The sequence below is a fragment of the Podarcis bocagei genome (genome assembly GCF_964188305.1).
Source record: "Podarcis bocagei genome assembly, chromosome: 15".
NCBI lineage: Eukaryota > Metazoa > Chordata > Lepidosauria > Squamata > Lacertidae > Podarcis > Podarcis bocagei.
The window spans coordinates 3,936,767-4,008,069 of record NC_138141.1 but is presented as its reverse complement, the minus strand read 5'-3'; the positions used below and the strand labels follow the sequence as shown (position 1 = coordinate 4,008,069).

At 44.2% G+C, this 71,303-nt stretch overlaps 2 protein-coding genes and 2 long non-coding RNA genes across 4 annotated transcripts; 2 read left to right on the top strand and 2 right to left on the bottom strand.

Annotated features, from left to right (window-relative positions):
• Positions 1-8,657: 8,657 nt before the first annotated feature.
• On the top strand, positions 8,658-18,826 carry NEFL (neurofilament light chain). Its single transcript, XM_081171563.1, has 4 exons — positions 8,658-10,013; positions 15,230-15,354; positions 16,606-16,922; positions 18,172-18,826. Exons 1-4 carry the CDS (start codon positions 8,961-8,963, stop codon positions 18,366-18,368), a joined length of 1,692 nt encoding a protein of 563 aa, XP_081027689.1. The 5' UTR covers positions 8,658-8,960; the 3' UTR covers positions 18,369-18,826.
• Positions 18,827-30,143: 11,317 nt separating this feature from the next.
• NEFM (neurofilament medium chain) lies at positions 30,144-41,059 on the bottom strand. Its single transcript, XM_081171629.1, has 3 exons — positions 39,980-41,059; positions 34,775-34,899; positions 30,144-32,292 (listed from the first exon to the last, which is right to left on the bottom strand). Exons 1-3 carry the CDS (start codon positions 41,048-41,050, stop codon positions 30,711-30,713), a joined length of 2,778 nt encoding a protein of 925 aa, XP_081027755.1. The 5' UTR covers positions 41,051-41,059; the 3' UTR covers positions 30,144-30,710.
• Positions 41,060-41,288: 229 nt separating this feature from the next.
• Positions 41,289-63,737, top strand: LOC308574257. Its single transcript, XR_014002393.1, has 2 exons — positions 41,289-41,396; positions 63,535-63,737. It is a non-coding gene; the product is annotated as an uncharacterized lncRNA (long non-coding RNA).
• LOC308574247 lies at positions 58,941-61,328 on the bottom strand. The gene is made up of 2 exons (XR_014002380.1): positions 60,730-61,328; positions 58,941-60,502 (listed from the first exon to the last, which is right to left on the bottom strand). It is a non-coding gene; the product is annotated as an uncharacterized lncRNA (long non-coding RNA).
• Positions 63,738-71,303: the final 7,566 nt, after the last annotated feature.

Here is a 71,303-nt window from a genome sequence, read left to right as displayed (position 1 = left end):
GTACCATTGATAAAACATCTTGATATAATTTTCTTTTAAAGTATAGCAAGCCGTGAACTTCAAGTCCTTTCTCCAAAGTTTTCCCCAGGCTGCCATCTGTATATTGTAACCAAGATGTTTAGACCACTGGATCACCACTTTCCTCCTCTTTCACCTCCCAATCCAACAGGAGCCTATACATTTTGGAGAGTAGTTTGTCCTTGCTTTGTAGTAAGTCTTTCTCAAGTTTCAAAATTTCAGTAGGAAACCCTTTTCTTTTATCTAATTTGAACATGCCATTCAGTTGATGGAACTGTAACCTGTCAGTTAAATGATTTCCACAGCAAGAATACTAACTGCAAAAAACTGGAAAGTGAAACAGCACCAACAAAAAAAGAGTGGCAAGAGAGATTATTTGATTGCCTTGAGTTGGCAAAAATGATGGATGCAATTAGGGGACAGTCTAAACAAAAATTTCAAAAAGAGTGGGGAAAGTACAGAGATTATTTAAAAACAACAACAGTGCCCTCAAATTAAAATCTGGACTTGCTTTGTATAATTTTTGCAAAACAAAATACGGTTTACAAATACAACATATGGCGAAGGGTAGAAAAGATGAAATGAGAAAGAAAGTTTATCAAGTTTAAAATCAGGAGGAGGAAGGAAGTCTATTAGAATAGAATAAGAACTAAAGACTGGATAACATAGTATGTGTGCAGATACTTGCGGATTTATGGATATATGTTTATCATTTATTTTGTGTTTTCTTTTGTTGTTTGTTTTCTGGGTGTTGTGTGTGTATGTGCTATAATAATAAGTTAATAAAAAGCATTTACAAAAAATAAAATAAATGATTTCTTATTTCTTCAATTTCAACTGACCTTCCTCCTCCTCAAGTAATTCTTTATATATTATCTAATTTTCCCTCATATTCTTTTTCTTTAATGAAATTGCCTCTAATGGCGATAGCCACCAGGGTGTTTTTTGCTCCAGCAAGTTTTTGTATTTATCCTACACCTCATGCAGCGATCTACTTATTACGTGGTTTAAAAAACCTCTATGCACTTTGACTTTTTGAGAACATAAATATGCGTGCCAACTGAATCTCTTTTCAAAGCCCTCAAGATCCAACAAATCTGTATTTTGTAACATCATCCATTCACGTAACCAACAGAGGCAGGACGCTTCATAATCTAACTTCGTCTGGCAGAGAGAAACCACCTCTGTCTTTGATGTCTATAAACAGTTTATGTTTCATTCTGCCCCCCCCCGATAAACTCTCAAAGGATGATTCTCATTCTTTATTATCTTCAGCATATGCAAAAAATGGCTCCTGCTCCTGCCTGAGCTCCAACATGCCCTCCTCAGCTAAAAGACATAGGCCCTCTGTTGCAGTGGTGTAATCAATCTTAAAGGGACACCATCACCATATACTACCATCTCCCAGATTGAAGCTTCTTCTTTAGTCTTCACCTCTTGCTGCTTTTTCTTTTTAACTTTGAAAATTAAAAACATAAGAGCTGCAGTAAACCATGTACCCAAGCCTAGCAGCTGCCTTGTTTGCCAACTAACTATGTAGCACAAGTGAGGCTGATACCACCATACCATCTACATGGTGGTGTGGTATGGTGTATACATCAGTGCCTTGACTGGGGTATTTGTGAAAATGTCTTCTAAAAAGCAGTCAGAATAGAAAGTGCAAAGCACAGCAACAGTTGTAGGAAGAGAGATAGTATGAAGAAGTTCCTTCAGCCTCCTGAAGGAGTCAGTTCTTCAAGGATTGATAGTGCAAGTGTGGAAATGCTCAGTGAGAACAGTGTAGGTGATTCAGTTTCTATTAATGTAGAAGACTGTGAGAGCTCTGCCTCCAATGAGAGCCCTGCTGAAATAGTAAAACTGAAGGAGTCCCAACCTACAGTACTACACCTTGCAATGGTCCTTCTAATTAACCATTATGGCCAAAAGGAACACATCGTACATTTGTAGATTTAGTGGTTTCCAATGGACTGAGTGAAATCAAGGATATGGCTTTTTCTCTAGAGGACAACAGACATTGTTTCTTGAAAGCTTTTGCTGAAAGGGTTTGAGGCAATGGTGAGATGACATGCTGAAAAGGCACTGGCTTATCAATTCTAAGAGTATCAGCATGTCTTTTTTGCTTCTGCTGCAAAACATTTTTAGGTGTTTTTTTTAGGTCAGTGCCAGTTCTTCACTTGTGAGTATTGAGACCAATGGCTGGAAACTCCTGAATGTCATTCTAAAACAGCACGTAAAGTCACCCAAGCATTTCAAAGCATACTGCAAGCGGATAGAAACAGAATATAGGTTGAGACTGAGCAAGTGTTTTGATGCAGAACATTGGTCAGTTATAAACCAAGAAAATCAGCATTGGAGGGTCATGCTCAGATCCGTAGTGAATATTAGGCCGTTCAACTTGGCATTCTAGGAATGTTTGGACAAGCTGCTCACAGAGAGAAAATTTTCTGGGGTGTGTACAGCTGCTTGGCAACTATGATGAGGTAATGGGAGAGCATTTGTGACATGTATATTCAAAGGAGTGTAATGATTACCACTGGAAAAACCATTTAGAATGAACTGATATCCCTTATGGCCAAGGAAGTGTTAAGAGGACATACAAAACAGGTTGGACAAAGCTAAATATTCCTCTGTAATAGGGGATTGAATGTGTGATGAAAGTTATTCAAAGACAATGCCATTCACAGCGAGATTTGTTGACAAAGATGGAGGAAAGAGTTGTGTAAAATAACGCTTCATAGGATTGGGGGCAGTTCATGAATAAACTGGAACTCTTGCTGAAAACGCTTAGGAACAACAACATTAACAGTAAGAACTGCTACATCCAAGCTTATGATAATGGTGCCAACATGAAGTGTGGAAGAAAAGATGTCCAGGCAAGACTTTGTACACTGAACTAATGAGTTTCAGATGCATCCTCCTCATCAAAGGATTCTATTAACCCTTTTGGCACGCTGCAGTGCGTCTTGGTGCTATTATTTGTTCAGTGGTGGCAGATGTTAGAAGACAATGTGCCCAACCTAACAATGAAGCCCTGAGTAGCACTTTCCAGGAAAGTCGCCTAGAAAACATGAAGCCTATTTGATATTAAACAAAAGAAGTCCCATGATGTTCTGATGGAAGTAGTAGAGTTGCCTCAAGCAGATGCAGGTCTCTGCCATGCAGCCCAGTGCCTAACAGACCAGCCAATGGAGTTCAAGTTCTTGAGATAGCAGGGACGCGGACTTATAAAAAATATTGGGGGGGGGCCGGGAAAGCTCATGAATAATAAATAAGCTCATGAATATGCAAATAAAGTGGCGCCGCCTCCTCGTGAGCAAATAGGGGAGAGCGTGCTGCGCCTATTAATCAGCTCCGAAGGAAATTGGGTGGAGCTTTTGCTCGGGAGGGAGGGCAGGAGGCATGCAGCCCGACCCTGTGCATTTTGGGCTGGGGGAGGGGCGGCGATGGCGCTCTGCTGGAGGGGCGCCGGAGATTATTGGGGGGCGGAGCCCCCCAAACGAATTTTTGAGGGGGCTCAGGCCCCCTCAAGCCCCATGGAGTAGGCGCCTATGTGAGATAGTATGGCATTCTGTTGTATGCGAATACTGCAAGTATGGATCTGTGATGCTCTACAAACATGAGCCTGACCAAACTGCGGGAGGCAGTGGAAGACAGGAGTGCCTGGCGTGCTCTGGTCCAGGGGGTCACGAAGAGTCGGACAGGACTAAACGACTAAACAACAACAACAGTGTGTTGAGATTTGATTAGATGCTAGGAGAGGATATATTTATTAGATATTATCCTCTGTCCTCATGTTAGTGAGTTCAGCAGAGTGCTATGCTTTTGCAGCTTAAAAGGAAGCTTGGATAGGCTAGTTTTAACCCTTTAGTAATAATAATCCAGGATGCTTTAAGGCAGACTGGATTTTCCTGGTATTTCCCCCTTTTCTGCCCCTCAAAATAATAACCACACACACAATATAGAGAAAAAGTGAAAATAACATTTACTCACTCAGTCTACATCTTCAAGAATAGCAGATACAGCAGCATGATGTAGGCAAGCTTAAACTGCTAACTGAGTGACTAACAGATACCAAAGTCTAGCTTAAAAATGGAGCCTGAGCTGGAGCTCAGGCTGATGCTTTCATTTTGCAGACATGATGGGAAATCGAGTGTGTGCCCAGGAAGGGAGGAGCATATTAAGACACATCTCTTTCTTTTCTGGGCATATAAAGGGAAGTGATCTCGCAGATCTCTCTAGTAAATACTACAGGGAAACTCAATGAGCTTCAGGCCCTGTTATGTGCCTATCTAGGAAAACATGAATTGTTGATTTGACTGCAATAAGTATCCCACACAATGGACATCATAACTGCTGCCTTTCTCATGAGAAAATGTGTGGTGTTCATCAAATTGTACAGGGAAAGTGATTATGCAGAGGTGGTTTTTAGCACAGTGATAGAAATCCCAGAAACCCTTGATGCTGAGCCCCTGTAAGCACTGCAAGAGGAGGCAGTATGACTATGAGGATCAGACTCACTGTAAGGAGTGCAGCCATCCAGAAGCAGTGGCGGAGCATCATGCTCCAGCACCGGGGGCGGGGCAGAGAGCAGGCGGAGGTGGGGCTGGTGTGCGTCCTGGGGCCAGGGTGCACTGCCCACAGGGTTGTGGCGCGTGTCCTGGGGGCAGTGGGGGGGCAGCTGCGATGGTACCCTGCCAGGATCACGCTGCTGGGGGCGGTGCGCTCCCCCCCCCACTCCTCTTCCTCTGCCAGTGTCCAGAAGATATCTTTAAACAGGAGTCCTTCTACACTCTTGTTGACACTGCTCATGTTTCAGTTGAAGAGCAATTTGAGCAGCTTGAATCTCACAGAATACATGGGGATTCTTGTACCACCTTGAAAAGCTACCACCCACTGTATGAATCTACGCAGAGCCCCACCAATGGCAACCACTTCAACATTGAGGGGTGCAGATCTTTGTGTTGAGCTGGGCCATTTCTGTCACACTCTACTTCCTGGAATAGACTAACCACAAGATGCCCTGCAGTGTCTGCATGACACCAAAATGACTGGTGTCTTATCAAATAGCTGGGTAGCACTACAAATTCTCCTGAGGCTTCCAGTTGTATTTGCTAGTGGTGAGCTTCTTAAAATGGAAACTCATCAAACCACACCTGTATTTGCCATGGCAGATGAGAGGTTCACATCACTTGCTGTCTGATCCATCAAGAATGACATTGCTAAAAATCTTGATCCTTCAGCTACTTTGCTATGGTTGCACAAGCCAAAGCTAGACAAAAACAAAAAACCACATGTGACACAGAAGAACTCTCAAAAGTTTTACCTTTAGCATATATTTATTTATTTTTGCTTTGTAGCAGTTCCTATATTTTGGTACCCTTTCTTTATTTCAGAATACAAATTTTTACTCTTTAAAAATAATAAATAAAAGTTGTAAATAAAAGAGGTATCCAGCAGGTTTCTTACAGTTTATAGCTTTGTTTTATTATTGTTATAAATATAGTGCTTATAATTTTTATAGTGTTTGAAGTGCTAGCCACTTACCACCTTGCCTCAAAGAAAAACTGTGTCCACTGATTTTTACCCAGCACAAATAACATCAAAATGGAAATGAAAGACAACAACAACAACAACAACAACAACAACAAAGATAATGGAAGGAATATCATTTTTGTAGTTAGTATCCAAAGAAACTTTAGAAACTTGGGAAAATACAGGTTACATTTTAAATGTTTTAAAATAGTTTTTAATCTGTGACAATTAATTATTATTATTATTATTATTATTATCATTATTATTATTATTATTATTGCTGGGTTGGGGGGTGGGATAAACATTTAGTTGGGGTTGGGGATTATTTTAATTTTAGTATAACTGTAATTTTTATTTTATTTTTAGTTTCTACTGTTGCATTGGTTTATTGTATAGTCTGTATAACGTATTCTGTTCTGTTCCCATCACTCAGCCCAGACACTGAGGTCCAGCTCAGAGGGCCTTCTGGCGGTTCGCTCACTGCGAGAAGTGAGGTTACAGGGAACCAGAGGGCCTTCTTGGTGGTGGCACCCGCCCTGTGGAATGCCCTCCCATTAGATGTCAAGAAAATAAGCAACTATCTATCTTACTTTTAAAAGAAATCTGAAGGCAGCCCTGTTTGGGGAAGTTGTTAATGCCTAATGTTTTACCATTTTTTATGTGCTGCAAGCCACCCAGAGAGGCTGGTTTTATTTTTTATTATTATTATTATTATTATTATTATTATTATTATTATTATTAATGCCACCCTAGCTCACTGCAGACAGTACACTGAGCTCAGCTTGGTGACCATCCAGTTGTGTATGGTCAGGGGCATACCTAAGGGTCAGTCAGGTTGGCACCTGCCAAAGGCACAGGCCTGGGGTGTGTGTATTTGTGCGTGCACCAAAAGCCATGCCTCTCCACTCTGGCTCAGAGTGACTAGAAGCCCACCTGCCCACATGCTCCCCAGTCCACTCCTCCACTGTTCCAGGTGGCCTGGCAAGGCACACAGACTCCTCTGCCAAAGGTGCAAGTGATGGGGGGGGGGGTTGTACCAACACAGCGCCTTGCCAAGGGCAAAAGGGTGCCTAGGAACACCTCTGTGTAGAGTAGGCTACATTCCACACAAAAGGAAGACATTTCTACACATGCATTCTGGCAAGCAAGTTATCAAAATTCAAGGACACATTTCACCCAGGCAGAAGGACTCAATGAGGCTTAGTGAGGGGTGTGGCTTAGGGATCTGGAAGAGGCCTGAGGGCCAGACAGGGAGTTCTGGAAGGCCAAGCCAGAGTTCAGCCCACCAGGGGTAGCTGCTGACAGAAAAGACTCCTGGCTGCTGTGGATCTTGGAGAGGCACTGCCCAATCAGAGGAGATAATACTGAACTGGTCTGATCTGGTATAAGGCAGATTCTTATATTGTGTTTTGTTAAGTTTTAGAGATCTGGATCTCTGATGACGTTGTGTCTTTTAGGCTTGACTGGCATTGCTCAGCAGTGGGACTGAGAAGACTCAAGTTTGTATCCTCACTCAGTCACGAAACTCATAAGATGGTGCCACTATTAATTGGACCTGCCTCAAAGCGTGTTGTGAGAGGAGGGGGCAGAGATACTTAGCAGAAAGTTGGGAGAAAGGAAGCAAATAAATGCCTTAGAGGCATGTATGTTTAAAAGCGACATCCTGCCATGTTGTGGCACAGAGAACCAACTCTGGGGCTTAGCTCTAGCTCAGATTAAGGCATGGTGAACATTGTTATTGTTGCTGCTGTTTTGTTAATTAATAAAATGTGTCTGCCACCCTTTATCTGAAGATCACAGGGTGATTCACAAGATAAAAATGCAAAATGAGAGCACAAAATGCAGCAGGGCGAGGACTGGTGTTATATGATCAAACCTCACTCCAGTCACATGCAAAGGCAGCCCCATATATAATGCATTACAGTAATTTAACCTAGAGTTTACCAGAGTGTAGGCAGCAGAAGCCAGACTATCCCTACCCAGATAAAGTTGCTACTAGCAGAAGCTGGTGCCAGGCACTCTGAGCCACTGAAGACTCTTGTGCCTCCAGTGACAGCGGTAGACCCAGAAGTACCCCCAAACTGTGCACAGGCTGAACTCCACCTATGCAATCAAAGGAGCCATACACTAACAATCCTTCAGTCTTATCTGGAATGAGCTTCAATTTATTGGCTCTAATCCAGCTCACCATGGGAAATTAATGCTGGTCTAGCTAATTCACTGCCATACCTGCCATTGTAAAGGAGAATTAGGGTTAAATGCACCTGAGTGGGGGCAGGGAGGCAGGCAGGGAGTAGTAGTATCAGAAACATGCCTAACTGTAGATTTATATAAAGTAGCTGCATTCACACAGCACTTTATTCCATTTTCCTGATGTTAATTTCCACATTATATTTGAACTTTCATATGAATTAAAGCCACTTCCAGAATACAGCAGAAAATAGAACAAATAACATGAAAATTAGCACTAAACTTTACCTGTATTCCACTATATTTCTGGAAGTGGCTTTTGCATTGTGTGGAAGCTCAGATATATTGTGGAAATTAACAGTTACAGAAATGTCTGGGAAAGAAACAAGCCGCCCTACGAATGCAACTCTTGTCACACTGACCATTCAGCTGTGTCCCTTTCCTAACATTTCTTACCATGGGATTTAGCCTTTTCACTGCTGCATATTGACTTGGCCATTTTCATCAAGCTATCAACATAAAAATATAATAATGAGAATAGAAACCCAGAGTTTTAATCCTTAAGTGGCCAAAATGGCACCACTTACGGACAAGGGGGAACCTCTACATTTTGTATAGGTGCAGAACATCATTCCGGGGAAGACGACCCCCCCCCCAAAAAAAAATTAGCGAGGCGAAGCCTGAGCCTGCAGAGTCGATTCATAAGGCTGTTTAGATGCAATAACGGGCGCGGGGGGGGGGGAGTCCAGGGAAAGGGCGTGGCTGGCTAGAACCCTGGACAGTCGTGCTCTGCACTGCAACACTTTATTGCAGGTAATAGTAACAGTGAAATTATATCTTTAAAGAAAGAGCACGACAAAAGACGTGACCGGTTGCGAACTAGGCGTGGCTAAAAGGGAAGGGGGTGGGCCGAGTCGTTCCACGGGAAATACTCGGGGCCCTGCACTGGGAAGGCCGGAAAAGGCAAGGGGTGTCTGGCCGGCCGGCCGGGGAAAGGCTCCGCCTGCCCGCCTTCCCTTTGCGCAGAGAGCCTCGCTCTTCTCCTTTGGCACCCAGTCCTTCGAGCTGTCGTAGCTGCGTCAGAGCCTCCCCGGCGGTATAAATAAGAGCGAGCGTGAGCAGCAGTCCGCAGAGCAGCCTCTCCCCTTCTGTTAGACGGCGGCATCGTCTCCTCTTCCTCTTTCTCCCCTTCTCGCAGCGCCCGAGCGGCAGCCGACACCATGAGCACCTACGGCTACGAGACTTACTTCCCGTCGTACAAGCGGCGCTATGTGGACAGCTCCCGGGTGCACCTGTCCAGCGCTCGGAGCAGCAGCGGCGGCGGCTATGGGGTGGCTCGCTCCACTTATTCGAGCCTCTCGGCGCCCGTCTCCTCGGTGTCGGTGCGCCGGAGCTACACGTCGTCCTCCTCCTCCCTGCTGCCCTCGGTGGACAGCCTGGACCTGACCCAGGTGGCGGCGATCAGCAACGACCTGAAGACCATCCGGAGCCAGGAGAAGGCTCAGCTGCAGGACCTGAACGACCGCTTCGCCTGCTTCATCGAGCGCGTCCACGAACTGGAGCAGCAGAACAAGGTGCTGGAAGCCGAGCTGCTGGTGCTGCGGCAGAAGCACTCCGAGCCGTCGAGGTTCCGCGCGCTGTACGAGCAGGAGATCCGCGAGCTGCGCCTGGCCACCGAGGAGGCCACCCACGAGAAGCAGGCGCTGCAGGGCGAGCGCGAGAGCCTGGAGGAGACCCTGCGGGCCATGCAGGCGCGCTACGAGGAGGAGATCCTCAGCCGCGAGGACGCCGAGGCCCGCCTTCTGGAGGTGCGCAAAGGCGCCGACGAGGCGGCGCTGGCCCGCGCCGAGCTGGAGAAGCGCATCGACAGCCTCCTCGACGAGCTGGCTTTCCTCAAGAAGGTGCACGAGGAAGAGCTGGCCGAGCTCCAGGCCCAGATCCAGTACGCTCACCTCTCCGTCGAGATGGACGTCTCGGCCAAGCCGGACCTCTCCTCCGCCCTGCGCGACATCCGCGCCCAGTACGAGAAGCTGGCGGCCCGCAACATGCAGAACGCCGAAGAGTGGTTCCGCAGCCGCTTCACCGTCCTCACCGAGAGCGCCGCCAAGAACACCGACGCCGTCCGCGCCGCCAAGGACGAGGTCTCCGAGAGCCGGCGCCTCCTCAAGGCCAAGACGCTGGAGATTGAAGCCACCCGTGGCATGAACGAAGCCCTCGAGAAGCAGCTGCAGGAGCTGGAGGAAAAGCAGAACGCCGACATCGCCTCCCTCCAGGTGGGTCTTTATCCTTTTATTACACTGACACCCCCACCATTCTTCCAAGGAGCCCCCCTCCCAATTTTAGGGTTAAGGCAAAGCGCTGGCGACTGGTCCGGGTCACCCACTGAGCTTTAATGGCTGAGTGCTGGGGATTTGTAGGTCCTGGTGGCACTCCCGACCCAGGGACGGGGAGCCTGTGCTCTTCCAGAGCCCACCAGCTTCGCTGTCTGGGGCTGATGAGAAGTGGAGAACAACAACCTCTGGAGGGCCGCAGGTTTCCAATCCCTGGCTCTTAGGATGCTGGTGGAGTTTTTGTTGAGCGCATTTCATTTGCAACCAGACAGAAGAGAGGAGAGAGCATGAATGAGAGGAGCCAACCCAATACACCTTTTTTGTTTTGCTGTCCAAGGCAGAGCAGCAAATGGTGTCCTTCTCTCCCCTCTCCCAGAAGGAAACGAAGTACAACTGCAGTCCTATACTCACTGAGTAGATCTGCATTGGAGTGCATGATTAATAACTATCAGTTTGGTGCCCTTTCATGACAGCTCAAAATCAGCTGCCTGGGGCAACTACCTCACTGCCTCATGGTAGCAGCCACCCACCCCACCCTGCCCATGGGAGGAGGTATCCTCTCCTCTGCAACTGAGTGGGGAGAAGCTAACGCTGGCATCCCCCCCCCCCGCTCTGTTTCCTTTGTATGAAAGAGTGTCTCCATGCTTTATGCAGCCATGAGTGTGCATATGCCTCCCCACCCCCAAGATGGGTGGCAGGATTTTTATTAGAGAAAAAAGCACAGGGGGGGGGGGAAGCTTAACTTTCCCTTCTTCAGCATAGACACACTGCTTTCAGACTTTGAAAAGCACAGTTGTGTGTGTCTTTTAACACCTTTGTACTTTGGCTTGGGCAGCTGCTATCCAATGATAGGGTCCAAGGTGGGTGTAAGGATGTGTAGCTCTCATCCAGACATTTTCTGTTTGCCAGAGGACACAATGGGTGTGTCTGCAGCAGACATTTCTGCTGCACAAGGCAGACCCACTCTGACTTGACAGACGTCTTAAGCACTGACTGGGAAGCCACTTCCGATGCCATCAATGGTGCTTACTTTCAGGTGGCATCTTCTCATTTAAGGTAGAGTGTTTGGGACCCCTGAGACACGGGCTTGAAGTGAGTCAACCCCAGAACTTGTTCAGCTAGAAAATGCATAGAAATAGCCCAGTGCTCTTAATAACAGTCCATGTGGCATGTGTGCTTGCTAATGAATAGGTCTTAGCATGGTTTCTCTCTGCTCCCCATCCCCAATTTTTATTTTCCAAGCAATTTTGTATTGTGGCATTTCCCTCTTTCTCTCACTCACTCTCTCTCTCTCATCAATGTGGAGATTCAGTCAGATTGAGACTGAACTGTATGACTGGGCAGGAAAAATGATGTATCTCCATGTGTGGCATGAGGGTGCCACAACTATCTACTTTGCACCCCCATTTTTCTCTCCCGTGCAAGTATGTAATTTGACTATGAATCTTAAGTAAATTCTGCTGAAACCAATGGAGGGTGGTCTAGAACGCCACCCTAATCCACAGCTCAAGATGCTTGGGATTTAACCTATTATAATGCAAAGTGGAAAGAAGTTTGCTTGGGTACATGGTTTTAATGGACTATGCTTCCAGGAAAGTGGTTTTAGAAAACATTGGCCAACCTCATGGATTTCCATGAGATTTATCTGTGCAGTCCCATAAGCACTCACTTGGTAGTTGGGTTATGTCATAGTAAACACAAATGTCATATATCTGTTTAAATTCTGCTTAGATTGTGAATTAGGCTGCTTGTTTGGGTCTTTAGGAGGTTCTGAGAAAGTGGCGGCGGCAAATAACAGACAGTCTCATCACAACACCCTTTGAATCAAATACATGCCCTTTATCTGGTTACCACATGACACATCTAAGGAGAAGGAAACAGGTCCTTTCCACCGCATATCACAGTAGGCATTATTATGTATTATCTGTCACTTTTGCCCATAGATGCACCACCAGGCAAATCTTGCTGAGTTTGTAAAAGTCACCCATCAAATGGCAATGTCCCCGGTATCCATCACCCCTTGATAACTTTCTTCTCAATCAGTCCATGTTAGATGTTTGAGACATTTTGGGATATACGCAAGTTCAATACTGCCATGATTAAAGTGTTTATGTTGGCTAAAATTCATGCATTCCATTTAATACACTTGGAGAATGTAATTCCTGTCTCTTGTCCTCGACAAAGAGCTAGGTTTTCTCATCCTAACAAAACGTGGCAGCAGCCTCCAAGTAGGTAATGGTGCAATGCACCAACATCTGCTGGAGGATGCACCAACATCCACCTCCACTTTTGCCCCACCCAGTTTAACCTGGGAGCTGTCCAGCACACCAGGGTCTGAAACCAATGCCTGCTTGCTGCAATACAAGATTCCTAGCCATGTAACAATGTTATCTATCCTTTTTATCCTTAAATTCTAAGGCACCAGCTGTATCACCACACACTACACAAACCTATCTAGATTTAAGCCAATTTATTCCCTGGGGTCTTCAATATTTAAAGGGAACTAAATAATCTTTGTAGCATCATATGACTGGAGGTTGAGTCTAATCTAGTCCCTTGATTCTAATCTAGTCCCTTGTGATAAAGCATAATTCAGAATCAAAATCTTAAATCTAGATTCCAATTTATCTAGCTTAATTCATTTTTAAACTAGGCTGTATGGGAGGTTTTGGAGTTGGTAGAGATTTTAAAAATGCAATTTCTTGTTACACTAAGACCTAAATTCAGGGTCACCCCATAATTTATTGAACAAAGTTTAGTAAGAACAAGAGCAAATGAACTTAAACCCTTGTAATGCGTCTGACTTAAATTTTCTTCTGTTTTAATTCTTGTTACTTTGTGGTGCCTTGCAAAAAAAAAAAAAGATAAATGGACAGTGCTAAGAATACATTAAATAGTAAGTTCCATTGTTGTTGTTTTTAAATGGAAAGTTTTCAAAATGAAAAAAGAGGGGGGAAACCACCTTTCAAAACTGATATGGAAATGATATGGAAAAACTGATATGAAACTCCTCACTTTGGCAACTATACAATATATTCCCAGTTCAATATATTCCTGCATTGTATTGGGGTACCTTCCAACTCTACAATTCTATGATTCTATCTATGATTCAATGATATCTGCAGGGATAGAGAGAGAAAAAATGCTCCCTGTTATGAAACAAAGAATTAGAAATACTCCAGTTAATTCAGATAAATTACAATTTAATAGGCAGCACAAACTATAAAATTATTAAGCTTCAGCTTTTGGATCAAAACTATACATACAATACAATCCTAAGCCTACTTACTCAGAAGTAAGTCCCGTTGCATCCTTTGTCTCATTATAAGCAACGAAGTTAAAACTAGCATAAAACCAAATGTTCCAGTTTCACTGGACTTAGCATTATAGTCAACAGCTAAAATCAAATACATGCTATTAACAATGCATAGTTAAAGTACTATTCAGTTGCATGAATATAATTTTAATTCTGGGTGTTTGCTTGTATGTGTGATTCTTCATAAGGATTATATTAAAATAAATGATGTTTCTTTGTTTATGCCATGCCTATTTGTTATTATGCTGGAAGACTGAACTAAAAAGCTGCTATCCAATGAACAGGAAACTGTGTTAATTCTTCATGACTTTCATTAGCAAGATCATGCTAAAAAATTCAAAAGATACAGGGAAAATTAATGATAAGCGCAGGGAAAAAGAACTACCGGGAGCTCATTATGCATTAAACAACCCTCTAAATGTAGCCTTTGAGGACTGCAAATGGAATATGTTCTTGTCAATTTGACCTACAATTTAGTAAAATAGCAGCAGCTGAATTTAAGATTGACTGTTTCTGGAGTTTGATCTGATGAAACAAGTTCCAGAATCATAGCCATATTACTCTGTTACTGCAAAACCAGTCTTTTTGCACAATATAAAGACCAACACATTTATTATGGTACAAGCTTTTGTAGACTCAAATCCACTTCACCAGATGCACTGCCTAGCCCTCGGGTTCCCATCCTGGCATCCATGGGCACCACATCAATCTCAGAAAATCCTTGGTATTCAACAAGGTTCCAGGCCCCTCTGAAGTTTTAAGCTTCTTCTTTTTTTAGTGGATTTTTGTTTTGGTTGCTTGGGGAAAGTGTGCCTGTTTTGGGATGTATTGCCTGTTTCTTTCTATCTCTGATTTGTTTGGGTTTGAGGGAGGGGGGAGGTTTTGAGCACCACCAGTTTTTCTTCTTTGAAACAGGCATCTTGCGAGCCTCTTAGATGTGTCCCCAGATCCAAAAAGGTTGGGAACACTTCATCTAGCCCATGAAATCTGATGTGACAATGTTTCTTAGTCTTTAAGGGGCTGCAAGAGTGCAAACTTACCTATATCAGCAGCGAGTCAAAGTGAGTTCAATGGGACGTTCTCCTAAGTTTGTAGCCTTAGCTGGTTTTTGAATGAGACCAGCATTATAAGAAGATTTTGTCCAATCTACAGCAAGTGAAGTAAAGAAAGCAAAGGGAATAGGTGTGTCTTGGGCTTCTGTGAATTGTGCCCATTATGTAGAAGCAAGTTCTGTTAGGACAGGTTGGGTATAAACTCACTTTCTTTAAATCTTAAATCAATTTAACAAAATTTGTGGACCAGGTTTCTAGCCCCATTCTTAACCATGGATAACGCCAACAAATTTAGCAGTGAAAAAAATTGATTTAGGCTGTGAACACACAGAGCACTTAAAGTAGCCCCCCCCCCCGAATTCTGAGAACTGTTGTTTACCAGAGCTGCAGTTCCCACCATCCTTAGCAAACTACAGTTCCCAGGAATCTTGCAGGAGGTGTATTTAAAATATATGACATGTACCCAGCATAACACATAGGACATACAGAGTAGACCAGCTTAGAATAAATACAACTCTATTTTTCAAACCCTCCTGAAAGTTGTTTGGTTTTTTTTAATTCGTGGAAATGCAAACAAGCTTGTGATGGGTTACATGAAAAAAAGTTAGAAGTTTCAGATACCTTTTGAAATTTCAAGCATTACAAAGTGACTGGACCACTGAATGTGAGGAACACTCTCCTTTGTCAAGGAAGAAAGAATGTAGCCTCTGACCCATCCAATGGTGGCATTTCTCTGAATTTTACTAGAATGAACGAGTTTGTGCTCTTATCTCTGTCCTTGCTCCCAACAGGATACAGTCAGCAAATTAGAAAATGAACTGAGAACTACAAAGAGTGAAATGGCTAGGTATCTGAAGGAGTATCAGGATCTCCTCAATGTGAAAATGGCTCTGGACATTGAAATTGCAGCATACAGGTAGGTAATCTCAGAAAAATGTTCAGCAATCACAGATTTATTTATCCCTCCTAAAATAAATAAATGTATTTTTTATTTTTATTTTTGTGTTGAAGACTGTGGTCCTAATTCACCTTTTTATTTAAGTGCTTTCAGCTGAAATTGGTGGCGGCCTTTACACATGCAATGTTTGACAACGGGAGTTAAATATTTCGTTCAGTTTCTCTTCAGCTAGTTCCAAAATAAAGAATTGTAACTGATTTCTAACATATGATTTCACTGAAAACTTAGAATTAACACTTTTGTTGGAATTTGGCAAGCAGTATAGCTGTGAGCTGCATTGATCTTTCACAGACCAGTGAAGATTTAAAAATTTACAAAGCTTCTAAATAGATTTCATGACCAGACTTCATGGCCATTGAAAGTATGAAAGTATTGAAAGTATGGCCATGAAGGCCATGAAGTTCATGAAGGCACTTTGAAGGCAGCCTCAACACCATCACAACCATCTAGTGAGGGTGATCCCATGTGAAAATTAACATCTGAGTATCAGTCCTCAGCTGACATGAATCCCATGTGAAAATGAACATCTGAGTGTCAGTCCTCAGCTGACATGAATCATGAATCCTGCCCCCAAATGATGCCACATACAGCCTTGGTCACCTGCAGTTTCTTTGAGCAGATGAAGACTCTGTCTCAAAGAAATGGTTGCCCAGCTTTGATGGTGATGATCATGCATAGCTCCTCAACAGATGGCACCAGATGGAGAAGATGGGAGCCTCCTGACTCTCAGACATGTTCTGGGAGTAGTTGGAACGCACCCAAAGGGTGCATTTTGGAAACTGAAGCTCAGCAGATTATATGTATTTTATAAAATTATAGTTTCAGACAAATAGAAGATCAGGCCATGCCCTCAATGTCACAAACTAAAAAGACAAGGGAAGGTGAGTAGAAGGCAAAAAGTAGAGAATAGAGATCTGTTTGATGATGTCAGAAGAGTGTGGCAAGCTTGAGATGGGTGCTTCTATGCCCCTGAGGCCAGGCTGCTTGCTTTCTGAGAGCAGAAGCCATCTCCTCAGGGCTGCTTCTTTGGTTTGGGCATGTAAATATGACTGATTTGTGTGTGTGTGTGAGCGCGTGCATTTTACTCACTCATGGTAAATCCATTGACATGATATCATTGTCTAATAGCAATCTTCTTTAATAAATTTCCATCTATTCTATTATTCCGATTGCCTGATGCTCATGTGCTTCTTCCTCCCCCTCCCCCAGGAAACTTCTGGAAGGTGAAGAGACCCGGCTTAGTTTCACCAGCGTTGGAAGCATTAGCAGTGGTTATACGCAGAGCGGCTCCACCTTTGGAAGGTCAGCCTACAGCGGTTTGCAGAGCAGTTCCTACTTGATGTCCGCCCGCTCCTTCCCTGCATATTACTCCAGCCATGTGCAAGAAGAACAGATTGAAGTGGAGGAGACGATTGAAGCATCCAAAGTAGAAGAGGCCAAAGAGTCTCCCCCTTCAGAAGGAGAGGAAGAGGAGAAAGAAGAAGGGGAAGGAGAGGGAGAGGGAGAAGGGGAAGGAGAGGAAGAAGGTACAGTTGCTGTTTTCTCCCATCCCTAACAAAAAGAGCACACAGTACAACAATAGTATATATCAACAGTTATTAAGGGGTAAGATTGGCCTTGCTAGCCAGTAGAGGAGCTTTAGCCTGTAGATACTGATTTTTATAAAACAACAACAACACTTTTGCTGATATGAAAAACATAGTATGATATGTAAGGATTTATTTGTTTATTTAAAAAAACACTAGTAATTTAATCTCAGAAATTTGCACATTTGAAGTTTCTTATCTGAATTTGCTTTGGTTCCAATTACTTCAATGAGATGGTGTCCATTATGGAGCAGAGTGCTGTTGGTTCCAGTGTATTATTTATTCCATTTAAACAGAACTATTTGCAGAAAGAAAGAATCCAAGATTAGCTAAAATCAGAAAAATAATTTTAAAAATCTCTTTTGAAGACTTCAGAAACAGGGCTGGCCCAATATGTTCTGCTACTTGAGGTAAAGCATGAACCCCCTTCTTCTCCATCATAGTATCCCTGGGCATGCACAGAAACTGGTTTAAATGAACCTTCTCATTCAGATTAATAAGTAGAGCAAACATAGGTTTGTAGCCAATGCTAGTCCTATTCAGAGTGGATGCACTGAAATTAATGAACCTCATTTCCACTGGATGTCTGACTAATCCGAAAAGCTCTTCATAAACTTTGACTTATTTCAAGCACCCGCCTTCTGGACAAAACAGAGTTTCCCCTTGTTGGAATTTAAACCCATCCTCTTTGTACTAATCCAAAAGTAAGAGCTGTTCCACAGTGGAACGAACTCCTTCTGAAGTTGGTGTACTCCTTCGTTAGAGGTTTTTAAGCAGAGGTTGGATGGCCACCTGTCATGGATACTTTAGCTGAGATTCCTGCATTGTAGGAGTTTGGACTAGTTGACCCTTGGGGTCCTTTCCAACTGTACAATTCTATAATTCTGTGTCTGTGGACTTCAGTGGGTCTGTTTGGAGCAGAATCAGCATTGGCTACAACCCATAATCTACTTTACTATCCATGTTGGGAAGGCCCAGGAAGTGAGGGGGGCAGCTGCTGTCCTTGCCTTCTGCCCCCTTTCTTTGCCTTCTCATGTTGAGAAATGTATTACCATGAAATGCTTTCAAGCAGGGCTTACTCCTGGTCTTCTCCAAGTGACTATAGAACAGCATCCATTGCCAACTCTGCCTACTTCATGCTGCAGTGAACCATTCACTCTTTTTGTTGTTGTTGTACCTTTTCTTCCAGGAGCCACGGAAGAAGAATCTAAAGAGGGTGAAGGAGAAGAGGAAGAAGGCGAAGGTGAAGAAGGAGAAGGAGAAGAAGAAGAGGGAGGAGAAGAAGAGGCTGCTGAGGAAGCAGATGAGGGAGAGAAAAAGGAAGGCGAAGATGAACAAGAGGATGCTGGTGAAGAAGAAGCCCCTAAAGAGAAGAAGAAGGATTGATATAGACTTGGATGTAGGTTTCCCAGATAGTTTAAGTGACTGAGCTAAAATTGCTGTGCCATGTATTTAAATCCCCCTACTGTTCTTAGGTTTAAAGAAGTTAATTGTCTCTATGCCTCTGTTCCCCCTCTCCCCTTTTGATGCAAAGGAACCCTAACGCTTGCCATGTGTCCCACTGGCTGCTACCAAACTAAGCATGGTGTCTTCTAATGAGTCCCAGAGCAACGTGCAATTTGACTGATTCAAACCCAAATAGATACCTACGTATATTAAAAATCAAATCAAATCAAATTTTTAAAAAGCAGGGAAGCCAGTAGGGAAGGGGGGGAAATATATATATGTCAAAGCTACTTTCAAAGTTGTTCTGGAAACCTTGGATGGTGACTAACAATAATAACAACAATGAAGTCTGTGAAATCAAGCTAGTCAATAAAGTTAAAACAAAGCTGCATACACAATTTTTTGTTGTGTGTCTTCAATATTTCCCATTCATGATTTACTGCAAAAAGTTTACAGCCAATTCTATAAATGATTGGAAGTAAGACTTATCATGTTTTGTAGGGCTTACTCCCACGTAAGCCCTTGTCTGATTGCTACATTTGAAACTAAACACATTGATGGTGAAGAAACCAATGCTGAATGGTGAAATCCATCCATTTCAGTGATGGCAACCCCACCAGATGCTCCTGGGCATCTTCAGGAAGCAAGGCTGTGAGAAGCTTTGCTTGAGCATCTCATTTATTGCCTGAAGAGCTTCCACATGCAACAGTGAGCAACTTTAAGCCTGCCTCTGGTGGGAAATAATTGTTGGAGCCAAGATAATGAAACAAAAAGAGTGTGAAGAGGATGTGTTGGGATAACACTGAAAGTGATTCCTCTCAAAAGCTTTGCAGAGTAGAATAGTGAAAAGGGAAATCACACCTCTGGTGTCCTCATTAAGAATAGGCAGGCAGGAAATCATCACACATTTCCCCTGGAATAATCCCAATCAGATGAGGAGGACATAACACCCTTCAACTCAAGAGTGGGGGACTTGTAGCTCTCCAAACATTGTTGGACTACCATTATTCCTAACCATTGACTTTGCTGATTGCTGGAGCTTACGGGAGTCCAACAACATCTGGAGGGTCATATCCCTCCTCAACATCTAAGGAACCATTCACTAGCACAGCCCGTGTAATTCCCAATTAAATGGATCATGTAAATTAAATGGGTTAATCTTGGCCCAGCACAAACAGCATCTTGTGGTATCTTTCAAGCTAACAGTTATTGTGGCAGAAGAATGGCCCACATCACCTGATGCACTGTAAATTTCACTGTAAAAAGTGGTGCCACAGGATACAGAGAAGGAGTGAGTAGCACACTGAAATGAAACAAAGGGGCAGCGTCTGGACTGGGTTAGAATCATAGAATCATAGAATCATAGAGTTGGAAGAGACCACAAGGGCCATCGAGTCCAACCCCCTGCCAAGCAGGAAACACCATCAGAGCACTCCTGACATATGGTTGTCAAGCCTCTGCTTAAAGACCTCCAAAAAAGGAGACTCCACCACACTCCTTGGCAGCAAATTCCACTGTTGAACAGCTCTTACTGTCAGGAAGTTCTTCCTAATGTTTAGGTGGAATCTTCTTTCTTGTAGTTTGGATCCATTGCTCCGTGTCCGCTTCTCTGGAGCAGCAGAAAACAACTAGTTTGCAAAACTAGAGTTGCAGAACTACTAGTGCTGTGCTGAAATTTCATAGCATTTGCATCCCAAGAGGGGCTTGTATTCCCAGCAGCACAACAGTGGATTCAGAGGCACCCTAAGCACCATCCCTGTGTCTCTATAATAGACTGCTCCAGCCAGCATGGCTGCTGCCCTCCAGTCCCCACATGGAATTCTGCCCACTTCCTCCCCCTCCTTCCCAGTAGCACTTGCAGAAAACCAGTCCTGTTTCAAAAGGACACCTTTCTTCATGTGGTAACAACACACCACTGTGTTACCCCTGGCCACCCCCTTCTCAATTCTTCTGCTTTTGTCCACTTCCACAAGCCAGGGGAAGTATTTGCATGGCTCAGTACTTAGTGCTCCTTGTGTTGCTAATGGTATCACTATCAGTGATCTCCTGAACAGGAGAACTGGTCCAGCCTGTGTTTTGCACTGGCCTGGTATCTTCCTTTCATACTCCAAAAATCAGCTAAATTCTACTCCTTTACTAAATTTAGCGTTAAGGGGAGACTACCCCACCCCCCCAAAAAACTCTAACAATAATTACCTCCTCTGTAGTCTTGTGGTAGCCAAGGCATGGAGAACATTTGACCCTCCGGATATTGCTGAACTACAACTCCCATCAGCCCCAAGAAGTGTGGCCAATGGCCATGGATGATAGGAACTGTGATTCATCAGCATCTGGAGGGCCAAAAGTGCCCAACACTTGGGTTAATTTGATGCAGTCTGATAAAGGTATATTAAACCAGGTATCTCCAATCTTTTCAGATGCAGGACCCACTTTCCACCCAAATATCCATTTGGGGACCCATTTCCTAATCTTTTACCATATGATTGTATGGTGGTCATTCTCCTGTTGCAGCCCACCTTGGTTCAGGTTGCTCCTGTTGCAGCCCACCTTGGTTCAGGTTGTGATCCAGTAAGTGTTTCCTGCTTGGCAGGGAGTTGGACTCGATGGCCCTTGTGGTCTCTTCCAACTCTATGATTCTATGATTCTATGATTCTAAGTGGATTGGATAGATTTTAATGAGAAGGAGAGGATAATTTATTTACGTAATAAATGTCCTTTCTCTTTTCACATGTGTGAGAATGCAAGTACCTACAGTAATTCGGCAGAGTTAAAAATCACCACTGTGTATAGCTTATATTTAGAAGCTATTTGGGACAAGGTTGCATAACTTTCTACAACAATTATGATATCCAAGGATGCTTAGGCAGACTTGGATCACGTTCTCCCTCTTTATGTTTCCCTCTTAACAAAGAAATTACTCAGACTGTTTAAGTAAACAGGAAAAATACAAGGTTTACTCACATCATAGTCTTGCTCAGATTCAACAATTACAGTGATGAAAATCAGACAGGCAATAATTCTTAAAAGTTACAAAAGTCCATTGTCCGGTTCAAAATGGAGTGCATTCCCCAGAGAGCTTAGCAGACATCCTACCCCATTGCAGGTAAGAAGAGTGCGGTGACAGGATGAAGAAGTAAAGGTTAAGTTTCTATTGTTTCCATTTCCACCACGCAAGTTTGGGGATAGCAATCATGCATTTGTGATTTGACTGCAGATCCTCCTAGAGGTCCCAATCCACTAGCTGAAGAGCAGTGTCTTCACCCACATGTAGGGAACTGTTGTTGCTGTTTATAGCTGGTGAGAGCCACAGTCCCTCAGAGGGCAACCCACGAGGGCTCACTTATTAATTATGGGTGGGGTCTCTCTCTCTTTCACTGCACTGCACTGGACTGCACTGTCTGTCTCACCAGATGTTTAAATTGCTTGTTGCAGAGGACTTTTGAAACTAGGCTGCATGAAACCCTACTCCTAGGGCCACAGATTAATCACACTTGTGTCAACTTTTGAAATAGGTGATTGGATTTATGCCAAGGGTATATTAATGTGTGTGCAAGCGCTCAGAGTAGGAATTTGAAAGAAAGGCACTCTGCACATGCCTAGTCACTCATTTTGTTGGAATAGTAATACCTTGAGCATAGCCAGGATTTATTTTAGGGGGGCAGGCATGGGGGGGCAGAACCAAGTTATCTGCAACACAGTTGAGCAGTTGGTTATTTCTACTTATTTGATTTTGGGGAGCAGCTCCCCTCCCACCCACCTGGCTATGCCCATGATTAAGACACCAATTTAGGGGTTTCCTTGCTCATTTTTCAAAAATAAATAATAAAACCAATTTAGGTCTGAACTAAGACATGGGTGGCGCTGTGATGTAAACCACTGAGCCTTGGGCTTGCCAATTGGAAGGTCGGCGGTTCAAATCCCTGTGATGGGGTGAGCTCCTGTTGTTCAGTCCCAGCTCCTGCCAAACTAGCAGTTTGAAAGCACGTCAAAGTGCAAGTAGATAAATAGGTACCACTCTGGCGGAAGGTAAAAAGCATTTCCATGTGCTGCTCTGGTTTCGCCATATGACCTGGAAAAACTCTGCGGACAAACGTCGGTTCCCTCGGCCAGTAAAGCGAGATGAGAGCTGTAACCCCAGAGTCGTTCACTTTACTGTGTGTGAATCATGCATACATATGCATTTTGCTGTACATCTGAAAAACACTTTCCACCATGCAGTACATTAGCATAGGACCAAATTGTTATGATAATTACTTTCTCATGTTGGGTGGGAGGAGCATGATCCCTCACCTTCAGCACTGAGCAGAATTCTACCTCCTTAGTGTCACTGCCTCATTCTGAGTAAAGGGTGATTGACATAGACATAACTGGTGCACCTAAATCAACTTCTAATGATGCTGGCATTAAAGCCAGGAAGACCATGGACTGCTTGGAATGGAAGCCTGCAAAACGGCTCTCCTTTTAGTGAGTGGGAAAGTCAAGGTGAAATGCACAAATAAACAGCAGGGAAAGAAATGAGAGTGCTATAATAAAACCTCTGATTATCTAATGGGAACACATCTTGTTCGAAAACTTCAACTTTACGGCACTTTAAATAAATTTGAGGTGGCATAAGCTTTTGTGTATGTCGAGTCTACTTCATCAAATGCATGAAAGCTTATGCATAAGTTTTAGATTTGTTAATCTTTAAGGTACTGCAGGACTCACTGTTATTTTTGCTGCAACAGACAGACTAACTTTCCTGCTCAGATATTTTTTGGATCCTTTTCTTTTCCATTACTAGTATTTAATTGGTTTAGAAGCAGTGGTGTCCAAACTTTTTTCGAAGAGGGCCAGATTTGATGAAGTGAAGGGCCACCAGGGCTGCCCAAAGGGCCACCTAAAGTTGTTGACCTTTTTTAGGATTGAAGTTGGGGCTGGATTTAACTGACCAGTGGGCCAGATTAGGCCCCCGAAATGGACTTTGGACATGCCTGGTTTGAAGAAACAGTACAAGAGAAACATATATCAGCAAATGACTCTAGGGTTTTAGAAAGTAGGGTTACGACTGCAGCCTAAGTCATTAAATATCCCAAGAATAATGTAACGTTTAGGATGGTGGTTATAAACAAATTAATACAGAACACATAAACTTTTGAATTTAACATTAACTTTAAAAGATTGAGAAACAGAGGTTAGCCTTGGGCTATAAACAATTGATTCTACAGAAATCAATAAATGACATCCAATTTGCATTAAAATTATTCAAGTTTTGCTTTCTCTCCCCACCTCTTAGTCTTTGCAGAATTCATTAATTTTGCCATAAATGCTGAGCTCAGCTCCACATCCCATCTATTCTAGTAGGGATGACATCTCCAATATTTTGCTTTAAGAACTGCAGTATCTTGGGTGCTTTTACTGTATATGCAGCTAGATCTCTGTGAATTGTTCAATGAAGCCATCACTATTCCAAATGGAAGTAAAGATCAAGGGATCTAAAGGGATATGGGGGGGCATTGTTCCACCATCACTTTTTCAAACATCTTGTAAAACACAGGAGTGTATCCAATTAACAATTACTTAGAGTAGACCCATACTCTAATAGACATAAGTTAGTCACTGTCAATAATTTCAATGAGTCTACTCTAAATGGACCTAGCATTGGATGCAACCCACATCTTTTGGTTAAGGCTTTCTCTGACCCATAAAATTGCATCCTGTTAAATACCTGCATTTTAATCCAGTTTTACTGAATTTTTATGGGATATATGGGATATTGCTGCATACCGCTTAATAGCTTTTTAAAAAAACAAACAAAACCCAAACTGGTTTAGAAAGGCTGTTAGGTAAATCAATAAAAGTGTGTTAGAAAGAGCGAAAGTTCTTTTGTCCTTGCCGGTCGGGTTTTTGTTTCTTAAAGGAAAAATGACTGAAGTTCTGAAGGGCTGCGGTAGAGTCCCTAAGCTGCTCATGAAGACAGACTGCGCTCCAGCAGACAATTGGGGGGAGGGCTTACTTTCCGAAGCTCAGGGAAATCCAGCAGCCACAGAGCACCGCCGCCGCTCCTTTGGCAAACCTGCGTCTCCGTGGGACGTCCCTCCTGGTTTCGCTAGGAACAGTCACCTCGTCGGTCTCGTGGCTCAATCTCGGAGCTTCGCTTTGACGCATTGCAGTACAGGAGAGCCGCGTACCAGGCAAATTGGAGGGCGGAGGAGGTGGGGGGAGAGGGGGGAAGAAAAGAAAAGAACCGAGACAACTTTTGCTGGCGTTTTACATCCTGCCCGGCAAAGACAGAGATACAGATACAGACAAAGTAACTCCAGCTGAATTAAAGGGGGCTTGTTTATGTTGGAGCCTTGCAGACAGAGCAGAAATGGGTATCATTTTACCCAGCGAGGACCCCTTTAGTAGGTTTTCCAAACTGTGGAGATATTTTCTGGGGGGAGACTAGTTTTTCCAGGGCAACAGAAAGCAATGCACTCTGCTCATGTGTAGCGGTGCCCTTATTTGTAGAATTACTTCACGCCCGTTGAGGCTTAGCCTTTGCATTAAATCATATTCCATGACTGATTTTTATTATACCCAGGCACTCCCTTCATCCCCAGGCAGTTCAAATACTAAGGAATACTTTGTGGGGGAAGACAGGGCACAATCAAGGGTGTGTATAACCTTGGACTAGGGATGTGGGTGGCGCTGAGGGTTAAACCACAGAGCCTTAGGACTTGCTGATCAGAAGGTTGGCGGTTCAAATACCCGCAACGGGGTGAGCTCCCATTGCTCGGTCCCTGCTCCTGCCAACCTAGCAGTTTGAAAGCACGTCAAGTGCAAGTAGATAAATAGGTACCACTCCAGCGGGAAGGTAAATGGCGTTTCCATGTGCTGCTCTGGTTCGCCAGAAGCGGCTTAGTCATGCTGGCCACATGACCCAGAAGCTGTACGCCGGCTCCCTTGGCCAATAAAGCGAGATGAGCGCCACAACCCCAGAGTCGGCCACGACTGGACCTAATGGTCAGGGGTCCCTTTATCTTTACCTTTATAACCTTGGACTAAGTGGCCTTGCAGGAAAATTTCCGCAAAATGATAAATTCTGTTGAAGCAAAGTGGCTCTTTAGTGTAACAATTGACATCTTTTTTCTGGTTGTGAAATGTCAGGGCTCTTTGGGTAGTCATGGCATGATGTCTTCATCTCTATCTCAGTGATGGCTGGTGTCCACTGGGACTGATGGGATGGAAAGCAGGGAGCCCAACAGCAGGTAGCGTCAGAGACAATGACAGGCAGAGCCTGTCTCATTCTAGTTTTGTCCCCATCCTCATCCCTGCTGAGTTCCACAAGGGCAACACTGAGACTAAGGAGGAGGAGGAAGAAGCTGACAGCAAGAGCCACCCCATAACTGGTTGCAAGTAAAAAGGCAGGCAGGCAGGGGTTGGCTGAGGGCAAATTGAGGTTGGTGGGGCAGTGCCCCACTAGCCCTAAAGGACCACCCTCCATTGGTAGATCTGATCTATATCTATGCATCTGCTCTAAATTTCCCCCCACAATTAAACAGAATCTGCACAGGCTTTGTGAAGGATTAACAATCTTCTGAGGGTTTCTGAATCAATTATTCCCATCAGAAGTTTACACTGTGTTTAACACACACACACACACACACACACACACACACACACACACACAGAGAGAGAGAGAGAGAGAGAGAGAGAGAGAGAGAGAGAGAGAGAGAGAAGCATCAGTGCAGATTGGACAAAAGAGAAAATGCTTGCACTTCTCTGTATGATGTTATATGTCAGCAGATGAAACCTCATGGCAAAATGAAATATTCATCAGAATTAAACTCTCCTATTTATAAATATTTTGAAATGGCAACTCCACTGGGCATTTTAGATGCATAAATGTATTTGGGGGAAACACTCAAATTGGCTTGTTCTGCACATTCACACACACACTTCAGCTGTAGATAAAAAAGTACTAATGCTGAATCTACAAAAGGATGCTGGAGATACAGCTTTGACCCATGGGTGGAAAGGGAGGGTCTCGTAGAAGAATATGCAAGACCTTGTTCCCTGGAATTCAATGACAGATCTTGATAACCAAGATCCAGCATAGCGTAGTGGCTAGATCAGGGATGGGTAACTTGTCCTCCAGAAGTCTCCAGCTCCCATCATCCCTGACCACTGGGCATGCTATGTCTGTGGCTGATGAGACTTGACATCCAGCTATATATTTGGAGACCACACGCCTGGGTAGAGGACTTATACCATAGAGACCCTGGCAGTGGATACAAATCCTGCCCAGCCACAAAGCCAACTGGGTAACTTGGGACCCTTAGCAATTTAGTCCTTTGTGCTTGTATGCATGAGTGGGAGAGAAGGATAGACACACATGCACGCACACACACACACATTCATGTCTACTTCCATGCATAGACCAAATACATGGCAGGGGAGGAGGACCATGTCTGAAGGCCCTTTGTTTACCAACCAGCCCCCCTGTCTTCCTTACCATCTGTGTGTTAGGTGCTATGTGTACAACTGTATGCACATAAGTAGCTTTTACCAAAGTTGCACTGGACATACAGATGTATGGAGCAGGCAGGCAATATCAGGGGCAGATCCAGTATGTATGGTCTCCTCCACAGGTATAGCCTTCATGAGAGCAAGATCAAGAGTGAGTGCAAAAGAGACCCTTCACTGTATTGAAGAAGTTGCACAATGGACAGGTCTTCTTAATGGAGGTAGAAACCCAGAGAGTGGCTGTTTTTGCATTCACATCTATGAAAGCTAGAGTTTGGGGCATTAAGTTGCCTGCAGATAGCAAATTTGGATGATGTGGTTTTACATTTATTTATTTCCTCTTTAAATTGAGATAACTGACTGCATAATAGTGTGGAGTTGGTAGTTTCTTTTGCAGAACCATATACTTCATAAGGGGTATGTATCTTGTCTTCAGGTGCTCAGCAGCCTTTTGATTCCAATGTATGGAAGCAGCACATAAATGTATGAGGATTGGGGTGGGGGGACAACTTAGATCAGAATCTACTGGAAAAGATATGCAGTAGATCAGCAAGGATTTCTAATAGTCAATAGTGTACAATTAATCATTTTTTTAAAAAAAAAATCAAAATATTATGCTTATCTCTCAACTTCAGTATTAAAGGTAAAGGGACCCCTGACCATTAGGTCCAGTCGTGACCGACTCTGGGGTTGCGGCGCTCATCTCACTTTATTGGCCGAGGGAGCCGGCGTACAGCTTCCGGGTCATGTGGCCAGCATGACTAAGCTGCTTTTGGCGAACCAGAGCAGCACACGGAAACGCCTATTTATCTACTTGCACTTTGACATGCTTTCAAACTGCTAGGTTGGCAGGAGCAGGGACCGAGCAATGGGAGCTCACCCCGTCGTGGGGATTTGAAATGCCGACCTTCTGATTGGCAAGCCCTAGGCTCTGTGGTTTATCCCACAGCGCCACCCGCGTCCCTCACCTGTAAAATATCAATATCAATTGATTGACCAAGTTTGCTCAGCATGGGTGGTCTGTTTTCAAGTTTTGTATTAGATGTGATTTGTGTTTATGTTTGTGGATATATGCAGGTTAATCAGTGAATGACTTATGGGCTGCTACCAGTAACTGGCTCCATACTCTGATTTTGCTTCTGATTGTGACCGATGGACATCAAGCAGTCCTGAAATTCACCTACCTCTGTTCTAGAACCTCTTCAGCCTTGGGCTGCAGATTTACTCCCAGTCTGAATTAGGGATCTACTTGCAGAGCACAATCTTATGGGTTGTATCACATGCTAATACTGCTCAGAGTTGACCCATTGAAGTAAAAATACATGACTAACAGGTGCACTCATTCCAATGGGTCTACACTGGTACCTTGAGTTACAAACGCCTCAGGTTACAAACACTTCATGTTACAAACTCCGCTAACCCGGAAGAGTCACCTCGAGTTGAGAACTTTGCCCCAGGATGAGAACAGAAATCGTGTCCCGGCGGCCAAGAGGCCCCATTGGTGAAAGCAATGGTTAAGAACGGACCTCCGGAACGAATCAAGTTCATAACTAGAGGTACCACTGTATTCTGAGTAGAACTTAGTGGGCATGTTTGCTGAGAAGCAATTCCCACTGTCTTTGCTGTGGGTAAACATGCATAGGATTGTAACCTAACTTTGGGCAGGGTCCATAAAAACAGACAATTGCTCCATCTAGCTCAGTATTGCCTACTCTGGCTGGCAGAAGCTTTCCAAGAGTCCACACAAGCATCTTTCCCAGCCCTAGCTGGGGACAACAGGGACTAAACCTGGGGCCTTCTACATGCATGGTTGCAAAGCAGTTGCTGTATAACTGAGCTATGGTTCTTCCCAGTGGTAGATCTCATTATTTGCCTGCAGAATGTTTGAGGGTCATTATTATCTCCATTTAAAGTGTCATGTATTGAGTGATGGAGAAAAACTCAGGCTGAAGCTCTAGAGCTTGGGTAGGCAAACTAAGGCCTGGGGGCTGGATCTGGCCCAATCGCCTTCTAAATCCGGCCTGCGGATGGTCTGGGAATCAGTGTGTTTTTACATGAGTAGACTGTGCCCTTTTATTTAAAACGCACCTCTGGATTATTTGTGGGGCATAGGAATTTGTTCATATTTTTTCCCCAAAATATCGTCCGGCCCCCCCACAAGGTCTGAGGAACAGTGGACCGGCCCCCTGCTGAAAAAGATTGCTGACCCCTGCCCTAGAGAACTGCTGCAAATAGGATGGAGAATTTTGAGAGGCCAGTTGCACACAGCTTTACCTTAGAATGATTTCCCTTTATGTGGAAAGTTTAAAACCACTGAAGTAGAACAAGCAGTTAACTTTTAAATCATTGATGTCAAAATCGAGATCAGGAGCTGTCCAGGGCTGTAATTCTAAGCACATTTCCCTAGAAAGGAAATTCCAGGGCATATTCACAGAAACCAGTTCTTAAGCTTATCTGGATGCCAGCCAACATTAGCAGACAAAGGACTGTTATGAAATCCCCCTTAGCCTTCATGGACTCTTCTCACAGAAGGTAAAACAAGGAGACTCATCACTGATTCATAGTCCTTAGGAATTGTGTTCAAAGCTTGCATTATGTAGTCTATATTTCATTGTTGACTTTGTTCCATTCCTTCTGAATTACAGATTCTGAGCTGGCTCACTCATGTGTGCTCAGTGGGAACTCATGTGATAATTGGACTGAGTGTGCCCTTGCAGGGCTGACACCAAAGGTCACCATGACATGGTTGTATGGAACTCAATACTTTCTGGAATCAAAGGGTCAGAAGTGGAAGTTGGAAAACAGCACAGGAATTGTGACCTTATCCTGTGTCACATTGTACTAGGTGACCAATGCAGAATAAAGTCATTTACTCGATCTCCTATCAGCTTGCACTGTTTGCAGCTGCAACAAAGGCAATCCAAATTAGGATCTTGAACCAAATGCCTGTGGTTTGTAAAGCTGACTCATTAGTTTGAGCATGCAAGGTTTAATGTAATTTTGATTGCATTTTAAATAGAGTGCATATTTATCCTGGTTTATGTCTGTGCTAGAAGGCATTTTACTATATTTGCAATAGCTTATGGCTACAAGCAATAATGTTTATTAGATTTTAATGCAGCCCAGCATATACCTTCTATCAGATGCATGTTCCTAGTTTGCTGCAAAGACTGAATAATTTATAAAACTGTGGAGCTATATGAGAAATCCAGGCAAAGCCAGGCACATTTCCAATATGACCTTTATTGAGCACAAATTGCTGTGACTGCTTACATCAAACAACAAAAGGTTGCATACTGTGCATGTCAAGGTAGGTTCTCCCATGAACAAAAGTCCATCTTAATTGCACCAGTGAGGTAAACATAATGATTAAATAGCTTAAGGCTAGGAGAGTTCTGGGTATGATTAATATTATTATTACTCATTCATTCGTTTGTTATTGTTTGTTTGTATTTGGCTCAGTTGATTCTTTGCATAATACATCTTAAGACGTTCCTCAGAAGCGTCCCATCAGCAGCTTAGGAAATTCAGCAACTTCCTCTGTAAGAATAACAGCTCATGCATTTTTTAAAAAATTCTCTAATTTCTGCAGAGGGAGCACATTGGGCTTGCATGCATTCCCCCTGACATCCCTGGGTATTGCACGAAAATAAAATCAGAAATGAAAGAGTGGATCTGGAGACTCCACGAGAGAACCCGTTCTGCTTCGAAGCCGTCACTTACATGCATTTTGCAGCTGTCATATGGCTTAACCTTTTGCACCGACCCAAGAAGAGGGAGAAAATGATTGTTTTAGTCACTCTCCTTAACTTCTTTCAATACGGCATGTGAAGAAGTGACCTTTTCTACCTTCTTAGTAGACACCAACTTCTCTGCAACCGTCCCCTCATGCTCTTCTGTCTTCTTGGTGACAGTCACAGACTTTGTGATGTATGTGGTCGTCCCGTCATCCCCTTCACTAGTGAATTTCTCAACTTTTTTGGTTACCATGACTTTCTCTTCACTCTTCCCTTTCTTCTCCTCTTCCTCAGAGGGGCTTATGTCTAGGCCATTGGTCACCACTCCTTTGTCTTCCTCCTCTACTTGTTTTGCCTTGGAGTCTTCTTTTTCTTCAACCTCTCCATTCACTGCTATGTCTTCTTTGGTGGACTCTTTTGATGCTTTCTCACTTGTTTCTGTCTTCTCTTCTTTGGAATCCTTCTCTGTACCAACTTTTGCTGCCTTAGTGACTGAGATGGTCTCTTCCACTTCCTTCACAGGGGACCCTGCTTTTTCTGGAGATGAAGCTTTTTCCGGAGTCCCTGCTTTTTCTGGAGTCCCTGCTTTTTCTGGAGAGGCTGCTTTCTCTGGAGTCCCTGCTTTTTCTGGAGAGGCTGCTTTCTCCGGAGTCCCTGCTTTTTCTGGAGAGGCTGCTTTCTCCGGAGTCCCTGCTTTTTCTGGAGATGCTGCTTTCTCCGGAGTCCCTGCTTTTTCTGGAGATGCTGCTTTCTCCGGAGTCCCTGCTTTTTCTGGAGAGGCTTTCTCCGGAGTCCCTGCTTTCTCTGGAGTTGCTGGTTTTTCAGGAGACCCTTTCTCGGGTGTCCCAGCTTTCTCTGGAGATGCTTTCTCTGGTGTCCCTGCTTTCTCAGGAGAACCTGCCTTTGCTGGGGAAGTGGACTTCTCCTCTTCTTCACCTTCCTGCTCCTGCTCCTTTTGCTCTTCACTTTCAGCTTCTTTATCATCCTCTGCTTCTTCTGCTGCAGGAGATTTAGGAGGAGATGCTTTGGTCTTTTCTACTTTCTCTGGTGCAATGGTTTCTTCCACCTCTTCACCTTCTTCCTCGGCTTCTTTTTCTTCCTTGCTTTCAGCTCCAGCTTCTCCCTCCCCTGCTTCCTCCTCCTCCTCCTCTGCTTCTTCCTCACCCTCTTCTTTTTCACTCTTTTCTTCTTCTTTTTCAGAGCCTCCTTCTTCTGCCTCATCAGACTTTGCACCTTCATCTTCCTCACCGCCCTCCTCCTCACCCTCCTCTTCTCCTTCTCCTTCTTCTTCAGCTTCTGGAGCTGCTGCTTCAACTCTGGCCTCTTCCTTGGCTATAATTTCTTCCTCTACAGCTTCCTCCTCCTCTTCCTGTTCTTCCGGTGCTGTTCCAGCAGCCAGTTCTTCAGCCATAGCTGCAAGGGCCTCATCCAGTTCAGACTTCTCATCCTCAACTTTTGTCTCTTCAATAATTTCTTCTACAAATTTGTGCTGGACCTTTAGCTTTGGAGGTTCAACTTTGGATTTTTGTATTTTGGAAGATGATATTGTTACTGAAGGTTGCCTATGTGTAAATGTTGGACCAGTGATGCTTCCAGAGAAGGCACTGAATCTTGTTTCTTCACCCTCAAGAAGTTTCCTAGGGAAAGAAGAGGGAGGAATTAACATCCATCTCTAACATTTCAAGATGAATTTTTGAATGAACAAGCACCTCTGTAAGTAGCTATGATAGATTTAAAAAGCTATTTTGAGTAACTGGAAATTGCTTCTAGCTTGTTAAACTATCAAATAGCATCCCACACCCTGCAAACCTGTCAACCCATCTTCTCCTTCTGAACTAAATTGCTGACATAAATGGAAAAGGTACCAACACAAAACCCAGATAAGCGATGGGGAACCTGTGATCATCAAATGGTATTGAACTACAGCTCCCATCATCCTTGGCCATTGGCTATGCTTACTGGACCTTATGGGAGTTGTAGTTCAGAAACATCTGGAGAGTCAAAGGTTCCCCAACCCTGACCTAGAGGAATGAGGAGAAAATACATTGTGTCTGGGGGAAGTTGCAGACTTTCATTTAGGAGAAAATGCCCCTTTCATATTGGACCTTCTTTAGGGGCCATTTGTAACATCATCAACTGCCACACCAATACTCTCGCTCCTCTCAGACCAATTGCCTGCCTAGCAACTAAGGGACAAGACTAGCAAATTTGGAAGGAAAGCATCAAGAATCAATGTGAACAATGATCAGCTAAGCTTCTTCACACACATTCCATCATTAGATGGACATTTTTCTAGCTATGCATAACTTGTAGAGCATTGTCGACAAATAGTACCCTCTCACTAAAATTCTATGATTGCCTACTGAGGGATAAATATTTGTGTTGCTTTTTAAAGGGCCATTGCATATAAGATTATACATTCTCTATATTTACTTCAAAGGGTTGTTCACATACATGGGACATGATAATGACAAATTTAAGCTCCATTAATTTCAATGAGAGAAATTTAACCATGGGCTTAACTTTCATATTTCATTGATTTCAGTGAGTGAGTGCTTAAAGTTTAGCTTATATATATATATATTTCAGTATATAACCTAAGGATGAATTAATACTGCCTTTAGATAGCTGCTTTCTGTCCTGTGGACAACTAGCACACACACACACATGTTCCTGGACAGTGAAACAGGAAAAATAACAACAGAAAAAATTCAAGTGAGTGTTTAAATTTCAGGACTAATATTTACTTTGTTCGAACGTATTGCTTTTTCCCTTAGCATTATTTAAATCTAGGAATGCACATAGCAATAAAATATTTGTAAGAGATATGGGCAAGTGTAGAAAAACTATACTCCATCAATCTAAATTGTGTTGTTTCAATATTTAGCATTTTTGCATATCAATATTAAATCTGAAGTGTCCTCTGGAGAAGGAACATAGCTCAGTGGTAGAACATCCACCTTGTATGCAGAAGGTCCCAGGTTCAGTCTCCAGGTAGGGCTGGGAGAGGACCCTGCCTGAAACCCTGGAGAGCCTCTGCCAGTCAGTGTAGACAGTACTGAGTTAGATGTCTGACGGTCTGACAGCTTTCTATGTCCCTATGAACACAGCAGACAATGCTGCTTCCAAAACTATGCAGTGTTCTGGATGAGGAGTACTATTGTGGCTGTGATGCAGCTTGCCAGTGCAGGCAATTCTAGGCTAATGGACCATTGCTTTGAACATAAGGCAGTTTCCTATGTTCCGAATGTTGTTTCTTGGTAAATGTATGAAGTCATCTCATGATTTCAGGAAGTAGAATTTGGATGAGAAAGGCAGGAAGTTGTCATTGATTGCTTATTATACTTTTACTGTGGATCAGGGCTGGATGACATTTGCATAGTCTACCAACTGAATTAGTAGTCATTTCTAGCCTGCTCATCTCCCAATGAAAAAGATTTGTACTTTAGCATTTCCTTTTGGAGTATTTCATAAGCTTAAATTATCTCTCTCTTTGCCATGTTACAAAAGCAATGCAAATATGATTGTGTATTAAGAAATTAGAAATTAAAGGGAAAATTATAATGGATAGGGAAAGCTTTGCATTTTCAGCTTAATTTCACATTCTTGCTTGTATTATTGACTGTAAATTTTAAAGGGGGAAATGCTGAAGAAGAAAAGGATAAAGGACCCCTCACCTCCATGGGAGCACCCCAGTTATGGAATATTCTCCCCGAAAAGGTGTGTCCAGCACCCATGCCATAGTCTTATCGGCACCAGGTGAAGACCAGGGTTTTGTTTGTTTGTTTTGGCATTAAGTAGTTTGTTTATTTATCACCACCATTACTAACCATAATAATCACCATAAATTGCCCTATCAATTTGTCCACTGATCCTTGGAATGTTACCTTGCTAACGTCTTTTCTGCTGAAACTCTACAGTACAAAGCAGAACGTTATTGCCCAGGTTTCAAATTGTGCTAAGAATCTGGCAAAATGCCTTGCTTATTTGTCAACAATGCCTTATGGGATTCAAAGATTATCCCTGTGGGGTTTTGCTGTTGTTGCTGCTGCTACTGGAACTAAAAACATCTGCAGTGCAATTCCTAAATCAGCCACGTCGGCATTCTGTTCACTATACCTGTATGCGGCAATTTCAATATCAAGAGCCATCTTGACATTGAGGAGATCCTGGTATTCCCTCAAATGACGAGCCATCTCCCATTTTGTGCCTCTCAATTCATTTTCCAGTTGTTGAATTGTATCCTGCAACCAAGACACAGGCAGTTATTTAGGATGGTTACAAGCAAACTGTAAATAGGAGTGCAGTAGTGAATAAAGCACTTTATTTATTTATTAAACTATATATCTACTGTTATTCAGAAAGAAATATTAGAGCAGTTCACAATAAGACTACATAAAGCCATACAGTGTGTGTGTGTGTGTGTGTGTGTGTGTGTGTGTGTGTGAGAGAGAGAGAGAGAGAGAGAGAGAGAGAGAGATCAACTGTTACAGAAGAGTATTTTCTTAATTACCAGCATATACCTGACAACATACAAAGGTTTTCAATATTTATGAGGAGGACATGGATGGAAGAGTGATTGAACTATGAGAGATGGGATAAGTGAAGCTTGAATTGGGCTCCTCAACTCCTGAAGAAGTGGCCTAGGTTGTGAGGGTCTCCATCTCCTCAACTTGACCAGCCAATACTAGATGAGATCCAACGACCTAAAGATCTCCTTTCTTACAGCAATAAAAAGCTCATAGGTTGTGAGCCCCCAGAAAACTAAGTCCCAGAGACCACTGATCTGGGAAGGATGGTAGTAAATTGCTATTCGTGTGTGAAATACTGAGAGGAACCTTATGGGATTACTGAACTTTATGGGAATACTGAAAAGTATAGTCCTATAGACTAAAGTAATCAAAACTAGAAAGATCTATGCTGTGAGAAATTCTGTTTTGGATTAACTTCTAAGAGAGAAATCTGGAGCAAAGTCATGAAGTAGCCTATTCCTGCTCCTAGTACTCTGTACTTACAATCTGAAAACCAGAAGCACAATCTACACAACATCAGCTTGCTATTGTTATCATTTATTTCAGATTGCCTCTTAAAATTACTAGGTAAAAACTGGAACCTGGTTAAGACAATATACTTAAATGTAAGTCAGTTTTGGAAATTGGACTTCATCAATTTGTATTTCTCTATTTTGCTTAACCAAGCTGTGAATCACACTGACCTATGAAAAGAAAAAATTAATTTCCCAAATTGCTGTAGTTCCCACAAAAACATGCAATCCTTGTGCTTCAAAATGCAACTTCTGAATTATGGAAATTAGCTCCAAAGTCAGTGGTAGGAACACTGCAGCCTAGCAGCCTACTCTAGTGTCCTTTACTATCCACACCTTTGTTAAACAGAACAATATAATTATTTAAAAGTTTGGGTAAAATTGTGTATTTGTTAAGGCTGTGTAGAAATGGCAACTTGAAATTCTTCACTTTATTTGTGGGATGAGAAATGGTGAGGGTAGGCAGTTCTCTCAATTTCTCTAGAGGAAGAAGAAAAGATTGCAACAATTTATTAGGGTTGGGGCTCACCATTAGGACAGTTTATTTATTAATTTTCAGGGCAATAAATAAATAAAATGATGGTGTTCAAGTGGAGAAAATTATGTAAAGTGATCTTTTTCTAGTGGAGAAATGAGAAAAAGTAAACTCTCAAAAGTTTTCTCAATAAAAAAATCATTTGTGAAATTTGGGCTCAGCTCCAATATTTGAGGCCAGCAGCAAAATATAGTAATTTACTTGAGTCTAACTATGCAATTGACTTAAAAGCTCGGAGTCTAAATCCATTGAGTTAACTAGATCTGCAGCAATCTGATGCCAAAATGCTTACGTGGGTCGATTGCTCTAGATACTACTCCTCTTAAAAAGCAATATCTATAGGAAAATTGATGGGAAATGTTGTCAGTATTTGTCTCTTAAGACTAAAACTGCACATCACTAGCTCACTTCTAAGCCTATTGACTTTAGCAAGCAGAAAGGTTGCTTATGTGAGAGACTGTTCTATTCCCCTTGTGGTGGAAGTTCCTGTAGCCCTCCTACAAAGTCACTTCTAGGGGTCTGAAGCCGTTTTTCAGGGTGTGCCCTCAGGGGCTGCAGCTGGAGAGGGGAGAACCTCATGCAACCCCCTCCCTTGTATGGGTGGAGAAGGGTGCCTTTGACTCAGGCATAGGTGGCAATGGCTGTTTCCATCCAAACAATTACATTAGAATGAAATCCAATGGAGTTCAATGCAGTTTTGTCGCACCAAAAGCATTATTTTTATGGATGAGGGATGTGCAGCCTAAGGTCGCATTTTCTACAACATTTTTCATAGCAATAAGTATTTGGTGGCTAAATGGTTAAATATCTGGAAACAAAAACCACTCTGTTGTCTTGGAATAAGAATTGAATTTGATGAGACCCTTGAGCGGTCTCATCAAATTCAATGTTGGTTTCAAGTTTACGCTGCAAGATACATTTTTGCTATGTTATTTACGTATCTGAATCCTATACTGAACAAAAAGCACATTGCAATCAAATGGGTAAGTCACCAGAGCTTTTGCTATATGTGGGGCATTAGAAATAGGCTGAGCTAGAAGGCAGTGCAAGCTCTCTTTCATGTCTGGACTTTGATCACATTATGCAATTCTGCATTGCTTCATTTTGCACCATAAAAATAAGGTTTACTTGGTCTGTTTATTGATTTGCTTTTTCCCTAACTAATATTTATTTTAGAGGGATTCAAGTATTTTTCAGATGCTCTGTCCAATGTCATTCTGCAGTGCGCAAGTGCCTTTATCAGTGGAAATCTTTGAGGGCTGCCTCTTGCACTGGAAGGGTGGTTTTATGACTTCCTTGGTGCCATCAAGTTCTGCATTGCAGAAGTTTGGGGTGCACTTGGCAGAGAGAGCCATCTCAGATTGCTTTTTGTTGCTTGTTCATCTTATTTTTATCCATAGTCACCTCCATGGCAGTTAATTCAATGCAAGCACTGGTCCTCACTGCAATCATGTTAGCCAAAGCCACTTTAAGCTTTGTGATTTGCCAAGGTGGGGTTAGGGTTAGGGGATGTTCACATATAGTCTATAGAGTATAGAATTCAAGCTCAGAATCCATCTTCCTATCCCAAAGCAGACACTCTGGGATTTGCCTTTTGCACTGATCAGCTCTATCAGAAAATCTGCTCAGCACTTTTAGCTTCTGCATTGCTGAAGTTCAGCAGACACTGATGCAGGATGGTGGCTGCAGTGGTGCTTGCATTTTGCAGCAAATATAACCTTTAATTATTGGCACACAAAACACAGCACCCCACTGCTGTGTGAGCCTTCTCTAAATTTTATGATGAATCATCCTGCAAAAGTCCATCCTGATTCCCACAGATTCCCCATGCTATGAGAAAAGGTTCCTTTTCAAATAATGATTATTAATAAAAATAAATACCAATAAAATATTATTTCAAATACATTGGGTTTTTGTTGCAGAAATTATGTGAGCCTGGTTTGATTTTACACAGTGCTGTTGATCAGAATTCCTATTCTTTATTGAATTTATTCATACATACTTTATTGTGAGTTGCATTTTATTTAAATTTTCAGAAATGCTAATACTGTAATAATAACAGCCAGCAGTTCTTGATAGCAATTTTCCCCAGGATGTTGCAGCTGCTTTTAGTCAGTTACTATGCTCTGGAACATTAAATTATATCCAGTACCACTGGATCAGAAAGAACTACTGTAAAGGTCATGTTTTGCAGCTCAGGTTGTCATCAAATGATCAAGTTTTAAACTGCATTGCCACAACACATTCATTTTTTATTGGTACTACTAACAACTTTGGGAAGCAGCATATGCATATTTTTTCCACTTCTTCCTGTGGTAGTTCTGCAGTGCATCGGTTATGGGATGTTCTGCATCAGGGATGCTTATGATTGGTGAATGGAGTTCCAGAGCTATCACAAGAACTTCCAAAGTGACACTTCTTTCAGGCTAAGTTTAGCATCCCTCATTCCAAAGTCAGTCTTGCCTTAGGGCACAATACTTTCCTACACTCCTAGAAAATGCTTTATTTTATTTTTTACCAGAGAGCTGTTTGGAAGTGGATGATTCCATCCTGCATGGAAGCACGTGGGACCCCTCCTTTCTCAATTGGGGAGCTGCATTTTGTATGGGACTAGGCAGGCAGAATCTTTCCCACCTCTGCTCTGCCATTTAGAGGAGTGGAGCTTAGCGCAAGTTGTGGGATGGCTACCCCCCCCCATCCCTTCCTCTTCTCGGAGTTGCACTTTGCTGGCAAGAAAAAACACTTATTATCCACTTTAAAAAACCAAAAGCAAAATAAATATTTTCATTATGTATTTTGTTGCATCATTTCCCCATTCGAACTAACACACATTCACCAATGCAATCAAGGTATCCCTTAGGGCTGAAGTACACAGGAAGCTGCCTTATGCTGAGTCAGACCACTGGATTCATCTTGCTTAGCACTGTCTCACTGACTAGGGGTGACACTCCAGGGTTTGAAACCAGGGGGCATTCCCACCCTGGAGATTGAACATGAGGCAAGGGTGAAGCTTTGTCCCTGAGCTATGGCCCTCCCTCTTTGGTAAAAGACAAAAAGCTGAAGAACATTTCCTGACCCTTCCATTCATTTTGCATAGAGTCAGTTGGGATCCCCCCATGGGGGTAGTCAAGGGGGACAGTGCCCCCCCTAGAGCAAGTAAAACAATAATATACTTAACTAACTGAGGTTCTGCCCCCCTAACATGAAGCTTGCCTCCTAACATAAATCCTGGCTACGTCCATGGATCCCCCACTCTCTGAAATCTGCTTCATTTTGAGGGTGTGGTGTGGCTCAAATGTTAAAAGACTCCCCTTTTCACTTTCCGTGGCACGTATTGGGGCACAGAAGGGTCAAATCACATTTCACATTTCTGAAAGAGCAATGAGTATTTTTTTCACATTAAGGTGCCGATCATGAATGCCTTTCCCCGAAGTTATCGATTCCAATGGAGTTAAGTTTTGAGCAAGTCTTATTTTGAAGCTCAGTTTTTGATTCAGTTGGAATTCCGTTGGAAAGTGCCCATCCTTCAAGTAACTGCAGGGATCACTGCAGCTGGGAGGGGCGGGTAGAACTACTTACGGGCGGGGGGCTTGCCCCGCCCCTTGAGGCGCACCGTCTCCTGACCGCCCCCCCCCCGTTGCATTTTGCATGGAAACAAATGTAGGCAGCCGCAGATGGCAGGTGGAGAGCATCACTGCCCCCTCCCCAAGCCACGCCCACCACCAGACCCCCTCCCCGCGCCTACCTGGTAGGTGGAGAGGTCGTGGTTATGGCGCTCCTCGATGTCGGTGAGTTGGCGCTCCAGGGACTCCTTGGTGCCGCGGACGGATTCGAGCTCGATGCTCTTCGCCTGGAGCTGCCGTCGGTACTCGGAGATCTCCTCCTTGGCCGAGCGGATGGCTTCCTTGTTCTGCTCGGCGGCCTCGGTGAGCTTGGCGTAGCGGCACTTGAACCACTCCTCGGCCTGGACCATGTTCTGGTCGGAGTGGCACTCGAGCTGGGAGCGGATCTCCTTCAGGGCGGACGAGAGGTCTGTCTTCAGGTAGTCCTTGCGCTCGACGGTGACGTGCGAGGCCTGGATCTGGGCTAGGAGGTCGGCCACCTCCTCCTCGTGGTTGCCGCGGAGGAAAGCCACTTCGTCCTGCAAGGACTGCACCTTCTTGTCCAGCTCGACCTTGACCATGGACGACTCCTCGATGTCCTTGCGCAGAGCGCGGATGATGGCCTCGGTGTCGTCCCGGAGGCGCGCCTCGTCCTCGAAGCGCTCCTTGAGGCGCTGGATGTCCTCCTCCAGGTGCTCCGAGTCGAGCTGCAGCGCCGCCTTCTCGTGGTTGACTTGCTCGAGAGCGCAGCGCAGCTCCCGCAGCTCCTGCTCGAAGGCGTCGCCCAGCTGAGAGCGGCCCGCCTGCTTCTGCCGCAGCGCCGCGATCTCGTTCTCCAGCTCCTTGTTCTGCTGCTCCAGCGAGTGCACTTTCTCGATGTAGCCGGCGAAGCGGTCGTTGAGGCCCTGCAGCTGCTCCTTCTCGTTGGAGCGGCTCAGCTTTAGCTCGCCGCTGCCTCCGCCGCCGCCGTTGAAGAGCGACGACTGGCTCAGCTCCAGGCTCTCGGAAGAGCTCAGCACCGTCGAGCCGTAGGAAGCCCGCGCCGCGCCCAGGTTGCGCTTGTAGGACGAGGAGACGGTGCTGGGGGAGCTCCGCGACCACGACTGGGACCTGAAGCCGCTGGAAGGCGACATGCTGGCCCGGCTGAAGGTGGTCCGGCTGTCGGCCACCCGCCGGTAAGACGGGTTGCTTAGAGGCTCCAGCGTGTAGCTCATCTTGGAAGACTTGGTGAGAGGCGCTCGGCGCTGAGTTCAGGGCAGCGGGGACTCGGCAGAAGGCAGCGCCTTATATACCGGAGACGCACGTTGTCTCTGAAGGGGACATGCCGGCCGGTATGAGGTAGCGAGGAGAGGCGGGGCCAAGGGACGGAAGCCCCGCCCTTTGAGAGTAAACCACACCCTTTCCTTCAGATTCTCCCCTGGAAAGAGGCACCCGAATGCCAGACTGTCCTTTCATAAACCCCTTCCTTCCTTGGCTACTTCCCCCCTCCACACTCCACTGCGCGCCTTCTGAACGGAATTTGAACGTTCACTTACGGTTCTGGTGCACTTTTTCTGCGAGGTGAGTCTCACAATGTTCAGTGGGGCTTAAGTGTGCATATAGGAGTGCAATGGTGCACATTCTCCCCCCCCCCATGGTAACTCGCTCCTCACCCACATTTCTACCTCCTTATTCTTGTTTCATCCAATCCTCCCCTCCCCCCGTCTCCTCCCAAGTCCCCCCCCCTCATTTCCTGCCCCGGCTCCAGACGTCGCTGCAGCGGCCCCCTGTGGAGCAGTCACCCAACTAGCCGCCTGGCCCACATGGGGCAGGGTGGTGACAGTGGCAGGGGGGCGGCGTGAGTGGCTACTGGATCCCTTTCTAGGAGATCCAGGCAAGCATCGCATGCTGGGTTGGTGGGGGTGGGAGGTGGGCGATCTGCAGCGGTGGGTTTTCAGGTAAGGCGCGGGCGCGTGTCTTGTCTGTGTCAGTCATGGCGGCTTCAGCACCAAGGCCAGCGCCGCAGGGGAAAACGGGCCGTGGACGGCCTAAGGAGGAAGAGTTTCGCTGCTGAATAAACCTCCCAATACCGGCGTGTGTGTGTGTGTTTGGTGCCTGAATTTTTGCTTCTAAACTGACATAGCAAAGCTCGGCCGTCCTGCCGCTTTTCTGCAAAGATCTAAATGTGGAGCTGATTCCCCATCTGCAATGCAGAGCGGCAGGAAGAGCTCCTTTCTAACCCTTTCGATTTCCCAACAAAGAATTTCTCTTTCCTGAAAAACAAACAAGACTTTTCTATTAAAATATGACAGATCCTCATTAAAAGGAATCGCGGTAATCAAAGGATCAGTAGTTAAAGTACCTATCAAGGGCTTGACATTGAAAAGGTCAGACAGCCCGGGGCGGTGGCTGATTGGGGCGGGAAGAGAGATTTAAAAGGAAGAGATGTCTAAAGTAGTTAAGAGCTGGGAAGGCTAACTTACAGTCTCGCCTTTAACCATTGTATGAGTGATATTGCATTCACCAAGTCTATCCTTTTTAAAATCGGCATTTAGTCACATTCTTAACAGCTGTCCCATCTGTCTATCTGTCCTTCTATTCATTACACACCCGCAGTGAGCTATTATTTTATATATTAAAAATACACATATTGTTTGCTGCAGTAGACTTACATGGCAACTCCCCTGCTTCATTTTTGAAACCTATGAGGCTCTTCACATCTGAAGAAATTGAGTTTCCACGGAACTAAGTGGGATTTACTTTACTGAAGACATTCATAAAATTGGGCTGCACAGCTCACAATTTCATTGCAGCAGCAGGTGCTCATCCACACTCCACTTATTTCACAACGGCCCCACTGAATCTAGTGGAACAACTCTAGAGTAAGTTGTTCATGAACTGGATCATTCCACACTTAATGGAATTGGTGTGGCATGGTGTTTTTAAAATAAAATAAAATAAGCAGTTTAAAAATGGTTTTTTAAAAAACGAATTGAATAAGTGAGTAAGAATTCATTTCTAAACCGAGGGAAGACTTCTCTGTGTGTATCCCATGGCAAATGATGAAACACAGGCATGCCTGAAGGACTTTTCCTCAGAAGTAGGTCCCACTTCATGAAATGGAACTCCTTCCATGTAGGTGTGGAGCCTTATTCAGACTTGTTTTACAGCTCTTGCCTTTGCAGGGTTCAGAACATACATGCAGATTTCTAAGGAGGCACCTGCGAAATGATTCTAAGCTTGGCTAGTTTTAAGTCCTGTGTGCGTGTGTTTGTGGGAGATAGATAGGTTATTCTTGCATTCTTGTTTGTGCAAGAGAGGTTATTCATGGTGCCACTATTACCCAAAGTTGGAATATCAACTTTGAAGCCATCCGGAAGTCCACGCTGCTGCTGGCTCATTAATATGGTGTTGTCATAGAACTGCAGCACTGCAGTCAGCGGAGAAAGGAGACTGAAGCAGGCTTCTCTGGGACGTTTGCAGAGTTGCATTTGCACAGACAGCTTGTTTGACTGACTCTTTTAAATATTCTTCCGACCATGTGTGACCCAAAGGTGCCATTTTTATCACAGCTTGCACCCTGTGTATATTAAGACTGCAAACATGCTTGGGAACAAGCCCCATTGAAATAATGGGACTGACTCCTGAGTAGAGATGGGTAGGACTGTGCTGCTTGAATCATTGTAATACTGAGATATTTCCCAAGATTCTCAAAATGCTGAAGGGTGAAGGCAATCTGCTTAGTTAGCCCTGGGAAGAGGCAGAAATCGATGTCTGAATGGTGCAGCAAAGCCTTTTAAAGTGCTAGTCCTAGTGGGGGATGGGGAAGGAAGACAGCATGTGGGCAGGATATAATTCTTTGGGTTGTACAAGAAGAAATTCAATTTACAGCAAAACCAATATTTACTTTTTGCAAGGCACACAACACTAGGCATTGTGAACATTTGCAATCCTATTTCCATTGAATGCAGGAGGACATCTGGGTGGGGGTGGGGTGGGGAAACAGGACAGCTGCAACCATCTGCACACTTATTTAGGGGAAAGCATTCCTGAAGTCAGTGGCCTTCCTTCTAAACAAGCATGCTTGGGAGCATGGTGGTGGGAGGGGCTATAAGAATGTCAAACCATTTAAGGGAATGAAGGGACATAATGTGGCTTCTGCGTGGAATTTACTTGGAAGTAAGTGACAAGGATTTCAGTGTAACTTCTGATGATGTGTTCTTGATCATGGTAGGCTAAACTGGCATGAATCCAAATAGTTCAGATTAGCTAGACTGTGAATGAGGCTCTTAAGTTTCTGCAAAGGCAAAATAAAAATAGAGCAAACGGAGGAAATATGTGCCAAGCTGGCTTAAGGTTATGTTTTGTCTGTCTGTCTGTCTGTCTGTCTGTCTGTCTGTCTGTCTGTCTGTCTGTCTATCTATCTATCTATCTATCTATCTATCTATCTATCTATCTATCTCTATCATCTCCAGTGCTATTTTTCTAGAAAAAGAGGTGCCGCCAGAACTCACCATGAAGGCCTCCCTTGTTCTCTAATATGTAATGGCACCCACCTGAGAGGTGCTGGAACTGAGTTACGGTGAGTTCCATCTTTTAAAAAGCCCCATATATATCCAATATATCAAACAATTGACTGATAGGTTACAATTTGAAAATAAAATAAAAATCTTATACTTTGTTAAGGAGGTTGGTTGTATCCCAGACTTGTCTTACACTGAAGTTAATGGACATAAGTTACTTAGGTTCATGGTTTTCAATGGTTCTTCTCTGAGTAGGACTTAGTTGGCTACAATCCAATGCTATGATGCAAGATGACACTGCAAAAAAGTACCTAAGCTGTAGCTTGATTTCACAACCAACTATTCCTTCTTTCCTTCCTTCTGATGTATGGATTACTTGTAAGTCCATCTAACACAATGAATGCTTACTCAGCTTGGCATATTTATTGAATTTTTAAAATTCTGAAAACTCTGCTTGTCTAATGATTTCAGTCCAGTTATTTTCATAGCCCATACAATTCTTCTGATAATGTCATTATTTGAAAGGATCTGTGGCTGCTATTTCGAACCCACATTCTTCAGAGTGGTGTCATTAAAGGCAATAAGGTTGCTTCAGATTAAGTGAATTATAGCATACTGGAGAAATGAGTGTATATTTATGCAAAAAATTCTATATCTATTTCAGATATTTTTAAATGCAAGATTTTCATTTCCAATGATTTATTTCTCTTATAACATGAACTCCAGACCGTAAATGGGTGGCTGGACAATATTACTTTCCAAATATTTTTATGAAGGTGATATGAAGGTTAAATAAATTGGTGGGCTGCTTGCAAAAACTTTTAAAGAAGCCAGTTCAGCTGCAACATCAGTGGCTGCAATTCTGCATTCAATTTGACCACATATACCCAACTAACTGCATGTGGGATTGCAGCAAGTATATCTTGCATTTCTGGCACAACTTCTACTTAAGGCAAAATACACATATTTGGAAGATGACTGTTATTTTATTGGACTGCTTACCATGTCTTATAGCCTTCATAGGTTTTTAACCCTAAAGCTTATTTTTAAGAAGATCCCTTCCCATCAAAAAACACAATTCCAAGCAGAAGAATCCCTTACATTCCAAAGCTCCCATCATTCCTGACAAAGCTGGATGGGGCTGATGGGAGCTGGAGTCCAGCAGCAGAGTTCAGGAGTTCAGGTCTACAGATCCCCCACCCCATTCCCACCTCTCTAAAATAAAGGTTTGCTTTGAAAAAGGTCAGCTAGGCAGAGAAAATGGGTTACATAATTTTCATTCTGCTTCACCAACAAAACTTCTTAATGAGGAGGCAGTAGAAAACCAATGCCATTTTTATTGGCACTTTCTTGTTTAAGCTGAGCAAGAGGAAGGAAGAGAACATTATGCAGAGAAGTAACCTATGCTTTGCATACAGAAGTTCCCAAGTAAATCCCAAGCATCTGCAGTCAAAAGAACGCAGCAGCAGGTGATGTGAAATATCTCTTCCAGAGAACTTGGAGAGTCGCTACCAGTCAGAGCAGACAGTACTGACCAAATGGACAAATAGTCTGACCCAAGGGCTGGGCTGGTATCAGTGGTGGACTTGGCTGGGTCTCTTCTGAGGGCCCACACACCGGGGGGGGGGGACACTGAGAAGAGCCACTTGTGACCTGCTTGCTTCAACCACAAGCGCTTGTTGTGGCCACTACCGGCAAGCAAGCAGCTGGTAGCAACCATGATGAAGAGGAGGAGCAGGTGGTGGAAATGGTGATGAGAATATCTACCCTCAGCCAATCCCCCCACCTTCTTGCCTTCTTCCTTACAACCACTGCCTGTCCGTCTTGTCCTTGTAGATCTCAGCAGGGAGGAAGGAGAGAAGACTAGAATTAGTTGGATCTGCCTGTCATTGTCTCTGGCTCTGCTTACTGTTGGCCCCTCAGCCTGTCCCACCAGTCCCAATATGCACCACCCACCACAGCTGTGCTCCCATCTGAATTCCCCACAATGCCCTGATGCAACACTAAATGAGGGGCATTGTGGAAATTTAAACCTAGCCACTCAGGGCAGGAGCTCCAGGGCAGGTGTGCTGGAGGCCTGGCAGCTGTCCAAGGATGCCACATGTCTGTTGAATGCATGTGATGGAGCCACCTTCCTGAAGCTAAGCCATTCTGGATCTGGTTGCTGCCTGGAGGGGAGACTGCCTGGCTCCAGGATTATTCTTATGGTTCCACAATAGCAGGGGTGGCCAATTCCCAAGAGACTACGATCTACTCACAGAGTTAAAGACTGGCAGTGATCTTCCTGCTGGATGTGCCTGCACAATAGGGTCTGCCTATCACTTGCAACTGCAATTTATTTTTGTGCTATTCTCTGGCTAGAATATGACAGCATCCCTGATAAATCCCTGTCCATCCTCTGCTTAGGATACCTGCAGCAAAGGGGAGCCCACTGTTTTCTGAAGCAGTCTTTCCCAGTGTCAAACATCTCTTACCAACAAGATGCTTTCCTGAAAGTAGAGCTCTAATCTGTTTCCTTGCATTTTTTTACCCATTGCATCTAATCCTGCCTAGTCCCTGCCATCTTCGCTGTGCCAGCCCTTCAGCTATTTGAAGATATTTTGCAGGTGAATTGCCACTTCTTGACTGTTCTCACCCTTCCCAGTGCTATGCCATTGGACAATGCCAATTTAAAACTCTGGAAATTATTGCTGGAGCACCATAAGATCCTGTACTGGCACAACTCACTTCTTTGATGGGGCAGTGTTCTGCCAAAGGGCATCTCTTCTTTATGTTTCAGCTTCCGGATAAGGTCCTGTTTCAAAGATCTTGTTCAGATGACAACACCTCACAAACATTTCAAGGCTCTGATTCCAGTTTTCACAACAGGGAGGACTCTGGGAATGTTTATCCCTCCAGAGAAGTTACTCGATTCCAAGAGGATAATAACCACTGCAAGGGTCCAAAATCATAGGGACCCTCTTAATTATTTTTTTGCTATGTGGTTTTTTGTAAGACTTGACGAAATGTGTCCTTTGCACATTTTGTCTATTTTGTTGTAAACTTCTTCACATTATCAATACACTGTTGTGACAGACACGTGTCTTTCAGCACTTTCTTGTGGTTGCTCTATAGACCTGTTCCCTTGTATGTGATTTTTTATTTTTATGATATGGAGGTACTGAGCACACTTTTGGATGAAGGCTGCAGGTGGTATTCATGTACAACACAGAATTTATTTGAAGGAGTGTTACTTTTAATGTAAATAAGTTTATAGGGAATTTCCAATTAAGTCCACCTCTTGATGCTGATGAAGCGTATGTTGGTGTTGTTAATTTTGCTGTCTGATCTTTGACTGTAGCAAAGATTGATTGATATTCATGTACAGCAAGAATCAGTGTACAGCACACATAGCTAGCTTGTTTCTGAGCATAAAACATGGAATGAGTCTGGACAAAGCATATTAAAGCATAAGTTGCACAATAAGCCTAAAGACAGCCTAAGTACAGCCTAATTATCAGATATACCATTATCAGATATGCATATATACTAATGCAGCAATAAACATAAAGACTATGGTGCAGCAATGGAACTGCTAGCACATTTGCAAAGCTAAGCAGGTTCAGGTATGGTTTCAAATTGGATGGGGGACTGTGTGATGAAATTCTGCATTTTAGGGGATTGGAGTAGATGACCCTAGGGATCCTTTCCAACTCTGCAGTTCTATGATTCTATGGTTCTAAGAGGGCAAAGGTAAGCACTCCAGCTGGAGTGCCATGGTCCCACCAGTGTGTCCAATCCCAACTCATTGGATGTCAGCAAAGCTGGCCTTTAGGAAGTCCAGTTCCTAGAACTGCCTTCTACAAAGCATATCAAGGCACGAAACAGCACAAGAGAGCACAATCCTAAAGAGATCAGCATAGAAAAGCATAAGAGCAAGGCCCTACTCTTTATGTCTCTTTCATCTCTTGGACAACAATGGACATGGCCCCTCAGTGCCTGGGCAAAGCATCACTGTCAGCTCTGGGTCTTGCCTCTAAGTTCCTCATCTCAGTTTCAGGGGGCTCCTGGAAAAGCAACACCCCTCACCTGGGTTGCACTATGCTTGGAAAACTTAGTATATTGCATACATGTGAGTTATATGTCATGACCTTATACCTTTCTGGGTGTCCTGGCTCCCCCTCGATGACAAATTCAAACTTGGGTGATTTCTATCCCCCCCTCAAAAAAACCTGAATGATTCTCAAGGTGGTTTACAAGCAAAGGCTCCCTTAATACAACCTCTTGCTCCCCAGATTTTTGCACAATTCAAAAACTCCGATGGATAAGGACAGGCTGGACTTCTCCTTGGTTTTGCCATCTGAGGGAAACGGGAAGCTGGGGCCAAGCATTCTTTCTGGTGGGGAGGGGAGAACCAAGTTTCCCATAGCTGATCCTTCTCTGGCCAATGGTCTCCCCCTCTCCAGGTCTTCTTCCTGATTTGATGTTCTTCCAGTGAAGGATGGTGGTGCTATACTTAATTATTCCTAGGATATTTGAAGCCTGGGTGTGAACATAAACCATAGTAATTTCCATTACCTAGGTGACAAAAAGAAAAATCCATTACACAAGGGCTAACAACAGCCATTGGCCACAAGAACCTCCAAGCACAAGTGCTGATGCTGAGGGTGAGAGGAGACATGTTGACATTACTGGACCTAAGATAGCTGTGCCCATTCATTTCAATGGATTGTATCCAATCAGTGGCAGGGCTTCATGTTATGGCACTGGGGGGCCAGAGAGCAGGCAGGGGCAGGGCTGGCACACATTCCAGGAGCGTGGCACACCACCCGCAGGGTGTGGTGCACGTCCTGGGGGGCATGGCACGCTGCCTGCAGGGGCGTGGTGCCGAGGGGCATGGTGGGGGGCAGCCACAATGGCACCCCACCAGGATCGTGCTGCCGGGGGCAGTGCACTCCCCCCCACTCCTCTTCCTCCACCAGTGCATCCAATCAGTGGCGTAGCGTGGGGGTGCAGGGGGGGCCGGCCGCACCGGGCGCAACATCTGGGGGTTAGGATTAGGGGGCGCAAATCCATGGGTTAGGGGGCGCAAATTACTTGCCTTGCCCCGGGTGCTGACAACCCACGCTACGCCACTGCATCCAATGCTAGTTCTACCCAGAACAGACCTATTGAAGTTAATGGACATGACTCACTTAAGTTCAGTAATTACAATGGGTCTAATCATTGTAGAACTTAAGGTAAAGGTACCCCTGCCCGTTCGGGCCAGTCTTGCCAGACTCTAGGGTTGTGTGCTCATCTCACTCTATAGGCCGGGAGCCGGTGCCGTCCACAGACACTTCTGGGTCACGTGGCCAGCATGACAAGCTGCATCTGGCGAGCCAGTGCAGCACACGGAACGCCGTTTACCTTAGAATAGAATCATAGAATCATAGAGTTGGAATAGACCACAAGGGCCATCGAGTCCAACCCCCTGCCAAGCAGGAAACACCATCAGAGCACTCCTGACATATGGTTGTCAAGCCTCTGCTTAAAGACCTCCAAAGTAGGAGACTCCACCACACTCCTTGGCAGCAAATTCCACTGTCGAACAGCTCTTACTGTCAGGAAGTTCTTCCTAATGTTTAGGTGGAATCTTCTTTCTTGTAGTTTGGATCCATTGCTCCGTGTCCGCTTTTCTGGAGCAGCAGAAAACAACCTTTCTCCCGCCTCTATGTGACATTCTTTTATATATTTGAACATGGCTATCATATCACCCCTTAACCTCCTCTTCTCCAGGCTAAACATGCCCAGCTCCCTTAGCTGTTCCTCATAAGGCATCGTTTCCAGGCCTTTGACCATTTTGGTTGCCCTCCTCTGGACACGTTCCAGTTTGTCAGTGTCCTTCTTGAACTGTGGTGCCCAGAACTGGACACAGTACTCCAGGTGAGGTCTGACCAGAACAGAATACAGTGGCACTATTACTTCCCTTGATCTAGATGCTATACTCCTATTGATGCAGCCCAGAATTGCATTGGCTTTTTTAGCTGCCGCGTCACACTGTTGGCTCATGTCAAGTTTGTGGTCAACCAAGACTCCTAGATCCTTTTCACATGTACTGCTTTCAAGCCAGGTGTCACCCATCTTGTATTTGTGCCTCTCATTTTTTTTTGCCCAAGTGCAATACTTTACATTTCTCCCTGTTAAAATTCATCTTGTTTGTTTTGGCCCAGTTCTCTAATCTGTCAAGGTCGTTTTGAAGTGTGATCCTGTCCTCTGGGGTGTTAGCCACCTCTCCCAATTTGGTGTCATCTGCAAATTTGATCAGGATGCCCTTGAGTCCATCATCCAAGTTGTTGATAAAGATGTTGAATAAGACAGAACCCTGTGGCACCCCACCTTCCCGCTGGTAAGCGGTCCCTATTTATCTACTTGCACTTAAGGGTGCTTTCGAACTGCTAGGTTGGCAGGCGCTGGGACCGAACGACGGGAGCTCACCCCGCCGTGGGGATTCGAACCGCCGACCATGCGATCGGCAAGTCCTAGGTGCTGAGGTTTTACCCACAGCGCCACCCGCGTCCCCTTGTAGAACTTAGTTGGATAAAAACTACCCTCACAATCTTTTAATTTTTTTTCTAAGTGCCATACAGATATTAAATTGTAAAACACTCCTTGCCCACAGGCTGACAATCTAATAAAAATAAAACAATGGGGAAGGGAAGAGGAAATTAAGCAGTGGAGCAGCTTCTCCTTTCTCTGACTGGTGATACGTGGAGCCAGGATGTCTCACGCTTTCCAAGCTGTTCTTCAGGTGAGGCAGGCAGTGCAGCCTCCCAGGGCTCCCATGTCTCTTCTCCTACGGCAGCGGCCAGAGAGAGTTAGCTTCTCATCAGCTCTGCAGTCCCAAAACCATTCTTTTACAATGTAAGCATTGGAAGAAGGTCCAGGATTCTAACAGGAAACAGTGTTTTCACCGGCCTCTTTGTCAGACTGCTTTTAAATATGGAGGTGATATGTGTGCCTGCTATGGCAGGGAAGGGAACCTCAAGCCTGAGAAGTCTCTTTTCAGCACTCACACCAGCTCACACTCCATTTCCTAAGGCCACATCCTTCACAGGTCCTGCTCTTGAGTGTTTTTGCCTGGTTGGCATGTGCCCTTGAACTCTAATGAGGCCTCTTGCTTGTCTAGGTGGAGGACAGAGAGAAACCAGTCCCCTGTACAGATGTAAAATTTACTCTATTGCTCCTCCCACTTTTGCCTCAGGCCCAGCCACCACCATCAGGTGGCCTCCAGAACGCTGCCCAGAAGGAAGTGCAGCCCTCAGGCTGAAAATATCTCCCTATCCTTGGTCTGCAGTTACAAATCTAGAGTTTCTTTCCCTATCAATAATCCCAGGAGCAGCCAAATGATGCATCAGCAAGATGGCTTGCATCAAGCTTTTCAATTAACTAGGTATGTACTGCATAAAATTTCTAAGTTCAAAATCTTAACTTACAAGTGTCAGTCTACAAGAAGAGTTGACTTCAGTGATATTAGTCATTGGGGATGGGGTTATATTAAAAGCATGAAAAATGTCCATGGGGAATTTCTAGATTTATTTATTTTTTAATATATATATATATCAGAGGGTTAGGGATTTGTGTTGTGCACTGATCTCTGTGGAAGCTAACTGGTATAAAATAGTGATAAGAAAAAATGCAACCGTTCTAGGCAATCTAGATAAAGATCACCCAAGACAGGCTTGGAAACTAATCTGGGGTTCAAAAAGCCTAACTCTAAGGAGAAGCAATAATTTTAGTCCCTCAGATTCTATTCCATCCTGGAAGAAATCCTAGCCAGAGAGGTCCCCCCCCCACCAGATGCACCCCAAATGTCTCCCTCCATGCCCAGAAGCACTCTTTCCCATTTCCAAACCCTAGAATGCAATCACACTTCCCTTCCCTTTGAATAGGCCTCCCTCATTCTGTCTCTAAAATTCCAGTGTGCTGATCAGAGCACACTGGGATGTGGCAGACAGCAGTGGCGTGTATTGTCATGGAAAACAATGTTCTCCTGCGGGCTTTCACAATTGCCTTTGGTCTCATGAGAAGAGAAAAGCTCAAAGGTCAGTGGTAGAGCATTGGCTTTCCATGCAGAAGACTCCAGGTTCCCACCTCCAGCTAGAACTCAATATTCAGGTGGGGATGTTCTCCATCTGAAACCCCAGAGAGCTGCGGCCAGACATTGCATGGACAGGTGGAGTCCCCCCAACCCTAGGTGACCCCTGAGCGGAATAATGACTCAAGACAACGTGCTATGGGATTAAAATTGGCCACTTTATTAAGTTTCAGATGTAGGGAGACCTTGGCTCAGGCACTGGGCATTTATCCTTCCCAGTCCCCAGCCGTGGATCTGGGAGACTTCAGGGTTATCCAGAATGTGTGGGGATTGTGCTGGCTCTGGAGAACATATGTTCAAGCAGAGAGCCTGCCCCCCGTTTCGCCGCCGTTGGAGGGGAGAGCAATGACAACCTCTCGGCATATGGCCAATGCCTCCCCTCAAGACCCCTTTAACGGGGAACCCTGGTCTCACCGCCGCAAGGGGGCGTGGGTCACTGCTTCACGCCCCGTCCCCCCATTTAGGAAGATAGACTAAAGGATTCTGCCCAAGGCCCGAAACCTCCAAAGTTGTGACATTTTGCCATGGGAAAGGCAAAACCTTGAAATGCAGGAAAATTCCTTTCCAGCCCTTCAACAGCAACCCTGACATAGCAGCACCTGTGTACCTGTGGAGGGAGGGAAGGGTGGGAGAAGCTCTGGAGCCAAGTGCCACTTCACAGGTAAGATTCATCTTCTGTTGTATGGGCAGGGCGGTCCCTCCCCTTACCCCTGGCAACGCCTCCCCAGGCAGGATTGGGCGATTGGCAGAGGTAGGTGGAGACCTCCAGGTATCCAGCCTGGGGAGGATGAAGCCAGCCCCAAACTACCAGGGGCCACAATGGGATCCGGGGGGCTGCATGCCACCACGCAAAAGGCACCCCCATTGTGGACAATACTGACCTGGATAGATCAATGATTTTGCTCAGTATAAGGCAGCTTCCTGTGTTGCTAAGGGGGAGTGTCATGGGTCAAGGAAGCAGCCAGGGAGAGCCCTTTGGACTGGCTGATTCTGTGAAAAATTGTATTATTTCTTTATCCACCCCTCCTTGGGGAAATTGTGTAATTTCCAAGACAATTCAAGTGAAGCCTTGGAAAGCTTGCCCATCTCTAACAAATATATAACATTGGGTGGGTAGGTGTGAAATTTTCTGAGCAAATCTGAATTTGCTTGGGAAACCCCCTTCTTTCCCCAAATTGGTCTCAACTCTAATTTCAGCACAGCCTCCTTCTTTTTTTGTACTCAACTTGCCAGATTTGACAGGAGGTGGCGACAGATAATTTAAGCAGCATATGCTACTCAAGTGATCAGTACCAAACTTTTTTGTTTGCTTTGCTCTGCTATATTCATTATTCAGTAGGTAATGTGACCCCCACCCAGCCACCCACAAATCTATGTCTTCCTTGGAGCACTTGACTTTTCCTTTTATCGACTTGCCTTTGCCAGAGAGATAAAACTGGAGTGCAGATCCCTGTAGAAAGATAGTGTTTCTGCAAGGAAGACACAGGGAAGAGGAAACATTTGCTGCTTCGAGTCTCATTTGTATCTGGGTTAATTGCACTTCCCGGGGATGTGTCTAATTGATTTGTGGAGAGAGGACTAACTGTCTGCCACTTGGCAATGACGCTGCAGAACTGAATCTCTCTTTCTGCTGGGGCAGAAAAGACAGAGCCCATCCGCAGCCTGGAGATGAGAGGGCTGAAGGGCTGGGGAAGGGCCATAGCTCAATGGCAGAACACCTGCCAGGCATGCAGAAGATCCCAGGTTCCACCCCCAGCATCTCCAAGCAGTGGCAGAGCAAGGTGGGGGCGGTGGGGGCAGTCTGCCCCGGGTGTCATCCTAAGGGGGGGGGGGAGTGACATTCGCCACAGGCTTGGGAAGTTGGGAGCACACTCCTGGCTGGAGGAGGCAGGCAGGCAGGCAGGGGAGAGGACGGGAAGGAGGCAGATGAGGAAACAACGGAGAGGGCGGGAAGGGGGGGAGGAAGGAAGCAGGATCAGTGGGTGTGCCTGGAAGACGAGCGCCTGCAGCTGGACTATCAAGTGGATTTAAAGGGTCACTTCAGGGGTGGTGCTGCAAACACGGAAGGGATTTTGGCCAGTGCTTAAAAAGAGAAAGTGAGTTTCCCTCTGACAAACCCTTTCTGTCTCACCTCTGCAAAGCTCCACATGTTTCCGTCCAACCCTGTCCTCAGCCAACCCCCCACTTAGAAGCCACTCTTGGGTTATTGACTTCCGTGTGCTTGCAGTGTATCTGCGTCTCCCTTGTATCTATTAGGGACTATTCTCTCGCCTTTCCCTTGATATCTGTGCTACTGATTACTTCTGCCATTTTAATTTTAGAGAAAGTGTTTAATTTAAAAAGGATCTGTACTATAGAAGAACAGTGGTAACAATACATTGAGGACAAGTAAATATTTTGGGGAGGGTGGTCCCAGAGCCCTAGTGCCCCCATCCCAGAGAGGATCAAATGGGCGGACTTTGGCACTCCCCTCCCCTCCCCCAATGTCTTTCCCTCTATCTGATCTGGCTCCCTGCCTGTTACATTACATGTGGGGAAACCCGTGTGGGGTTCCTCTCTGTGTAAGGTCTTCATGCTGTTCCTGCGCATGCCTGACAAATCTGCCCCATTGTCAAAATGTATCTTTCCCCCCACCTCCAGTCTCTGTTGTTGGGTGTCCTGGCTGAAGGAGAAAAGAGAAGACAGATGGCCATCGGTCAGGGATGGTCTAGTTGAGATTCCTGCATTGCCCCAGGGGGTTGGCTAGATGACCATCAGGGGTCCCCTCCTCCTCTACAATTCTCTGGTGCAGGCTTGTGCAGAGTTTTAGGTACAAGTTGGATGCGAGGGGTGCAAATGATTGCAGCCCATCTTATGCACCGTCAGCTCGGGAATAAGTCCCACTGATCCTGATGAGACTAGATTGCTGCTGTGCAGTCCTGTTTTTTAAATAAACATTTTCCTTTTCAGATAATACAGAGCACGGTGAAATCACAGTAAATAAAACCTCCCCTTCAGTAGTTTCAAACACTATTACAGGTTCCACATAATATCTGCATTGCCTTGTTTACTGCGACAGCACCTGCACTTTGGAACTCCCCGCCTATTGCAACAAAGCACGTGCCTTTGCTAGACTCTTTTCGGGCACCTGCTAATAGCATTCTTCTTTAAGGCAAGCATACCTAGACGCTTAGGAAGTTGAAGTAAATTTAATCTGTTTTAATATTTTAGCTTTTATATGTTTTAAATTAGGGTTGTTAATTTTTCTTGATTTTACTGCTGTGGTGTTTTTTGGTTTGGTTTTAAACTTTGAAGGTTTTAATAAACAATAAATATAAATAAAATAATACAAGCCAAAACACAATCCAGCCTGTAGATTTAAGTATCTGTCCACAGTCATCTACTTGTTATCAGAGGCCCAAAATCCACATTCCTTTGTAAGAAAATAAGAAATAAAGTCAAACCATTTTTGCAGGCAAAAAATAAAATTCAGTCTCTGTGTTTGTGTGACAAGAATTTTCCACACTGGGTACCACTTGAACTTGCTACACCACTGGGTTGTCCCTCTAGTGGGGAACACATTGTGCTCCTTCTGGGGTATTTTGTCCACCCTTTGTCCTCTCACCTGCGGCTCCTAGAAGCTGCCAGCATGTGACAGAGACCACACCCCAGGAACGCTTTGACTGGCTGGCTAAACCAAACCCTGGGTCTCAAACCCTCCATTAGTTAGAGACTTCCCCTGCATCCGAAGATAGGCTCTGGCTGGCTGATTGAGCAGACGAGACCGAGAGTGGGTTCAACCATCAAAAAGGCAGTTTCTGCATGTGCTGTAGAGGGCAGTGAGAGGCAGGTGGGGCTCATCCACCTGGAAGGTAGCCCATCTAAGAGAAGGAAAACTCTGATCCTAAACATCTCCTGCCTTGGCCTGCTTGGTGTTGCTGAAGTACAGCTCCCATCAGCCCCAGTATGTGCAGTGACCAGTGATGATGGCGACTGAAAGTTCAGCAACATCTGGCAGCCCAAAGGTTCCCGACACCAACACTACTGTATACCTGAAGGAGCGTCTCCACCCCCATCGTTCAGCCTGGACACTGAGATCCAGCGCTGAGGGCCTTCTGGCGGTTCCCTCATTGCGAGAAGTGAGGCTACAGGGAACCAGACAGAGGGCCTTCTCGGTAGTGGCACCCGCCCTGTGGAATGCCCTCCCATCAGATGTCAAAATGATAAATAATTACCTGACATTCAGAAGACATCTTAAGGGGAAGTTTTTAATATGTAACGCTGTACTGTTTTTAACACTGATTGGGAGCCGCCCAGAGGAAACTCAGCCAGATGGGCGGGGTATAAATAATAAATTATATTATTATTATTATTATTATTATTATTATTATTACTACTACTACTACTACTACTACTACTACTACTACTACTACTACTGAAACAAATGGGAGCACCCTGGGATCACTACTGCAGTGAGACAATGGCCTCGTCTCCTTGTTCCTCTCTGCACTGCCCAACCCAAGCTTCTTGAGTTCTCTTGGTTCTATTCCCACTTCCTTGTGGAGGAAGAAAAGATGGCAGTTAACAATTAGAGACCAAGGTTTACGTTTTGCTTTTATCGTGCCCTTCCTCCAAGGAGCTCACATTCTACCTCACCCCAGGAGCCTTGTGAGGTTAAGTCAGGCTGAGATATGTCTATGATCATCCACTGATGATCGATCCACTGTGATCTTCACATAGGGGAAATAATAACCTTTATTTAGACTAGAAAGGATTTCCAGACTTCCTTAAAATAATCTAAATTTGTATCTTTGAACAGTTCCATCCATTTTGCCATCTCTGCAATATGCCAAGATTTTGATCAGGTGATCATATCAAAGGGGATTGTGAGTTGGGCCCACCCATAGCTGGAGATGCCAGAAATTGAACCCGGGTCCTTCTAAATGCTAAGCATGTGCTCTGCCACTGAGCTACAGCCTTTAAGGGGGGGGGGGGCAACTACCAGGACGCCTTTGACCAACACTCTCTCCTTCCTAAGTAAAGTTAGGGTCAAACTGCACTTCCCCATGATCAGGGGAAACACAAAGGGCCAGGCTGTCAGGGATGCAGGTCAGCATGAAGAAGCAAAGGCAGTTTCCAGTGCTCAGTCAACTTTTTATTCAAGGAAATGAACATACAACTCAGCGACTTCCCAGTAGGTCTTGCCCCTGTGCAGTTGTTGTCAGGACTGGCGGTCCCTGCCTTCGAGGGCTCCTCCTCTCCCCAGCAGTCTCAAACAGCTTCTGAGCATCTTTGGCCTCTGTTCCCCTCTGCTCTCCTCATTATTCTGTGTGTTCTTGGAGACAAGGCTGGAGGGGAGCTTGTTACAGCAGGAGAGGGAGACTCCCTGGATTCCTCAGCAGTCTCTTGTCGCCCCTCCTCTGCTTCAGCCTTGGAGTCTGAACTGCTCCCTTTCACAAGTTCTTCCTGCTCACGAAACTTTGTTGCCCCTTCAGCATCCAGATCCTCCTCTCCATCTTCTCCCTCTGACCTCCCCTCAGTGTCCAAATTGCAGAAATTGGCCTCTTTGCTTATAGTGACCACTGACACATGGCTTTAAAAACAAAAAAAGGAGGAGACTAATTTGCAAATGCTGTATATGTATGCACATTTAAAAATGATTGCTACCCTACTGAGTCATACAAAATAGAATGTTCTCTCGGGGAAAAACAAACTTAAGAGTTACGAAGAAATCTGCTGCAAAAGGCTTCCACTTCTGACGACTCAGTCACTGCAACCTGAAAGAGCCATAGCACAAAGAGTTTCATACAGAACACAATACAGATTTCCTCCCTAGCCAAGCAAGGGATACTCACCTAAATGTATGTCAATCATGGAATACCATTTCGACTAAAGCAGCACTGTCCTAATGCTGGTGACTCTCACTGCAGGGTTTTTCTTGAAGTATCAAGAGCTCTTATTGATACTGCATCTTTCTCGCCAACTGAACATATTTGCTTCAGGTACAGTGAGCTCTGGGAAGCCCGAAGAAAGGAGGAGCTGGAGCAAAAGAAGAAGTCTTCTCCTACCTGCAGGTGAGTCTCACTGTGGTGACACGGAATAGGGCCTCTTCTGATGACTCAGTCACCGCAACCTGAAAGAGTCTTAGCACAAAGAATTGTAGACGGAACACAACAGAGATTTTCTCCCTAGACAAGCAAGGGATACTCACCTAAATGTACTTCAATCCTGGAATACCATTTTGACCGCCATTTTTGATTGAAGCTAGATAAGCCATTACGTAATCTAGAGGGGCAGAACAGAGAGGTGAGAGTCAGATTTAAATCTCTGCCATTAAGCTTGGTGTGGAAAGAGGAAAGATTGCTCAATGCTCACCCTTTCGTTTGTCCATTTGAGGTGTGACTTGGCAGCTTCTTCAGTTGGGTTACAATATAGAGTCACTAGTTTGTCCCCAGCCACCTTCCACCAATTCTGCAGAAAATGTTTTGTGTTTTTTAAAAAAAACTTTTCTTACCACTGTGACTTCTGGGACTCAGCCGGAAGAGCTGGCTTCATTTGAGTGTTGCAGGATCTTTGGAGAGAACTGTGAAGAGACCATCAGAAAAGAAAATGGGAAAAAGGAGAGACCCATACAAATAGCATTGCCCTGGAAAAAAAACACTGAATGGTGCAACGTGAATTTACCTAAATCAGCACTGTCCTAGAGCTGGTGACTCTCACTGCAGGGTTTTTCTTGATGTATCAAGAGCTCTTACGCACATTGCATCTTTCTCATCAACTGAACAGATCTGCTTCAGGTACAGAGAATTCTGGGAAGCCTGAAGAAAGGAGGAGCTGGGACAAAAGAAGTGTTCTCCTACCTGCAGGTGAGTCTCACTGTGGTGACACGGAATAGGGCCTCTTCTGACGACTCAGTCACTGCAACCTGAAAGAGTCTTAGCACAAAGAGTTGCAGATGGAACACAATAGCAGGGGAGCGCAGGTATCTTACACCCTTGACCGAAGAACGGTACACTCCTCCAATCTGGGATGGTCGTCCTCTTCCACCGAGTGCTCCACTTCGGGAGGGATGCACATGGAGCGGTGAGGGATACAGCATAACCCACCCCCTTAACACATTTGCCAGTGAAATCATAGGCCATGATTTTAGAGGTATTACTACCACAGCCACATTACGTACCAGTGATAGTTTTGCCTGCCCTTTTGACGTCCGTTTCCCATTGATTATGTAATCTTGTCATTGCTGCTGGAAAGGCCAGTCATTTCAGTACAGCTCTACTCACTACAACGCTTCTCAAGCATTCATTCTCCCTCCACTGGAATCCCCCACTTGCAAGACACACTGGAGACATATTCCAGAGTTCAAGGCTCCATTTTAAGATGGGAATATACAGAAAGGAGAGACCGGTACAAAAGCATTGCACTGAAAAAGATCACTGAGTAGTCTTCATCCAAAGACTAATTAGTTTGTAAGGTAAATAAAACCTTAAGACTTTAAAGTGTCTTAGGACAAGAATTGCAGGTGGAAAAGAGATTTTCTCTCCAGCCAAGCACGAGATACTCACCTAGAAGCCCTTCAGTCGGAATACATGAAACTGCATTGTTACTTTAATTATGATGTAGCGTTTCAAGTTTACTTGTTAGGTGTTTGCACTTGTCGCCACTTCTGACAAATCAAAAGCATTTAAAAGTTACCTTCCTTCAACTGCAGCGCTAGTTTCCAAAGGAAGCTGGCTGCTAGATTTGATTTTTAAATTGGAATTTTAAATATATTACCTTCAGTGCTAGAGGATCCAAGTTTTTTTGTATAAACGCTTTGTGTTGTCTGAGCTATGTGCTAAGTAGCTGTTCCTAGAAGATGCTTAGCAAAAACAAAGTAAAATCCAAAATCCTTGGTTATTCCCACTAGAGAGTCACGTTACACATCAGGGTAATTTTGCCTGGCCTGTTCCATAGTTACCTTTTGAGCTCCATTTCCCATATCTTATTGTAATCTTGCAGGTTCTGCTGGAAAGGCTTAGTGGAGTTGATGTTCTCGTCTGCTTCCTCATTTGATCCTCACAAGAACCCTGTGAGGCTGAGAGAGAGAGAGCTTCATGGCAGAGGGAGGATTTGAACTCTAGACTCCCAGGTCCTAATCCACCACTCTAGCCACTCTCAGGAACTTCCCTCAGAGAAAGCACTTTCCCACGGGATCCTGGACTTGCCATGTCCCTGAGCAGTCCCTCTCCAGTCGCCACCAGCAGGTTCATTCTCAAAATGCTTTATTGGCCTTTTCAGCAAGTTTTTAACTTACCTGTCTTTCTCTCCTTCCAAGGCAACCTGAGCAAACATGAAATCAGAAGGAACGGTTTTGTCCTCTCCCTGTCTTCTTTGCTCCTTTTTTTCTCTCCACATGCACATTTCTAGCTTCAGCAACCAAAAACTCAAACTTTCCACTCATGAAACGACTTGTCTCTTTGGCTTTTAAAAGAAAAGCCTTCTATTTTCCCTACTCATTCTCCCACTGCTTTAAGCAGACTTCATATCCATGTACCCTTTCATGTGCTCCTTCTTTTCATCCAAATACTCATTAGTTTGAAAGGTAAGTAAAACTTGATTCCCCCCTTCACATACCTTCATTTATCTTTATTTTCTCTTGGCTTTTCCAGTCCAGGATTTTTAATTTTCCTTGTTCTCTTTAAAATCTCCATCTTGGTATTTTTCTCAGTTTTCAGTTTAAATTTTGCATGGCTAAACTCTTTTTGGGGGGCTCAAAGTCCATCATCAGTCTACAATTTACTGTCCCTGAGTTATTAGGATTAAGTCTTTTTTGATCTTCTATTTTTCTTCAGCTTCCTTCTAATTTAAAAATTAATGCCTCTCCTAACACTTTTTAGGGAGAAATACCTGACTAAGATACTACACTTGATCTTAGCCAAAAGGCCGAGAAGCACACAGTATTTGAAATCAACCACAGCAGAGATCACAGATGAAAATCACCTGTGTCCCTTTTTAAAGTTACAGATAGGTAGCCGTGTTGGTCTGCCATAGTCAAAATAAAAAAATTCCTTCCAGTAGCACCTTAAAGACCAACTAAGTTAGTATCTGAAGTATCTGAAGAAGTGTGCTTGCACACAAAAGCTCATACCAAGAACTAACTTAGTTGGTCTTTAAGGTGCTACTGGAAGGAATTTTTTCCTTTTTAAAGTTGTAAACGATGAATTTCAGCAGAGTAAAACCCCTTCATTTACTCTAAAAAAAATGCCCAATGGTTTTGAAAAGTAATCTAACCTAAACTGGTTTCAGTTGCCTTTTCAAACCTGTTTCATCTTCCCCAGCCTCCCTCTCCTAATCCCTCTGCCCATTAGCTCCTTCAGCTCCGACCAGTGAGAGGGCTAAAACCAGCATCACAGCCAAGGACAGGCTCACTCACTGGAATGCGGCTCGCTCCTTCCGCCACCAGTAGGTCATAACCACACATAAAAAGTCCCTTGCAGCATTAATACAGTGGGTGCAAATGTCTTTATTTTTTACATGGGGTCACTTCAGGGCTTTGATGGGGAATGAGTATTTTCTTTCCAAATTAATACATTCTGGAAATACAAGGGAATTGAATTTGTAATCCACCCAAATCTCATGGATTACAAACTACAGGAACATGACCTGTACAGGAAAATAAGGGAAAGACTATGGGAAGAGGGGCTGGCTTGGATCTCAGTGGCCCCCACTGAATTATATGCAATCTGGGGCACACCTGGAAAGGACAGCAGTTGCTTCTCACTCCTGATATTTATGCTGTGTATACACAACATTCTATGATAGAATGAATGAAGACTGGGTGCTTGTTTTTTGTTTTTGTTTTTTAAAAAAGGCTTACAAAGAAAGAAAGTGGGGAGTAATTTTAAATCATTGCTCTTGTTTTTAGCATACTGGCCATCTTTCCCTTGAAAATTGCTGTGTTGAAATATAATACCTGGTTGGTGGATGGGAAGGGTTTGGAGTGACTGAAATACCGTAGATGTGCAGCTCCACTAATTACAGAAGAAAATTCATTTCACTATGACGATTAAAAACCTCAGTGTTTGATGCTTAAGAATGCCTTGTGAAGTTTAAAGTTAAGTGCTCTTTTCTCTGTTCTATCTCTGTCTTAACTTTAACTGCCATGACATGATTGCATAATTATTGTAGCTCGCAAAACTGGGTGAATCTTAGCACAATGTGTAAAGGCACTTTCCAGATAATCATCACTGAAGTTAGACTTATTTTACAGGAAAGTAGTTAGAGGTGAGAGACCATGTGAAATTGCTTTGGATATGGTTTTATCCTGCTATTCACCTCAGTTGTGTAATGCATGATGTCATTCATCCATTTGCCATTGCCAATACATTCAAAACTCTCCTAATCAGCATTCATTTTTAAAGGAATCTGCCTTGCATGGTACACTTCTTTCTTGCATTGGGCAAGGAAAACATTGCCACTGAGAGAGAGCAGAAGGCTGATCTGTTAGAAGCTGGTAAACTGGTATTTTCCTTTAACATTTTAGCAGCCACTGGCCCATTTGAAAATGGGGGCTGACTGGTAGTATTCCAAATAAGACCACACTTGACTTGTCTAGCTTGATATCCTAACTACATATAAGGTTTTTTGCTTGAGATGATAGCTTGTTTGCATGACTATTCAGTAACTATTTTCTCCTATGAGCTTCAACATCTGCAGTTGACAACATACATTAAAAGTGAAAGAACTGTGTTTGGAAATAGAAAAAAACCTCAAATATTGTTATATTCATCCCAGTTCTCTGAATACCAAGAATTCCAGGGGTGCAGCATGCTTTTTGTGGTTGTTAGATTTATTGCCTGTACTTCACCAGTAAGTCCCAGGGCTACAATTTAAAATTCAGTATTTAAAATGGTATTAAAAAGAGGTATGTTCCTTTGGAAGGAGATCACTCATATGGCATTTTGAAATAGTTTCTGCCGCACCAAGATTGTCTTGAAAACAACAGAGCACGAAACACATGACATGGAATTCTCAAGCATGTTCATCAAATGTTAAAGGGTATTTATCTACCAGCATTCTCCCGCTAATCGGGTTAAATTTGTCTGTCTGTCTTTTACAGGAAGATCAATCAAAGAGGAAATCTCATGACAATATCGACCTACAAAAAATGAAAGATTCCTACCAGTGATGTTGCTTAAAAGGTCCATACCTGGAGACTAGCTTGCGATGGAGAATAATCTAATATTGTTTGATTTTTTAATGTAATAATGTTTTGCCACACTGCATAAAAGTTTCTGGATTGTCCAGTCCTTTTATCAATCACATTTGATTCCTTATTTTCTCTGCATTTTCTCTGTGCTTTGTAATAGTTGCACTTATTTGCAAATGTGCAGGCAGAGCAGGGTCTGTGTCAACAGCTGGGGTGGGTGGGCAATTGCTGTGATCCCATGTGCCATCCAGGGGTCTACTGAATGGGCCCCCTGGACCTGCTCTTCCTTTTCACCATTGCAATGTGCTTGTTCACCCGACTCTCACTCTGGCCAGGTGGTTTGAAGGAAGGGCTGTAGAAGCAGGAGCCACGGACTGCTTGCTCATTGATTTTTTTGCCTGAAAAGCACACAGCAAATGGAGAAGAGAAGCAGCTGGCAATAATAGCATGGAGGGTATAGAATCACTGAGGAAACAGGGGCCCATGGAGGGTTCTTGCCCCTTCTCCCTTCAGTCCTTGGAACTAGCATTGAGGTTGAACATAGGGGAAGGTTCACAGCTATAAACATGCCACTGCTTTCAAATCAGATCTCTAGGGAAACAACCCTGTCTCTCTATGCCGGGGTGGGCAGAAGGTAGACCTCAATCTACTAGTAGACCTCTGAGTGATTTGCCAAAGATCTGCAAGAGTTCCTGACTCCCAATTATTTAACATATACATACTTATTTGATCACTTTGACCCTGCATTGCAGGGCGTTGGACTAGATGCCCTCGTGATCCCTTCCCGCTCTACAATTCGTATGATTCTATGATCTCCATAACTTGCACCTTTAAAAGTTCCACCTAATTACTATATTCAGACAGCACTTTATTCCATTTTTCCTCACATTTTCTTCCCTGTTAATTTTCACATTTTATTGATGTTTCACATAATGTAAAATACACTTCTGGAAATCTAACACAATCTGGTAGAAGTCTAATGTTCATTTCCATGTTAATCCTTACTTTTAAAAAAGAGGTTTGCAACCCTTTTTACCTGCCTGGTTGTGTGGTATAATTTTCCTGTGGTTTTCATGGATTGCTGCTCATGTGATGTGTTGTTGTTGTTTTTTTTTGGGGGGGGGAGCATTCCAGCATATGGCTTCAGTGGAGTGGGGAGCCCAGCACTTTTCCATTTCACCTCAGGCAGTTGAAATGGTACATGCCGCCCCTAGCTCAGAGGTAATAATAAATAATAAATAAAATTTTATTTACACCCCGCCCTTCCCAGTTCAAAAACCAGGCTCAGGGCGGCTAACAACAAATTTTAAACACTTAATTGATGCAACAAGAAACAGCATAAAATACAGTATAAAACATGAATAACAATAAATTCAGAATTCAAAAATCAATTTAGGGGGAAAATCCATCCAATAAACATTAGATGATCACGAGGGCTAGCTGGCTAAATTAGTCCTACTTGGGCCAGCGAGGAGACCAGGGGAGAATTAGCTGTGGGATCCCAGAGCGGGAAATCTTCATAAAAAGGGGAGGGGGAGGGAAGAGAAGGGAAATAAAAGATCAGGCTGAATTCAAATTAAAGGCCATGCGGAATAGCTCTGTCTTACAGGCCCAAAGGAAGAAGGTTAAATCCTGCAGGGCCCTGGTCTCCTGGGACAGAGCATTCCACCAGGTCGGAGCCATCACTGAGAAGGCCCTGGCCCTGGTGGAGGATAATGTGACTTCCTTACGGCCCGGGACCTCTAAACTATGATTATTCATGGACTTTAAGGTCTTCTGCGGGGCATACCAGAATAGGCTTTCCCGTAAATACGAGTCCCTAAGCCACAAAACGTTTTAAAGGTCAAAACCAGCACCTTAAACCTGACCCTATACTCCACCGGGAGCCAGTGCAACTGGTAAAGCACTGGGTGAATATGCTCTCATGGCAGGGACCTCATGAGGAGCCTTGCTGCAGCATTCTGCACCCGCTGGAGTTTCTGGGACAGTTTCAAGGGCAGCCCCGCGTAGAGCGAATTACAGTAGTCAAGCCTGGAGGGGACCGTCGCATGGATCACTGTGGCCAGGTCGGGGTGGGAAAGGTAAGGGGCCAAAGGTAAGGTACCCCATCCTTTCATTCTAATTTAATGTCTTTTGCACCTGGCCAGGGCTGGATTTAGGTTTGATGAGGCCCTAAGCTAATGAAGGCAATGGGGCCCTTTATATGTCCAGCTGTCCTTTGTCAACAAATTGTCGCTGTTTTTTTGTGTTGAATATATGCTATATATGCCCATTACTCACATCATAGGAGCCTACACAACACAAAACACTGCTGCTGTATGTAGGTTTCACTTTATTTTTTTATCTTATATTTTGGAAGTGTACATCTAGTTTTTTTCCCTTTAAATTTTTTTGGGACTCCCAAGAGAGTGGGGTCCTAAGCTATAGCTTGTTTAGCTTATACATAAATCTGGGACTGCACCTGACTCTGCTTGGCTGATCTTGACGTTCTAGTAGACAATCAGAGTAAATCTGCCAGGCCTGAAGTCTGCCCACTTCCGTTCTGAAGCTTTCTCCCCAACTGCTGTTTCTTCACACACAGGCAGCTTGAATCACATCTTCCCTGCAAGGGGAAGGGGGGGGGAATAAATCCCCTTCTACAACAGCTCCCCGTTATGCCAAAGCCAGCTGCAGATGCCACTGGTTGCTTTTAAGGGCTTTCTGGGTTGCAGGAATGTGTTGATTTGATTTATTTGTTTAATGTAGTCATTGTTCAGAGATTTTGATGACAATGATTTATTGCATTGGTTAGTGGGCATACAAACTACGGCACAGTAGAACCCAGCCTCACCACCCAAGGCCTGGGTAAATGAAAAGGTCTTGAACACCTAAAAACGGAAAACAGTGGTGCCAGGACACATTTCCCTGGAGAGAAGATTCTTTTTTAAAAATTACAGATCTTACAGCGTCTTTTTCCTTTACAGTTACATACATAATCTATTTTTCTTTCTATACATATTCGTATTCATCTATTTCTCTATAATGCTTAACTTCCCTCTACCTCTTAACAGCTTCATCTTCTCTCTTTATTTCCTTCTCTTTGTACTGTATTCCAATATACCTTCAACCTTGTCTCCTCCAATTAACTTTTATTTTGTGAAATATATCCCTGGAGAGAAGATTCTATAAAATGGGGGGGGGGGAGGCACCACTGAAAATACCAGTTCTCATGTGGTCACTGTCTTCATCTCTCAGGTGAGGCAGAAGAAGAAGAAGAAGAGTTTGGATTTGATATCCCGCTCTATCACTACCCTAAGGAGTCTCAAAGCGGCTCACAATCTCCTTTCCTTCCTCCCCCACAACAAACACTCTGTGAGGTGAGTGGGGCTGAGAGACTTCAGAGAAGTGTGACTGGCCCAAGGTCACCCAGCAGCTGCATGTGGAGGAGCGGAGACACGAACCCAGTTCACCAGATTACGAGACTACCGCTCTTAACCACTACACCACACTGGCTCTCTGAAAAGGGGCACATGAAAAAGGGGCTGGGCTGGTTCTTGTGGTGAGAAATGGTCCTTGAGATATTGGGGTCCTGAGTTGCATAAGGTTTTATAGGTCAAAACCAGCACTTTGAATTGCATGTAGCTGATTTCTATTATTTCTGATTTCCCCCCTACTGGTTCTATTTTGTGTTTTTAAAGTAAATTTGTAAACCACTCACTTTGTTTGATGGACAGTGTAAAAATAAGTAGAATACAGTTCCACAATCAAAATGAAAGATATTTGGGCATTTTGCCAGGTCTTCAGGATAATCTCCAGTATCTACTGGTTTAACCAGCAGATCTCACTCTTACATACAATAGAATCATAGGATTCGAAGGTACAGCCCATATGTACACCAGAGATGGGCAAGGGTCATAGCTCAGGGATAGGGCACCTGCTTGCATATAGAAGGTCCCAGGTTCAACTCCAACGAGGGCCAGGGATGTGCCCTGCCTGAAACCCTGCAGACCCCCTGCTGGGTGGACCAATGGCCTGACCAGGGCCATCTTTACTTGGGGGTGCAAGGGGTGTGGAGCACATGGGTGCCGAATTCGGGGGGAGGGCGCCAAATGTATACCTATTGTATACCAATCCCTCTCGATTGGTAGCAGTGAAAAGCAATGGAGCAAAAGTCCCCCCCCCTTACTCTGTTACTCCTTAGCATCAAATTTTGCAGACAAGTCAGGAAACAAAAGCAGTTTTTTTCTGCTGCGTCCTTGTTACAGGTGAGCGATTTCTTGCAGATACATAGGAAGCTTCTTGAGTAGCTGGTTTCAGTCTTTTAATTAAGCAATTCAGGGTGCCCTTTGTGCACACTGGATTCTTCTTGATAATTTCTCCTTTACTCCACTCTTAAAATAAGAATAGCACAATACAGTATTCTTGAAAAGTAAGAATAAAGTATACTCACATTCAGTAGCAATCTGAAGGCAGGCTTTAGTTGCCGTTACAGGTACAGTTGTCGATTAAAGTGTAGAGAAGAGAAGTCTGAGCTAAATCTCATCCTTTGTTACAGGTGAGCCATGTGCTGGCTAAGAGCCAGGAGCTAAAGCTGGCCAAAAGAGAAGGTCCAAAGAGGAAGATGGCTGTGTGTCCAGCCCTTTTATCTGGGTCTGCTAGGGTCACTCTTTCTACCTGGTCACACTCAAGGGGAGGGGGTTCCCAACAGGTATGACAGGAAGTCTTCCCGGTTTGGATCCACCTCCCCTTGAGTGCCTTCTTCTCTGTGTCCATCCTAGCAGACAGGAAATGTTGGACTTGACTGCTCCCACAGAAAGAAGGAGCATTTTGATTTCTCCAATTAAAAGGTACAGTACTGATATCCATTTCCTGCCAGGCAGTACAACTGGTTCTTCAGGGGGATGGGGAAACCACAGTCCTTTGTTTAGTGTTCAAGGTCTCGTAATGGATGTGGCATGTGTTCTTTGTTGATAAATTGAGTTGCTTCAACATTGTTTCTTTTTCATTCAATAGTGGGGACAAACCACTCTTTCTTAAATAGCTCTCTTATCTTTGTTCGACACTGAGCAAAATTGCTTAATGCAGGCGTCTTGCTCATTTAATGCTTGTGATCTAGGAGTCTATACTAAGCTCTCTTCCAAAAGCCTAATCCCCAATGTCCTAAATAGATTTTCATTAATGCAAGGAAGCTCTCTAAAATGTCATATCATAAACATCTTGGAGTATATCCAGGTTTTGGAAGACCTGGTGACAGAAGCTTCCATCCTCCCATGGATTCTCCAATCTCCCCTACTTTGTCCTCAGCGGCAATTGCTCGGCATGGCGTAGTGGGATTGGGCAGACCTGGGTTCAAATCAGCCATGAAGCTCACTGGTTGAACTTGGTAACCAATGAATATGGGTGAATATTTCAATTTCAGTTTCTCACTTTTCCACTCTTAAGTTTAATTCTTCACAATTCCATATCAGTTTGCATAAATAAATAAATGTGAAAAATCACCAGCATTTTAGTGCAAATGTGATGCAATCTCCCACAATATAATGCATTTTTTATGTTAGTTTCACTAATACATTCATTTATATGCACACTTTACTTAAGAATATGCATTTTTCCACACATTGCTTGGTGTGAGTAATGCATTGCAAAAATGGAGAAGTGCCGATTTCAAAGCATGTTGTGTTTTGGTTCTCCTATTATTTCAAAAAGTGCAAATTATATAAGCTGGCCTAAATGTGAGCTGAATCAAATTTATCCCATATATCTCCCTCCCTCCCTTTGAGTCAAAGGGCTGTTGTGAGGGTAAAATGAGCAGAGTATACATGTGCTTTGGGGAAAAGGCAGGATATTAATGTAATTTGTATGGGTAACTCAGCAAATGTCTTTTTTTTACAATGTAGTATCTCTTTGTGTTGAGTTAATGAGTTATCACCACAGTAATGCATTTCTTGGCATAGCCTCATGTGTTATTTTAATATCAGTTCAGTTGCACTTGGCATTCCAATTCTTTATCAGTTTCAGACATGAAAAGGCAAAGTGGATTTTGTAGAGCTATTAAGTTTTCCTTTGCGTGACTTGTAAAAACAGGCTTTAATCAAAAGATCTTCAAGTGGTAGAGTGAAAGGAAGGGGTCAAGAAGACAGGCTGCAGCTTGGCACGCCCTTGTGAAGCTCAACTGAACTCTTACTCTCCAGAATTAGGTCACATCCACAGCATGGCTTCCCCAAACAATCATGGGAGCTGTAGTTTGTTAAGAGTGTTGGGAAGTGTAGTTCTACAAAGTTTCTAGGATTCTTTGGGGAAAGCCATGTAGTTTAAATGTATAGTGTGGATGTAATCCTAAGCACTGGAAAACAACCATCTTGAAAGTTTGTAGCACAAGCCACCCGTGGATGGCACCAAACAGCTAGCGTCCATATAACCCCCCTCCCAATCCTTAGTGCACAGTTGTGCTTGAAATTGTTTTTCATATAAAATAATACACACACACACACACACACACACACACAGCAGGTAACTCAACTGAAGTGTTTCTGTAATGTAGGGGTAGGTAAACTGTAGACCCCCAGACGTTGTGAATCTTCAGTCCCATCAGCCCCAGCCAACATAACCAATAGTTATAGACAATGTGAACTGTAGTCCAACATTTGGAGGTGCACAAGCTTACAAGCCAGTCCAAGACATTCCGCTGCCTGTGGCAAACGGCAAGATGGTGCCTCCTTCACCTTCCATATACAGAAACTGACCTGATTGGCAAGTGAATCTTACTTCCACACTGGGGATGGGACACTGTTCTCCATATCACCTTTGTGCATTCTCAGTCAAATGTTGGACACACACCATCTTCCTCATGTCTTCTTATTCACTGACTTAACCAGCATCACCAGTTTTCTGCACATTTTCCACTTATGACATTCCCACTATAGATTAAATCAATTGATTTGCCACCCACTCCTGCTCACAGCTCAATATACTCCTGCATTTAACTGGGTGCTGAAAGGCTTGACTCACCAAGTGAGAGCATCATTATACTTTGTAGGAACAGAGGTGGGCAAGAAAGGTATCTATATGGTATATATCCTGAAGTGGGAGTTCTTTAGTCACTCACAGTTCAGAAACTTTTAGAAACTGCATTTATTTACCAAACTGTGCAATGCATCTAGATAAGCAATGTAACAATTTTTTTCCTAGCGTGGAAAGACTTTTGAGACCATTAGGTGGAATCTTCTTTCTTGTAGTTTGAATCCATTGCTCCGTGTCCGCTTCTCTGGAGCAGCAGAAAACAACCTTTCTCCCTCCTCTATGTGACATCCTTTTATATATTTGAACATGGCTATCGTATCACCCCTTAACCTCCTCTTCTCCAGGCTAAACATGCCCAGCTCCCTTAGCGGTTCCTCATAAGGCATCGTTTCCAGGCCTTTGACCATTTTGGTTGCCCTCCTCTGGACACGTTCCAGTTTGTCAGTGTCCTTCTTAAACTGTGGTGCCCAGAACTGGACACAGTACTCCAGGTGAGGTCTGACCAGAGCAGAATACAGTGGCACTATTACTTCCCTTGATCTAGATGCTATACTCCTATTGATGCAGCCCAGAATTGCATTGGCTTTTTTAGCTGCCGCGTCACACTGTTGGCTCATGTCAAGTTTGTGGTCAACCAAGACTCCTAGATCCTTTTCACATGTACTGCTCTCAAGCCAGGT

What these genes read in the sequence shown, in the direction of transcription:
- NEFL (XM_081171563.1), top strand. Translation starts at nt 8,961, where the DNA reads ATGAGCACCTACGGCTACGAGACTTACTTCCCGTCGTACAAGCGGCGC. An exon ending in CCGACATCGCCTCCCTCCAG is followed by an intron (nt 10,014 to 15,229) that starts GTGGGTCTTTAT and finishes TGCTCCCAACAG; the next exon opens with GATACAGTCAGCAAATTAGA. An exon ending in AGGGGAAGGAGAGGAAGAAG is followed by an intron (nt 16,923 to 18,171) that starts GTACAGTTGCTG and finishes CTTTTCTTCCAG; the next exon opens with GAGCCACGGAAGAAGAATCT.
- NEFM (XM_081171629.1), bottom strand. Translation starts at nt 41,050, where the DNA reads ATGAGCTACACGCTGGAGCCTCTAAGCAACCCGTCTTACCGGCGGGTG. An exon ending in ACGACCTCTCCACCTACCAG is followed by an intron (nt 34,900 to 39,979) that starts GTAGGCGCGGGG and finishes TCTTGGTTGCAG; the next exon opens with GATACAATTCAACAACTGGA. An exon ending in ATTGAAATTGCCGCATACAG is followed by an intron (nt 32,293 to 34,774) that starts GTATAGTGAACA and finishes TTCTTTCCCTAG; the next exon opens with GAAACTTCTTGAGGGTGAAG.